This window comes from Humulus lupulus, chromosome 8 (genome assembly GCF_963169125.1).
Source record: "Humulus lupulus chromosome 8, drHumLupu1.1, whole genome shotgun sequence".
Lineage (NCBI taxonomy): Eukaryota > Viridiplantae > Streptophyta > Magnoliopsida > Rosales > Cannabaceae > Humulus > Humulus lupulus.
Genome location: NC_084800.1, coordinates 73026113 through 73098201, shown reverse-complemented (window position 1 = coordinate 73098201; position 72089 = coordinate 73026113). Strand labels below are relative to the sequence as shown.

At 38.7% G+C, this 72089-nt stretch overlaps 1 protein-coding gene across 4 annotated transcripts; it reads right to left on the bottom strand.

Annotated features, from left to right (window-relative positions):
- Window positions 1-20748: 20748 nt before the first annotated feature.
- Window positions 20749-66636, bottom strand: LOC133797788 (respiratory burst oxidase homolog protein B-like). Of its 4 annotated transcripts, none has more exons than XM_062235837.1 (12): window positions 66168-66636; window positions 65891-66053; window positions 65738-65786; window positions 65550-65663; window positions 64117-64539; window positions 62097-62483; window positions 61926-62021; window positions 61695-61810; window positions 61491-61593; window positions 40489-40562; window positions 38404-38921; window positions 20749-20937 (listed from the first exon to the last, which is right to left on the bottom strand). In XM_062235837.1, the coding sequence occupies exons 1-12, from the start codon at window positions 66529-66531 to the stop codon at window positions 20906-20908; spliced, it is 2439 nt and encodes an 812-aa protein (XP_062091821.1). In that variant the 5' UTR covers window positions 66532-66636; the 3' UTR covers window positions 20749-20905. The 4 variants fall into 4 exon arrangements, with proteins under 4 accessions (XP_062091821.1, XP_062091820.1, XP_062091822.1 ...); XM_062235836.1 differs by lacking the exon at window positions 20749-20937 and adding an exon at window positions 31267-31641 and having other exon boundaries at window positions 66168-66634; XM_062235838.1 differs by lacking the exons at window positions 20749-20937; window positions 61926-62021 and adding an exon at window positions 31267-31641 and having other exon boundaries at window positions 66168-66634.
- Window positions 66637-72089: the final 5453 nt, after the last annotated feature.

Below are 72089 nucleotides of genomic sequence, written 5' to 3'. Positions count from 1 at the left end.
GATTAAAATTCATGACAAACTCATTTATATATTGTGTAATGTGTTTGTTGCAGACAAGCTTTTTTAAATTCCATGTGATTGTAAAATCAGAGCCTTCCCTGTGTTTGTTGCACAGTCACAGTGAGTTCTTTATTTTTAACTTTCTTCTTGTTCTTATTTATATAAAGTTTATTAATTATATGGTGTTTGTAATAAGCATAGAGAATTTTATTTTGGATTTACTTTGTTTGTTTTCTTTGTCTACATCGTTTCTTTCTCTGTTTTTCTTTTGTTAAGTTTTCTCTTATGTTTTGGCTGCCTATGTTTTTGTTTTATATGTTTGAGTGAGACTCATATTATATTATAACTAATTGAAATGCCTTCCCATCATTCATTTGTACCATATTGGTTCAATTTTGTTTAATGAATATTTGTGGAGAGCACATTGGCCAAATATAAGTTGTTTGTTATTTGGATCACTGTGACTTTATTATTATAACTATTGTTTGATGAAGAGTATGTGGTTTGGGGCACGAAAATGGCTTGATTGATATTATTAAAAGAAAGAAAAAGTTGGGGGTAAGTAGTGTGGTATTTTGGAATGAGTATGATACAATCGGGTAAGTTGCACGCCTTAATATCATAATAAATTAGAATTATGAAGAAAAAGATATATAACCAAAGCAAGTAGCAACTAGCAACAAGAGGGTGGGAAGAAGAAAAGAAAAGAAAATTCTTGATGTAAGTTGTGGTGGGTCTTGAATTGATCATAAAGCGACAATTGCATGTTTGTTTGACAAGGAAATGAGTTACTACATATGTATACAGCATGTGTAACTAAGTCTAATGAGGCTGCCCCTACTCCCCTCAATGAATATTCTTTCTTTTGGGATAGTTTTCAATGTAATTTTAACATGTGTTGAAACAAGATATTATACGATTATAACTATATGCAGCCTTTCGGTTAAAAGGGATGCCTATTTGCCTTTCTTTAATTACCTTTTTATCTACATGATCTTTCTATGATATGAAGTTGGATTTTTAGTCAGCTTCAACTCAACTCTAACTCATTATTCACAATTCATATTCGTTTGGGGACCTATTATGTGATTCAAATTTTATAACACGTACAAAAGGAATGACTTTTGTTTTGTGAATGTGTGTTGTTCTGTTGATTAGTTTTTTCTTAAATATGTCGTATTAGGTAATGGATATTGATGAGGTAAATGAAACTCTTCCCCCAATAGATGATCAAGATCAACCACCTCTCACTCAAACTGAAAACCCTACTCCTCCTATTGAAAATGGTAGAAAAACTAGGGCTAGAAAGAGGGTTAGACCTCTCATCCCTAGTGCTAGTAGTACCGGGAAAACAAAGGGAAAAGGGTCATCTGTTTGGGATCATTTTACTAAGGAAGATCCTCCTCCACCCTTGACAGATCCTAACGAAGAGTCTCCTCCCCCCAAGTGAATATGTAATTGTTGTGGGTCTGACTTCTTGTGTGACAGTAGAAAACATGGGACTAGTCATTTGTGGAACCATTTTAAGAAAGTATGCGAGCTAAGTCCGTATAAGATTGATGAGCAGAGACAAAATACTTTAAGCTTTCAGCATGTAAAGGGAGGGAAAGAGGGGGAGACAAGCTTAGTAGCGGTAGCTTATAACAAAGAAGCTTGTAGGGTAGCCCTCACACAATATATTGTGTTGGATGTGTTGCCATTTAGACATGTCGAGGGTGAAGGGTTCAAAAGATTTTTCAAAACACTCCAACCTAGGTTTGAGATCCCTTCTCGAATGATTGTTGCTAGAGATGTATTGAAGTTATATAAGGAGGAGAAGGCGACATTGAAAAATATTTTGAGCCGTGAGAGGATATCGATTACTACCAATACTTGGACTTCAATTCAAAATTTGAATTACATGGTCATCACTGCTCATTGGATTGATAATTCTTGGAAGTATCAGAAAAGAATTATCAATTTTTTCCAAGTGGTAGATCATAAAGGGGAAACCATTGGCCATGAGATCGACTTATGTCTTTTAGATTGGGGCATCTCTAAGTTGTTTACCATTACGGTAGACAATGCTTCGTCTAATGATGTTGCCATTAGATACTTGAGGGAACAATTCAAGGAGAAAGAGAGGGGCCTAATTTTGGATGGAAAGTTTTTACATATGTAGAGTCCAAGAACTTTACTTAGCTAATCATTTAGTAGTATTATAGTATGTATAGTATTATCTTTGTAATTGTGGATTTTTGGTTCAGACCGGGAATTATTTGGACTCATAGTAGTACTCATAGATTTTGTAAGTTTAACCTATAGTTTAAGAATATTAATGTTAACCTAAGGTTTGATTATATGACTGATATTAAGAATAATATTTGTTATACTATAAGGTTTAGATGAGGACCAATAGGATTTTAAGCACATGTTATGAATGGATGATTAAGAATTAAGTATTTTGAGGATTAAATTTAATAAGGAGTAAAGTTTGAATGTTATAAGGTCAGTCAGCAGCTTTGAATACGTTGAGGTCTTAGTCAAGGCTGTTTACTCCATTCAAACTTAGCTAAAAATGTGTAATTTCGTGTTTAAATATTCAGCATGTGCCGATATATCACAGCCATAGGGGGCGATATATCGCAGCACGTAGATACGGAAAACACGAGACGATGCACGGTCGCCTCGGGCATACTGGCCCAGGCGATATATCGCCTACAGGGGGCGATATATCGCCTCCTTCAATGTATATTCAAATGTTTTTGAATTCTTTTTCCTTTCAGCCATTCAACTTCTTCATAAGTCCAGCATCTTTTGAACGAGTCTTCAGCCTCTGCTGAACGATTATTCAAATTATTTTCACCTAAAAAGCTATTATTTTTATTCAAGTAAAATTAAGATTCCTTCATTCCCAAACTCTATAAATAGGACCTAGTACCCAGCCATTATTCACCTTTTGCTCTAAGTTCAGAGGCTGCAAGTGTTAAGTGAGTGTGAGAGTATAAACACCTGGGTTTTGGGGAAATCATAAGCTTAAACATCATAAGCTTATCAAACACTTTGGGAAGTAAGGATCTATAGTATTTCGGTTGTGGTGTAGATTGGTCTTACAAGTCTTTGAGGTAAACCAAAACTCTAGTTCATTTGTTTTATGTTATGTTTCCCTTCTCTTAGTCTTCTACTCAGTCTTCTAACCTCAATCTTATTTTGGTTAGGGAATCTAAGTTCTTGAGCACATAAGTTTTGGTAAGTGTGACTTTCAATGGTTTAGTCTTTCCATTCCTTTCATTTCTTCTTCTTCAAATCTACTCACCCTTTATATATGGTTTTAGGAGTGTTCCAAAAGTCCCAACTCAGTCCACATATCCCGGTAACTTTGGTAAGGAAAATAGGATAGAATCTATATGTTTTATGCTTATGTTATCTTATGTGTTACGTTATGAAATATATGTTATGATATGTATGTTGTAGGCTTGGGCATATGACCCATATGGCTAACAAGACCCCAATTAGATTATGGGCATATGACCTACTTAGCTAGTAGGACCCCATTAATCTCTTGGGCATATGACTTGTTTAGTCTATGGGACCCCAAGTAATAATGGCCATTATAATAAGTGTATGTAATAAGTGTTATGATATGTCTTTATGTTTATTATGAAATTTATGTTTATGACTATGTGTTAGATTTTCCTTGCTGGGCATTAGGCTCATTCCTTTTTGTTTTATGTGCAGGAAAATAGCTTTAGAGGCGGTAAGATTCGTGGACGCTTAGAGAATGTGTATCGATGGTGAATGGAGTCAAGGAGCCGAGCGTTATTCGATTCGAGGATGTAGTTTTGTTTTATGTCTTTTTACATGTATTTTCCGCACTATTTATGTAATGTCTTTTTATTTTAAATCATGTTTTGTTTTTAAGACAATGGGATCCCATATCCTTCTTGGTATTTATTTTGTAAGTAACTCTTATTTTTACAAGTTACTTAATAAAATTATGGTATTTTTGCAAATGTAAGTTCTATTATGGATTGTATGTATAGTTTCGTTAATGGTCCAAAAGTCTAGATTAGTGGGTCATTATAGTTGGTATCAGAGCAACGGTTCCTTCGCATGAAGTTCTCCTCGATACACACGCTCAAAGCTCCGAATCTGACCGCCAAGTAAGTGTTTAAGTTACTAGTTATGTTGCTTATGTGTATAGCTAACAACTTTAGTGTTTATGTTTTCAGTTAAGTATGAACGGAGCTTTAACCTACCAAGATATCCGAGCCATTAAGGCCTTAAAAAGAATAAGGGAGCCAAGAAACACTGTAGGAGCACTAGAAAGGATCACTCGAAGATTGCTTTTGTTTCACCAAGAGATAGGTGGCCTTCAAGAGGCTAAGCAAATAATGTTAAGATCAACGGAACAATATGTACTAGTAATAAGGCTATTTAAAGATTTTCATTCTGTAATAGCAGCCTTAGAAGAAATATGGGAAGACATGAATGATGAGGATGAACTACCCTTAACGATGAGATATTATTTCCTCTTAGTTAGGTTCACCGCAAAATTCGAGTTTCAATTCACAAATGAGCAAAAACATAGAATTCTCACAAACCTTCCTAGAGGGCATTTTGATGCTCATGATAATGATGATTATGAGGAGATAGATGACGATATGTTAGATGATGGATCGGATGTAGAAGATCCCGATTTTTAGATTAGTAGTTTTATTATTTGTTTTATTTACTTTTTATGTTATGATTGTAAATAAGTGAAAATTATTTTTCCAAATGAATAACATGCTATTTTTCATGTATGAGTTTGATTCTATTTTCGCAATCATAATAAGTAATAAATAAAATAAATAATGACTAAGTTCGGTGAGGGTGGATACAAATCAATGAACCAAGTTTTCTTATTGAGAGTTAGGGGGCCATAGTAGTGGGAACGATTTTACTGATCCCAGCCCTCCCTCAATATGGTTAACTTTGGAACAAAGATAAGTTTCGAGCCTAAGAATTAAGTCATATGATATGATTAGAAACACACTTAGAAAATAAAGATGACTTGTTTTTCTAAGTATAGAAACCCACTCTAACTAATAAATAAAGACTTATATAACTTTTCATAAGAAGTCATAATAAATAGGTCCGAGATATGTTTGTTTTAGAATAAGTTTTGCCTTAGAGCCTATTAGGTAAAGTTCTAACATGTTTCTTTCAACTGTTAGAACTCTGCTACGATGTCGCTCCGAAGATCTGCACGCACCAACGGAAACGCCACCAACAATGTTCCAGCGACCAATGAAGTCCCTCCAGTTCGCCGAAGGGGAGTGCGTACTACTGCTCGCCACAACGCGCCGGCACCGCCAGCTGACAACACTGCGGAGATTGCCAGACTGCGACAGCAAGTCGAGGAACTTCTGCAGCAACAACGCCAACAGGCTCAATCTCAGCCTCAGCCTCCGCCACAGCCGCAGCCGCAGCCTCAGCAAATGGCCCCAGCACCCCCAACAAGTTGGTCCATATGGGGGATGGCCTATGACGAACTACGCTCCATATCCAGTACAACACATGGAGCCAGTGTATGAGAGGTTCCGCAAGCAGCACGCTCCAAACTTCGAAGGGACTACAAACCCCTTTGAGGCAGAAGAATGGCTAAGGAATGTGGAGCCGATTCTGGCCCACATGAACCTCAGTAATGCGGACCGCATATCCTGCGTCTCAACTTTGCTCAAGAAAGATGCCAGGATATGGTGGGACTTGGTCCAGCAATCCCATGATGCTGCCACCATGCGTGGACCCGATTTGTGGAATTGTTCCACAAAAAGTACTACAATTCGGCTGTACTTGCTACGAGGGTTGAGGAGTTCACCAACTTGAAGCAGGGTACTTTAACAGTGGCGGAATATGCTCGTCAGTTCGACCACTCAGCAAAGTTCGCGGTAGAAATGGTTCCAACCGATTATCTGAGGGTGAACAAGTTTGTTAGAGGACTTCGCCCGAAGATCGAGATGGGGGTTAAACTAGCAAACCCGGGAAACACTACATATGCTGATGTACTTGAGACGGCAATCGAAGTAGAAAGGTTGCAGGCCAATGTAAGCAAAGAAGAAGCCAGCAAGCTGGAACCTAGACAGCAGAGCCAACCTTAGGCTAGTCGGAACAACAACAACCATAACGGCAACAATCAGTCTAGCAATAGCGGCAACAATCAGTCCAGCAACAACGGTAACGGTCAGAAGAGAAGGCATCCTGACAACAAGCAATCTGACAACAATAAGAGGGCACGTACAAATAATGGAGGAAATAGGACGGGCTACGTGGAATACCCGCCATGTGCCAAATGTCAGAAGAAGCATCCTGGAGAATGCCGCCCCAACACCAAGGAGTGTTTTAACTGTGGTCAAGAAGGGCATCGTAAGAGAGACTGTCCTCAGCAAAAGCCAGAAGGGAAGAAGGACGAAAAGATGGTTCCTGCTAGGGTTTTTGCTTTAACCCAAGGAGAGGCCGATGCTAGCAACAAGGTGGTCACAGGTCAGGTTTCTATCCTCAATAATTTATGTCATGTATTATTTGATTCGGGGGCCACTCACTCGTATATCTCGTTAGGAATGATAGAAAAACTAGACAAACCTAGTGAAAGATTTAGAACTAGGTTTGTAACCGAGTTGCCTTCGGGAAATATAGTTCTATCATCACGAATAGTACGAGGCGTACCGATCAAGATTGAGGACATAGAACTAGAAGGAGACCTGATAGAGCTAGTGATCAAGGACTTCGACGTAATATTAGGCATGGATTGGCTAGCACGGCATGGCGCAACGATCGACTGCAGACGCAAGAAGGTTATGTTCGAGACTCCTGACGGCCAGAGACGATGCTTCATGGGACAAGCTTCAGGATTGCGCACCCCGTTAGTGTCATCTCTCAAAGCTCAGAGAATGATGGAGAAAGGATGCCAAGCATTCTTAGCCAGCATCACGAATGTGGAGAAGGAGACATCACTTAAAGTTGGAGATGTTCGGGTTGTACAAGAGTTTCCAGAAGTTTTTCCTGATGACTTGCCAGGATTGCCGCCAAATCGAGAAATAGACTTCACAATAGAATTTGTACCAGGCACCGAGCCTATCTCTAAGGCACCATATCGGATGGCACCTACGGAACTCAAGGAGTTAAAGACGCAGCTACAAGAACTCCTAGACTTGGGTTTTATTAGGCCAAGCCATTCACCATGGGGAGCTCCGGTATTATTCGTGAAGAAGAAGGACGGGAGTATGCGGATGTGCATAGACTATCGTGAGCTGAACAAAGTAACGATCAAGAACAAGTACCCGCTACCTCGGATCGATGATTTGTTTGATCAACTCCGAGGCGCGACGGTATTCTCAAAGATCGATCTACGGTCTGGGTATCATCAGCTCAAGGTAAAGGGAGAAGATATTCCTAAGACAACCTTTAGGACTCGTTATGGACATTACGAGTTCTTGGTTATGTCTTTTGGTCTTACTAACGCGCCAGCCGTGTTTATGGACTTAATGAATAGGGTCTTCAAAGATTACTTAGATAAATTCGTCGTTGTATTCATCGACGATATCTTAGTATACTCCAAGGATGAAGTACAGCACGAGGAACATTTGAGAATGATTTTGACGCGATTGAGGGAGCATCAACTCTACGTCAAGTTCAAGAAATGCGAATTTTGGCTTTCACAAGTGGCGTTCCTCGGGCACATCATATCAAAAGACGGAGTTGCAATAGATCCATCAAAGGTAGAGGCCGTGATGGATTAGCCTAGACCAAAGAACACGTCAGAAGTAAGAAGCTTCTTAGGGCTAGCAGGTTATTATAGGAAGTTTGTAGAAGGCTTTTCTAAGATAGCCACTCCACTCACCAACCTGACCCGGAAGCAACAAAAGTTTAACTGGAATGATAAGTGTGAGGAAAGCTTCCAGTTGCTTAAGGATAAGCTTTGCTCAACACCAGTACTTAGTGTACCGACACCCAACGATAAATTCGTTGTCTACTGTGATGCATCAAAACTAGGATTGGGATGCGTGCTGATGCAAAACGACAAGGTGATAGCCTATGCCTCACGTCAGTTAAAGGAGTATGAGCAACGCTATCCAACTCACAATATGGAGTTGGCAGCAGTGGTCTTTGCGTTAAAAATCTGGCGCCATTATCTTTACGGAGAACGGTGCGAGATTTATACGGACCACATTAACCCATCATTGTTCGAGACTATATGGATGAAGAAGAAGCGCTTCAAACATCAGAGTATCTTGAGTCAAGTAGTTTATTACATTTTATTTGGATTTTCGTGGTCTAACTTGCAACTAAACTAATAACTTATATATATTTATTTTAAGTGTGTGAATGTTTTTTATAATCTAATATTTATCTTTTATATTAATAATATTTGTAGAGATGACCAATGATCCTACAAGTGCTGGGCCTGGGCCTAGGCCAGCTTCATCCTCTGTCAATTTTTAGTCTTCAGCCTCATCTGTTGCACAACAATCTACGAATTAAAAGAATTTCTTGTAATAATTTATTCGTGCCTACCTACCTTTACTTAGTATGTTGTTATTTATTATCCTTGATTTCTTTTCTTTAATAATTTTTTTTATTTGAATTTTGAAAGGAATGAAGGAAAGGAAGGAAGGAAAGGGCATGGACTTTTAATGTATTTTAAATTTTTATGGACTTAATTTAATGTTTATGGTTGTAGACTTATGGACTTTATTATAATTTTGTAGTTAACTAGTTATGTACTTAAGTTTATGGACTTTATCTTTGTTTATGGTTGTATTTTGGGACTTTGACATTTTTAATGTTTGTAATTGGTAATTTGAACTTTGTTTGTATTTTAAGTGTTTGATTGACATTATATTTTAACTTCTTTCTTTTCTTTTCTTATTTTTTTTTTAAAAAAATTAAAGAATGTATAATAACATAGTTTAAATGACAAAACATTTGGAAAAGAAAAATTACATTATATAAGTATTATTCATTTTTAAAGAAAACTTGATATGTTAGTTAATTTAGATTTTTGAGTTACTTTTTCAATTAATTTTTTGGTAGTTAGAATTGTATAAATGAAAGTTTACATAAAATAGTATATTTAGTGAGAAAAAAAAATAACCTTTATATGATCACGCATAATTTTTTTTCATTTTTATTTAAAAATGATATTTTTGAAAAAAAAAATTGCATTTTTGCAAATTTGGGCTTTTCGGCCCAAAACACAAATGGCCCAGCCAACCCGAATGAAACCCAAACCTGAGTGCAACTCGAAACCCGAAATCCGAAAAAACCCGAAAATTTCGGATCAATTTCGGTACCATTTTTCTCAACTCGAAACCCATAAAACCCGAAACACGAAAATCCGACCCGTGTGCACCCCAACGGGTTAGACACTTGGCCACGTACTCGACTATGTCCTTCTTCATCCCAGGCCACCAATATAACGTCTGTAGATCCTGATACATCTTTGTGGTGCCTGGATGGAGTGAGTATGGTGTGGTATGGGATTCATCAAGTATCTCTCATCTAATAACCATATCTATTGGGACACAAATCTGATCCATATACCGTAGCAAACCAGTCTCTGAAATGGAATAGTCCATGGCCACTCCAGCTAGGACATTCTCTCTAATCTCCTACAACTGTATATCATCCATCTGAACCTCTCTTATCCTCTCTAGAAGGGTCGACTGTAAGGTAATATTGGCCAACCGGCCCACAACCAGCTCTATCCTCGCTCTAGCCATCTCCTCTGGCAACTCCTTTGATATCTGTGCAGAGCTGAATAACTATCCCAGGCCCTCCGGCTCAATGTGTCTGCCACTACATTGGCTTTCCCTGGGTTGTAAAGAATATCACAATCATAGTCATTCACCAACTCCAGCCAACGTCTCTGCCTCATACTCAAGTCCTTCTGGGTGAAGAAATACTTCAAGCTCTTATGATTAGTGTATATCTCGCACTTCTCTCCATACAAGTAATGTCGCCAAACCTTCAGTGCGAATACCACTGCTGTTAACTCTAGATCATGGGTAGGGTACCGTTGCTCATATTCCTTCAACTGCCATGACGCATAAGCAATAACCTTCTCATTCTGCATCAACACGCATCCAAATCCCAATCTTTATGCGTCACAGTATACCACAAACTTTCCTTCCTCCAAAGGAAGAGTCAACACATGAGCAATAATCAGTCATCGCTTTAGTTCCTGGAAGCTATTCTCATACATGTCTAACCAGATGAACTTTAAATTTTTCTGTGTCAATTCTGTCATCGGTGCAGCAGTCTTCGAGAACCTTTCCACGAGCCGTTTGTAATATCTTGCTAATCCAAGGAATCTCTTAACCTCAGAGATGTTCCTTGGACTCGGCCAATCCCTCACTGCCTCTACCTTAGTTGGAACCACCGTAATCCCCTCTTCACCAACAATGTGTCTAAGGAATGTCACTTCTGGTAGCCAGAAATCACACTTCTTAAACTTGGCATACAACCGATGCTCTCTGAATCTTGGCAATACTTGCCAAAGATGCTACTCATGCTCTGCCTCTGAACTAGAGTAAACCAAAATGTCGTCGATGAAGACAATCACAAACTGATCCAAGAAGTCCTTGAACACCCTGTTCATGAAGTCCATGAATGCTGCTGGGGCATTGGTCAAACCTAACGACATGACCAAGAACTCATAATGCCCATACCTCATTCGGAAGGTCATCTTCGGTATATCCTCGTTCTTGATCCTCAACTGTTGATAACCAGAACGAAGATCAATCTTCGAGAATACCGTCTTTCCCTGCAGCTGATCAAACTAGTCATCGATCCTTGGTAAGGGGTATTTGTTCTTCATGGTCAACTTGTTTAATTCCCTATAGTCTATACACATTCTCAGAGTCCCATCCTTCTTCTTCACAAACAAAATCAGAGCACCTCATGTCGAGAAGCTAGGTCTGATAAACCCCAAATCAAGAAGCTTTTGCAACTGTATCTTTAACTCCTTCAGTTCTGCCAGAGCCATCCTATATGGTGCCCTCGATTCTGGATCTGTACTCGACGCTAACTCAATAACAAACTGAATTTCCCTGGGCGGCGGCAGTCCTGGTAAATCCTCAAGAAATACATCCAAGAACTTGTGTACCAATCTGGTCTCTCCTGGCCCCCGTTGGCACAACTTTGGGGGTATCCACCACGCTAGTTAGAAAACCTATACAACATCCCTGTAATAGGTCCCTAGCCTTCAATGTTGATATCATGGGTATGCGGGGTCCATACCCAGCACCCATGAAAATAAAGGGATCCTCACCCTGAGGCTCAAAAGTCACCATCTTCTTCCTGCAATCTATAGTAACCCTGTATCTGACCAACCAATCCATCTCTAGAATCTTATCAAAGTCATCGATACTCAACTCGATCAAATCTACTGATAGTTACCCACAATCCACCATCACTGGTAGTGCTCTAATCCATCTCCTAGATACTACCAGTTCCCCTGTAGGCAGTATAGTCCCAAACCCTGTAGTATAATACTCATTAGGTCTACACAATCTATCAATTACCTTACTAGAAACAAATGAATGTCCAGCATCAAATTCAATCAATACAGTATATGAAGAGTCAGTGCTAGAAAGATGACCTGTCACTACCGAGGGACTAGCCTTGGCCTCTGCCTGGGTCAAGGTGAACACTCGAGCTGTAGCCAAGCTGTCCACCCTTCCTGGTTCCTCACTACAAGAAAAAACAGTATACATAACACTTAAAAACTGCTAACCAGAAGTATTCATAACACTTCTCAAAACGCTAACATAGCCTTTTTTATTAAAAGTCCCATCTTTTCTATAACAGTTTTGGAATGTTATGTTCGATGTTATCTTAAAGTATTCAATAACACATTTTTTGTTGCTTTCATATTAAAATAATAACATTTAGTTAGAGTAATTGGTTATAAATTTGAAGTTTAATCTTAAACTTTTTGCATAACACTTTTCAACTGTTATAATTGATTATTTTGATAGCGTTTTTAGTTTGTTATATTATATAAATCATAATGTTTTATTACACTTATAATATGTATCCAAAACAGCCATAAAGGTCGAGTAATAAAATTTTGTTATTTTAGTTTAGATAATATATTTTTAATTGTGTTGTGTAAGGATAATTATATGTTTTTTTTTTTTTAAATGAAAAGGATTTTATTATCGTATTTGGATAAAAAAAAAATTACAAATAATCACAAAATGTAATATTAAATAGATTGATAAACCATAAGTATTACATTAAACAAGAACTAATTCAAACCATGACTGTGGCTACTTCATGAGATCTTAGTTCTAACTTAAGTTTGAAAGCATACATAATAAAGTTATATAATCTTGAACATCTTTTAATTCAAAAATGAAAAACAAAAACATAGCAAGATACACAAAAAGTAAACCATGAAATTTGCTCCATCCTTCAATTCATCATCCATTGTGCACTTGTCTTTGTTGTGGGTTGATTTGCTTAGCTACATAAGAATTTAAATAATTAATGCTTAAACTTAAAGTTAATAGTAAACTAAAAGAGTACATAAAAAAAAAGTTAATTACCTAATTATGAATTTATCAAATGGCCATACAATTATACTACCTATACCATCTTCTATAGTAGACATAACTCCTGAAGGCCTCCACAGAAATGTACAAAAGATAGTTTAAATATAATGAATATAACAATTAACCACAACAATAATAAAATTTAGAAAGATTGTACCTTTGGGACAATCTTGAAAATAAAACAAAGTTCATGTCCAGTAAGCAATCTCTTAAGTAAAGCATTGGCAACTTCATGAATTGAATCAGATATCCTTTTGGAGCCCAAAAGTACAAACTGTCACACAATAACTCACAAAAACAGAGAGAGAGAGAAAGCAAGAGGTTATTATACAAATATCAAACAGATTCACAGATGCAACTAGATTTTTAAATATATATAAAAATAGAGAAAAAAAACCTCTGCTTTTATGTAAACTTCTGGTAATAATCTACAGAAAATGAACAGAAAGATAGCAGGATGTAATTGAGCCTAATAATCTTGCAGTAAAACCAATTTAGGAAGAAATTCCAACACTCTAATTTGGTGAAAAAATCATAGCATTTCAATTCCTATACTGATTCGATTTTGAGGCCATTCTCATGTACAAATGTCTCTTAAGTTTAAACACAGTTATCATTAAACAAATAAATAGATAAAGCTTCTCTAGCTAGTAGCCACTAATCAACAATATCCAGATCACAGAATATTATATTTACCAAGACTTTTATTTATTTAATTCAATAAAACTCATAAACATTTGAAATCTAAATGTCTAAGAAAATAAGGGCATCAACCCAGTGGAAGAAAGAAAGCTTACTTCTTACATGCTCTACCAGGGCAGCTTGGTTCATGTTATTCATAATGGTGTTTAGAGACTCAATAATGGGGATATGCGTTCACTTATAGGGCAGCTTGAAATCATAAGGGGAGTTATAACTCATAAGTGTTATTCATGATAAACTTAAACCAGTAAATGACGCAATAAAATTAATGTCATATGATGCATTTCACTTATATTGCATTTCCTCTACATGCACACAAAAAGTTAAATCATTTTTCATTCTGAACTTCTTAGCAACCAGTTTGTGGTCTTACTCTTGCTATAGTCATGTTCAATATGGAAATTATTCATACTTTCCTTTGCCTCATAAAAGAAAAAGGTGTTTAGAGACTCAATAATGGGGCTATGCGTTCAAATCAACAAATTAAAAACATAGAACTTAGAGTTTGAAATGTAAGTAGAACAACACCTCAGAAGCATCATGCAGGCTCTGGATCATATGCTAGCTCTGGAGGAATAAAAGCTTTCGTTTTCTTCCTGTGTAAGTGTAATAATGGCAAGGGTGAAATACAAAAATGAGGAGCATAAAAAACAAGAACCAAAAGTAGATGGCTTGCACTAAAACCCTACCTATTAACATAGGAGGAACTCCCTCACCCCCTAAGATTCCCTGATTCAGTTACTTAAGTACCTGCAGATGAAGAAAATATATTTCAGGCAAAAGAAATTATTAGTACAGTCTTGTAACATGCCAACAGGGCTTGTTCTTTACTGAGTTATTTGTTTAATTTCATTACAAGTAGCTACTGTTAGTTTCATTCTAAGGCTGGTAGCTAAGAAAATATTCAATTATAGGTACTCACTATAAACTTCAAAAACGAAACTGGCATACAAGAAAATATTTATCTATAATTATACAAACACACACCCACATATAGTATTCAGATTTTAACTTGGTACTAATTCAATATAGAAGTGATTGAAATTTTAAGTAGAAAAACACATAACTTTATTTGAGTAGATAAAAGGCAGAAGCCAAACTCCAAAAAGGATTGAAAATGCATGTATATAACCAATCCATTATTCAAACTCAAAAACTACACTCTATAATGCATAAAACAAATTTGACAGTAAGAGTGGATTGAAACATGTTTCATTTCAAATATTATGTTTATTCATTGAGTAATCAAACATAAGAATTAACATTGGTTTTTGACATATTTTAGTGAAGTTTTAATAATCAAACATTCTTTCTAATTTAAAATTCAGAAAAATCATCAAACCCACTACTCACCATTATATAATATAGACATACTCAACTATAGTACATCATCTATGACGTTTTATACCCTTTTTCTTCTTCTATTAATGAATGTAGGGTCTTAAGCATCTATATATAATGAACATATGAAGAACCAAACTAGAGATTCAACGAAGATGAAGAAAAAAATAGGAAGATAGAGAAAAAATATGAATAAAGTGAGAAAGGAGATTTCGGAAAAACAAAACAAAATCAAATAAATTCTAGTTACATACATAACTTTAGTACTCTAAACCCAATATGCTAATTCTTGAATTTGATTAATCTAATATGAAGCTCAAAGCAAGGATTATATGCCCAACATTATCAAACTAACCAAACATAAAATACATGTAACCGAGAACAAATTCAGATACACACATATATTTTTAACTGAAAATATCTATATAAATATAAGGTTTTGTCTCCTCAAAAATCACACATGAAAAAGGTAAAAAGAAAACCCAAACATTAGGTGTTCAAAACTATGCAGAAAGCCTTACAAGACAAAAAAAAACTACAAATAACTTATGTCGATCTTCAATCTTGGCAGGGACTACTAGAATCATCGATGAAGAACAACATTGTTTTAAGCTTGGAAATAAGAAAATTAGGAAAGATGAATAATACCTTTGTTTTTCAGTTTACAAAAAACAAAAAACAGTTTGTATTCCAGTTTACAAATAGCTACAAACAACGAATCCGTTTAATTGAGAAATATACTATTGAACAAACTAGTGCAAAAAACAGAAGATTTTAAGTCCAAATGACAATGAAATATCATATCATCACTCACATCTAAATAATTTATTTGGAGCTAGTTTGGTACGAAAAAATCATTAAATCATCTTTCCAAAAAGGTCCTGCCCTAGGAGTAAAACAAAAATATTTCAAACTTAAGAAAAAACAATGTTTTTTGTGGTAGTTCTAAAACACAAAATGAAAACAGAAAGATAAAAACTTGGGGCCGAGAAACTAAATATAATGATAATGTAAAATAAAACAAACAATTCTTCTCACCAAATCATTTCTTTTTAAGATGCATTAGCAAGTAGGAAACAAAATTAAAACTTTAACATGCTAAAGCAAAAAAAGAATAACTTTTTTATGTGGAAACTTTTTCTTTCCCTCCTAATATCCAAGATTCAAACAAAGAGCTAGAGTGTTTGGAAAAATCAAGTCTATGGCCAAAATTACTATTTTAGCAATTTCATGGTTCCTTCACACGATCGACAATGTTTGGGCTACTGTTCGCTTTGCCTATTGTATTATTGACCAATTACTTTTACTTTTAGTTTATGCAGCTTATCAAGGTTGATAAAATTATCAAGGTATTTCATATCTCTGTATAGTCATCGAATTCAGAAGCTTCTGTAGCATTGGTTAATATAAGTTATCACAATTCATGACTACAGACTTAGGATCATGATGTTTGCATGATATGTGTTCATGAAGCTGGTGGAAAGGTATCTCCCCTAACACCAATTCTACAACTTAAATTTGTGTATTTTTGTTACAGTTATGATTTTCATATTTCTATGTGAGCTTCCTGGTGTGTTACATATTACAAAACCAAGTTGAATTGATTAAAATTTAGAATGGAAAGATATATATTAGACTTATAGATTCTTCCTAGCCCTTTACAGTTCCCAAAGTTTTGCCAAAATATTTTTAGGAAGCTAGCCTGTTAGGTTTGGACTTTACTTGAGACCAGTGGCCATTAGAGGCCTAAAAGAAAGTACATGCCTGTTTTTTTTTAAAAAAAAAACTTATGCACAGATTAAAATTCTAAAATACTAATTAAAAATGGTAATAAGACTATTGATTAGTAGGCCAGGCATGCACAAGTGACATCCTATGGAAGTGGATAAAATTGTGAGGGATGATAAGTTGAATGTGGACATATATGTCATGATAGATGTCATCACAACGAATCTGATGTTAGGAAAATATAAATTTGCCTCAATGGAAATTGATAATAATATTACAACTCTATGCAATATATTAAAAATAAATAATAATTGATTAAAAGAGTTACAACTCTATAACTGAAAATACAAATAAACTAAAGAACAAGAAGAAGAGAAGAAGAATAGAATAGTGAAAATACAACTCAAAGCAAAATATTACAAGTAAAGTAAAAGTGTTTGAAATAAAGAAAAGAAGATTACAACTCAGAACAAGAAATAAAAATAAACAAAAGAGAAGAATATGAAGATGAAGAGAAATAGAGTAGAAAGAAAGAACAAACAAACTAAATAGAAACAACTCTCACTCACACTACCAAAGTGAAGAGTGTTGGGGATCACCAATTTGAACAAGGTTTGAAACCTTTGTCCAAAAGCTTATTTCCCCCTAACTCAAGCACTAAGGGATCTCTCACAGATTATAGGAAACGCTTTCTGGAATTATCAAGCCTCAAGGTGTTTCTAGCCAAGTGCTATAATGGATAGAAATGTTATGTCTTTCAAGTGAGCTATAGGCTCCTATTTATAGAGTTTAGAGACACCCTTTGAATTTCAAATTCCACCAACCCCCATGGCTATTACCAATGTTTAATTGGATTAATATGGAATTAAAAAAGAGATTTGGGAGTTATTTGTGTTTTTTGAGCTGTTCAACAAAGATTGAAAAAACTGAAAATTGGTCAGTTTTTGGCCTGTGGCCGCGGCCACCGACCAATTTCAGCACTTAAAATTGTGCTGTTTTTCCAAACGGTTCCAAACCCTCCCAAATGATTTTGTAACTCCCATAACACATTATTGGGGTTAAAATCATATCCCTAACAGCCATATCACATATGGCTTTATGAAATTCATCTCAATATTGTGTAACAACAATTTTACACAATAAAGGGTAATATTTGGAAGTTACAAATTTGTAGCACCAAATATGTTACATTATTTGGATATATCTCATATATCTAAATATTGTAACTCTCTATTATATGTTACAATATGTGACACACTTTGTCACATTTATTTAATCTAAACATTATAATATAACATCTGACCCCTTCCTTCGTAAGTAACACCTCCATTTAAAAAGATAATGAAAATGACTCAAAGAAGTAATACAAAGGTAGGACAGTGGTGATGAATGAGAGAGAAAGTTTGGGGCATTGTAACTAACTAATGGGGAAGTTTTGGCTTTATTTTGAAGCGGTGGATTACCAATCATTGCTCTAAATCCCCTCTATTATGAGAATAACGTATGGGGCAAGGGAATAAAAACTACTGCTCAAACAAAAAGTTTCCACATATTGCAGTAAAAAGAATCATCTAGTTGTTTTTTATGCCTTGTTTTCTTAATTTGTTTTCTATTTCTATGGTTGCTCTTTGCAACTACTTAGAAAATAATTCCCTTATATTGCTCTCTAAACAACTTCAGAATAAAGGAAAAGCTATAAGGAATCAAATAACTCAAGAAAATAAAAGTTCAAGCAAGAAACTAGAATACTCTGAAGCCATATATTATAACAACTCAATGACTAAGAAACAAAATATAAAAACTCAAAAAATATAAGAAAAAATATACCATTTCAAAGAAATAAACAAGAGAAAACCACTATAAATTTCTGCTACCTGAGTTAGCAAATAGGCAAATACACATACTTCTTCTACTAATTTTCTAAAACAAGCATCATCATCTGATTTATAATGGAAAATTTCAGAGACAGATATATATATTCACACATGCATACAGAGACATGTACATACTCACAGACAGACAAAGATATCAACACACATAACTGATATACTTCATCAACTGGTATATAAAACAAAGAGAACAAGCACTTAATTAAACTTTAAGGCATGATTTTTAAACAATTTCATGAACAAATTAGATATAGGTCAAAATTCATAAACTAATTTGTAGACATATCAGAGAAATCATGTGATCCACAATAAATTTTTAAGCATGATTCTTAAATAAAACATATGAGATGATTGAGAAAAAGAAACCCTTTACCACACCACCTCACATGAACCCAATGGCCCAGAAAAACGGCACGACAGATGACCCCAATACAAGACAGCACCTGCGAACACAGATTCCTCACCCACGGAGAATAGGAACCCAAGGGCTAAAAATTGGAGGGCGGAGGGCTTTGAGTGAGTAAGCAAAGTGGAAAATCAGAGAGCAGAGTGATGAAAGGTGCAATGATGTTTTTAAGCCTTCACCATCTGAACCAAGCCTATGGAAGTTGGAGCACAGATTCAACCAAGACCATGACGAAGAAGGAGAAAAATAAAGGGAAAAAGAGGAAAAGCAAAGATTCGGGAAATAAGAGAAAGAAAGAGGTAATCTAAAAGAAAGAGGTAATCTGAAAGAAAGATTCAGGAAATATGGAGAAGTAATCTGAAAATAGTACGCGCCTACTATTTCATTTTGGCGCCTAATAATTTCACTATGTCTGTGTCTTTTTTTATTTACACCAAACAATAACGCTTTTGAAATTTTGTAATATTTGCTGACAATTCTTGTAGTGCCTCTTTCTTCGTTGTTGGACAATCCTTCTTGAGGTGTCCCACCACCCCGCATAGATAACAAGCCATTGCTCGACATTCGCTCAGATGGCGCAAATCCTCCATGTCTCACCGCCTCCCTGGTGGCCACCCTGAGCACCCCGACCCCTCCTATCAGGATCAGCAGTGGTTGAAGTGTCAGGGGTCTTCCTCTCCAAATCAATGGGGCCTCCGCCTCTACCAAACCTTGTGGATGGAGACACTGCTGTGCGAACATTTCATCTCGCAGCGTTTTCCCTCCAGATCTTATTCTCTACCTCTTCAGCGGTAAAAGCCTTCTCGATAGCCTGAGCATAAGTCGTTTGCCTAGGTATCGATGTAATCCTCACATCCCGGGTGATCATTGCATTGAGTCCTTGAACGAACCTGTCCTGCCTAGCCACATATGGAAGCACTAAGTTTGATGCAAATTTGCCCGCCTATAGAACTTCAGGGCATACTCTATAACTGTCATGCTGCCCTGTACCGGCCCCATGAATTCATTCACCTTTGCTGCCCTAATGGCAACTTCTAGTTGAACAGATCTTTGAACCCATCTCAACTCAAGTTAGAAATATCCCTGGTCTGTGATGCCACCTCCCACCAAATATGGGCATCCTCTCTAAGCATATAGGTGGCACAGGCCACCCTGTCATTACCTTCCACCCTCATGAAATCCAAGATGGAGGTGATCATGCTCATCCACTGTTCAGCCTTCAGTGGATCTAGTCCTCCCTCAAAGGTTGGAGGATGTTGTCTCCTGAACCGTTCATATAGTGGCTCCCACCTGCTCCCAACCTCAGGGGACTGTACAACTAGTGCCACAATAGGCGGTACAATAGGTACAGCACAACCTGACGGAGCCTGCTGTCTCAAGAGGTAGATCTGCTCTTCTTGACTCTGTAATCGAGCTTACATATCAGTAAGTATCTATTGCTAGTTCTCAGGGACTGGCGGAGGGTTCTAGCCTTGGTCATCATCTCTAGCCTCGGACTTTGTGCTAGCTAGTCGTATTGATCACCTTGGATGCATAGCTGTCCAAGTTTATCTGCAACCAACGACTCTGCACTCAGGCAATGATGACAAGTTAACAGTCTTTCCATAGTCCACCATTAAAACCCAATCAGCAATATGCAATCAAGATGCAAACAAGCATTTAATATCCATTCACATGCATCAACAATGCTGATAAGCACGCCTAATTATAACCACACAGCAGTCAAGGGCCGGGCGCTATCAATATCTCATGCTCCCTATTAATCACACAGATTAAAATATTTAAATTCCCTTCAAGCATTTAAGTATGTAATCACATATATACAGTTACCAAACCCTGAGTTGAGCTTGTCTTTAGCGGCAAGTGTACATGCCTACCCAGTCCTCAGGAACCCTTAAACCTAGACCGCTCTGATACCAAGTTGTAACGCCCTAGATAACCAAGATTGTTACACTATGTATTTAAAATAGTGCAGGACTTGCTAATTAAGTCGTTTGAACAATAATATGTTCCTAAGTCAACTATCGGGTTAGGGTTAAAAGATTTTGATAATAAACAGTTAATTTCCATTAAAATAGATGTTTGGTACATGGGATCCCAAAAAAAATAACAGGGTTTAAGATACAATTTACAACTCTCAAAATGTTTTATACAACCAAAGCCACTCTAATGGCAAAACACAAATTTTAAGGCTCTATCCCTGTACTTTCCCTCGGTCGTGGCAGACAATGTACACCTCACCCCAAGAGCTATCCAAATCACGGTTGGTCCAGCTTCCCTTTGCCTTTACCTGCACCACGTAGCACCCATGAGCCAAGGCCTAGCAAGAAAACCATAACAACAAGCACATATGGCAATAGTTAAATATAATCAATCTTAACTCAACCAGTTCAATTAGTTAACATAACTTAAATATAAAACCTAATAGTGGTAAACATTTCATCTCAAATACATATCAAAGTCAATTACGCTAATGCTTAGGGTTGGCATGCTTAGGCTGAACCCTCTGTTTATCTGGTTGACCTCGACTCGCTTAGGCCGACCTGTGTTCAATATGCTATCACCAGCCCCGGCACACTTAGGTCGTTCATTCTCAGATGTCATATCAATCATACTATCACACAGTAAATGTATTCAATTATTGGGAACCGCAGTCCCATTCACAACCACAAGGGTGCAGTCTTCTTACCTAGGATTTCGAGCAAAGAATATATAGAACGGTCCCGAGCACGATCCTCACTCCTGAGCTTTGGCAATAAACCTAGTCATAGTGTCAATGGGTAACCATCAATTTCTAATCCAAATAAATATTTAGGAAAATAATAGCTAGCTTCAGGGACCTCGATTTCTACTAAATCGGGTAGTAGAAATCGTCCCGAGTGCTTAGGTTTGAATTCCCGAGCCTCCCCGAGCCTTAAACCTTTTTCCCCTTAATTTCCCCATTGTGGGTCACGAATTTCCCTTGAGGGTCGCAGCCCGCCCCTTGGATAGAGGCTTAATCCTCCCTGATGGGGGACACAGGCTGTGACTTTCCCGCTTTCGAGTCGCGGCGCGCCTGACGAACAGAGGCCCCCAGCCTTAAAAACTCATGCGGGTTGCGGTGCTTGAAGAACAGGGCCACGACCTGAGCCCCTAAACCGAGAAAATCCTCCATTTTCTTAACGTTTTTCCTCAAGCCTAACCTCAATTCACACCCCAAACCAGCATCCAAACCTGAATTTAAGCCAAGAATTCCCATCCCTTTGGTCTAAACATTATACCCAACTCATAATCAATTTGTACTCTTATAAAATATTCAAATTCAACCTGAACTAGCTAGCAAACTAAGACTCATGCAAACTCCAATTTCCACATAGTTTCAGAAGAAAATTCAACGTGCTCAGTATGAATTTCTTACCTCAATTACAACTTAGTTCCTCAGAAATACTCTGACTAATCCAAGCTTATTTTCCTCCAAATTCCCAGCTCAATTCCCAAATTGGTCTCCTTCAATTCTCCAAATTTCACCTAAGTTCTAGAGAGAGTGAGAGAGAAAACGTGTAGGAGGTGAGAGAGAGAATTTTGTGATTTTCTGGTTCATTTCCTAAGTATTTCCCGTGTATAGCCCTCAAGCTTTCCCAGCCCTCTAACTGCTTCTAGGGGTAAAATGGTCATTCCCCTCCGTTTTCCCGCTAATTCCTCAAGTGTTCTTACTGTTAACCAATTAACCCCGTCACATCTAATTACTTTTCAAATATTTATTCGTTACCCAATAAACCCAAAAATATATTTTCTAAATTCCCAAAATGCCCACAGGCTCCCTCGAGTCGGGTATTTAAACCCCGCTATGACTATTTCACTAATACACTCACTAGGGGGGTTTTTCCTCTTAGAAAATAATTATTCACCAAAAATCTCATTGATTCTGCTTTCTCTCTCAGCTCGGAGAGCTGGTGCCATGGCAAAGGGAGTGAAAATGCAGGGGAAGGCTAAAGCATCGGTGAAGAAGAAGAAGAAAAAGGGTCCTACCTTATCTGATGGGGTTCGGAAAACTAGGTCCATGATGGAATTGCTGGGAGTTGAACCAATAGAGTTTTCGGAAGGGGAATTAGAACCAGAAGCAGATCTGGAAATCAATCTGCTTATGATGCGTGATTTACTCCAAGTACACGAAGAAGTGATAGAAGCGGTTTCTCCAAGATCTTCGCTGGAACTGCTGCAGAGGAGGTGAGGAAGGATTTCTCGACATTCCTGCAAGCTTCTCAGAAGTGTTTTGGGGAAATTGCATCAGGTAAAAATCCTACTCCTCCAATCTTGCGATCTGACCATTTGGTGCAAAATTTGAATGTAAAATTTCAAAGGGATAAGGAGCAGGAGGGACAGAGGGATATCAAAATTGGATTGGAAGATATTGAAGATGAAATGGAGTTTTGGAGCTCTTCTATTGTCTGTTATGTGCTAGGAGCTAATCCTCCGTTGTCGGTTCTGGAGGGATTTGCTCAACGAGTCTGGAAGACTAAGGGTGTGGATAAGGTGGGTATCTTGAATCATGGAGTGTTTATAATTAGATTTGATTCCATAATTTCTAGAGATGAAGTTTTACAGGGAGGGTATGTTTTCTTTGATAAAAAACCTGTTATTATGAAGCCTTGGGATTCTGTAACAGATTTTAGGAAGGAAGATGTGAGGGTAGTCCCTACTTGGATTCAGTTGACTGGTCTGGAATTGAAAATTGGGGTGAGAGGTCTCTTTTCAAGATTGTGAGCCAAATTGGGAAACCTCTTCAGGTGGATGAGATAACGAAAAACAGGGACAGGCTGAACTATCCTTGAATCCTCATAGAAGTCTCTCTTACACAGGACTTTCCTTATGAGGTCTCTTTCACTAATGAATTTGATCAGAAGGTCGTTGTTGATGTTTTTTATGAATGGAAACCAGTTCTTTGTGGACATTGCAAAGGATATGGGCACATCACTGAGAATTGTAGGAAAAAAGATGGCCGGAAGAAAGAATGGGTGATTAAAAAGGATAACAATATGGCACAAGAATTGGAGAAGGAAAAAGGTGTAATGGTGGATGAGGAGGGATTTCAGCAAGTAACTAGAAGTGGAAAATTGAAGATGGCAGCCGCTCCTCCTACTATAGTTGCTAATAGTTTTGATGTTCTTAGTTCTGAAGTTGGAGAATGTTCGAAGGTTGGGGAAGCATTGGATATCACAAGGGGAGGGGGGGAGCCTCTGCCTCCTAATGGATAGAATTCTTTGTTGGAATGTCAGGGGGATCAACAATCCTAACAAGCAAAATGAGGTTAAGAAATTAATCTCTACTAAAAGGGTAGGATTGGTTGGTCTCCTTGAGACAAGGGTCAAGGCTTCGAACTTAGGGGCCTTGTACCTTAGAATGTTTGCGGGTTGGTGTTTTACGGCAAATAATGCGTGGTATAGTGGAGGGAGAATTATTGTAAGTTGGAATCCAAGGATGTTTGATGTGAATATTTTGTTTTGTTCGAGTCAGATGATCCATTTGCTTGTTAAGCTGATGAATGGTGGTGGTTTTCTAGTAACCTTTGTTTATGGTTTTAATGCGGAGGAGGAGCGTAAGGTGTTATGGACGGACTTAAAAGTTGTTAATACCACAGAACCGTGGGTAATATTAGGTGATTTTAACGAGATTTTGAATTCTGAAGAGCGTATTGGGGCTCGGGTGAAGTTTCGAAAACCTGTTGACTTTAAAGATTATGTGGAGCATTGTCATTTAGAAGATGTTAAGTACAGGGGCAATTATTATACTTGGAGTAATAAGCAACAAGGGGATAATCGTATTTACTCCAAAATTGACCGAGTGCTTGCTAATCAAAAGTGGCTCGATTGTTATACAGAAGCTGAAGTGTTTTTTCTGAATGAAGAATTATTTGATCACTCTCCTGCTTTGCTTTCGATCTTTCAGGAAAAGAATTATAGGAAGAAGCCATTCAAGTTTTTTAGAATGTAGAATCAAGCTCCGAATTTTAAAAAGAAGCTGGCAAGTGTTTGGAGTAGAGAAATTCAGGGGACAGCTATGTTTCAGCTGGTTTCCAAGTTAAAGCAAGTGAAAATGATGCTTAAAGAATTGAATAATAAAGACTTCCATGACATTCCTAGTGCTGAATTGCGTTTGAGGTTGAAATTTCAGGACTCTCAAGTAGCTTTGCAGCGAGATCCTTTGAATAAGGATTTAATTCAGAGAGAGAAGGAGGCTAGAGACCAGTATGTGGCAGCAAAAAAAACTTACCAATCGTTTTTACAGCAAAAGGCAAAAGTTCATTGGCTTAAGGAGGGTGATGAAAACTCTGCTTTCTTTCATGCAAGCATCCGAGAAAGAAGAGCTTAAAACAGAATTTATTCAATAACAGATGCTTCTGGGAGGTGGCTAGATCAACCTGAACAGGTTCAAGAAGCCTTTCTTAATTTTTATGAAGGGCTGCTGGCAACTAAAATGAGCAACAGAAGCAGGGTCATCAAGGAAATAGTGGTGCAAGGGGCTGTTGTAAAGGATAGGCAGGCTCAAATGCTTGAAGCTAATTATACAGAGGATGACATGAAGCAAGCTATATTATCCATTCCAGCTAGCAAAGCCCCAGGGCCAGATGGCTATAGTAGCTCTTTTTTTCAAGATAATTAGGAAATTGTTGGCAAAGAGGTAAGTGAAGCTATCCTTTCCTTTTTGCATTCTGGGAAGATTTTGAAGGAAGTAAATAGTACTTTCTTGACTTTTGTTCCTAAGAGTAATTGTCTGAATTTGGTGAGCGATTACAGGCCCATAGCTTATTGTAATGTTATTTACAAAGCAGCCACGAAGATGATCTGCAATCGGCTGAGACTTATCCTTCCTGATATTGTAGCTCAAAATCAGGGGGGGTTCATTCATGGGAGATTTATAGCCCATAATACCATGGTTTGTCAGGACCTTGTTAGGCATTATGGGAGGAAGCATACAAAGGCCAATTGCATGATCAAGCTTGATTTACAAAAGGCCTATGATACTATAGAATGGGAATTCCTGGAAGAAATGCTTGCTATTTTTCAGTTCCCTACAAAATTCACAAACTTGATTATGCAATGTGTGACTACACCAAAATTTTCCTTGATGTTTAATGGATCATTACATGGCTTCTTCTCAGCAAAACAAGGGTTACGACAAGGGGATCCAATGTCTCCCCTTCTATTTGTGTTGGGAATGGAGTATCTCTCTCGCATCATGAGGAAAATAGGGCAGAAAGCAGATTTTAAGTTTCATGAACGCTGTGAAGGTTTGCAGTTAAACCATCTGAGTTTTGCAGACGATGTGCTTCTATTTTGTCATGGGGACTTTAAATCCATTTACTATATGTTACAAGGTCTGAAGATTTTTTCAAGAACATCTGGTCTTATCCCGAATGAGGCTAAATCTGTTGTATACTGTAGTGGTATGGCAGAGCAGGAGGTGCAAAGAGTCTTAGAAGCTTCTAGTTTCAGTAGAAGTGAGTTGCCTTTCAAATACTTGGGGATCCCCATATGTGCCAAGAGAATTTCAACCAAGGATTGTGAAAGTATCTTGGAGAAAATGGTTGTTCGAATCCGAATATGGAGTACTCGTAATCTGTCTTATGCTGGAAGAATAACATTGATTAACTCAGTGCTGGTTTCAATTCATACATACTGGTCTCAGATCATGATAATTCCTAAGAAGATTTTGAAGAGCATCAACTCTATTTGTAGAGCCTTTCTTTGGAAGGGTGCTTGGGATTATATGGGCCCGGGAAATGTGGCTTGGGATACTCTTTGTAAACCAAAAAGTGAAGGAGGATTGGGATTTAGGAACATTATGAATTGGAATATTGCTGCCATTGGGAAATACATTTGGGCCGTGGCTAGTAAGAAAGACAACCTTTGGGTAAAATGGGTGCACAGTGTACATTAAAGATGAGTATTGGTGGGCATACACTGCCCCGATGCAAAGAAGTTGGTATTGGAAGAAGATTGTGGCTGTCAAAGAGCAATTTAAAAGTTTTATTAATGTTGGCCAATTTACTCAACTTGATTACAGTATAAAAAAAGGGGTACTTGCTGCTGTGTCCTCCTCAAACTCGGGTTTCATGGAGCAATGAGATTTGGGGGAGACTTAATGTTCCAAAGCACAGTGTCATACTGTGGTTGACCAGGCTGGATAGATTGAAAACAAAGTAGAGACTTCATAAAATTTGAGTGATTCGTGATAGCAGCTGTTTATTATGTGGGCAAAGTGAAGAGAATATTGAGCACTTATTTTTTAAGTGCCCTTTCAGTAACAGGTGTATAAAAAGTCTCAAAGAGAAGCTGGGATGGAGAGTTAAAACAGAGGCCATTTATCCCTTGCTGAGATGGATTTCGAAGGCTAAAGTAAGCAAGTTCAAGAAGCAAGTCCTTGCTGCCTTTGTTGCTACTGGTGTGTACCAGGTTTGGAAAACCCGAAATGAAGTGTTGTGGTTTCAACAGGTCAAGAGAGTGGATTTAGTAATGCTGACTATTATACATGATGTTAAGAGTAGAATATACAGCATTAAACTAGGGAAAGTCAAATGTATAGAATGAGAATGGTTTGAAGCTTTGTAAATATAAAGACTTATATTGTAAAAGTTGTCATATTTGGGCCTGTTTTTAGGTTCCTTGAAATTGTAAGGTTCTGTTGGTATTAATGAATTTCTGATTTACCAAAAAAAAAAAAAAATACACTCACTAGGACCGTCTCGAGCCATGAACTGCAAATATATTCACATAATAATGTGGTCTCAACCATATATCACGTAAAATCACATTTATGCCCTTAACGGGCCAAAATTACAAATATGTCCTTAAAAGCCATAAAGGGCCCACATGCATATCTAATACTCATAAACATGCATATAGTATATGCATATAATCATATTAATCATGTATGCCACATAGTCAAGCATTTAACCAATTAAACATACATATATCCAATTATGCCCTCTTGGCACGCTAACCAAGGCACTAAGCCCTATTAGCAATTCTGGGTCATTAAAAGGTAATATTTAAACAAGTGTTGCAACTCTATTGGTCAAAATACAAATAAATAGAAAGATTTAAAAGAGGAAGATCACAAACTCAAAACAATAATAATACAAGTAAATAAGAACAACAAGATCAAAAGAATGAAAAGAACAATAAAAGGAACACGAACTCTCACACAACTAAAGTGTAGAGTAGTGGGGATCACCAACTTGAACAAGGTTCAAGACCTTTGTCCAAAAGCTTATTCTCCTTATTCTCTAAGTACTAAGGGATCTTTCAAGGAAATAGCTCTCTGGAATTATCAAACCTCTATACTGTATTTTCCAACCAAGTGCTTTGTGGATAGAAAATGGTGTTGCTTACAAGTAAGCATTAGGCTCCTATTTATGGAGTTTTGAGATACCCTTTGAATTTCAAATTCCACCAACCCCCATGGTTGTTACCAATGATTAATTAGATGTTTATGGAATTAAAATAGAGATTTGGAAGTTACTTGGCTGTTGGAAACGTTCAAAATTGGATAAAATCGAAATTTAGAAAATGTTGTGAGCCACTCTGGCCGCAACCTGAAAAACACTAGCCGCAACCCACAACGTTTTTTCAGCTACCAATTTTCCATATTTTTCAAAATGTTCCAAATTCATTCCCACTTGATTCTCTAACTTTCATACACATTATGAAAGTTAAAATCACATCTCTAACAACCATATCTCTTATAGCTTTGAGAAATTCAAATCAAAATGTGTAATATCAAATCTACACATTATTGGGTAATATTTAGGAGTTACAAATTTGTAACTGATTTTGTAACTCTAAAATATGTCACATTTGGGCATGTACATGTGTCCAATTTTATGACTCAATAATATGTTACAAAGTGTGACAAATCACATTATGTCACATTATTTAATCTAACATATTATATTATTTAAAATAATATAACAAAAAGATAACCTAAGGATGGTTAACTTCTTTCCACACACCTTTATCCATCATTCCTCCAATCCACCATACCAAACAAAAGGTAAGAGACATTAATGAATGAATCAAAAGACTCAATATACATGAACAGGAGTTCATGACTACTCAAGATTTAGACTGATCCACATATGATCATCTTTTTTATATGAATTAAATATGTATGGCAAAGAGTATGTTTATAAAGAAATCAATTCACATCAGTCCAGTCATATGTAATATAATTCACATGCTTAGTAAATCGTACTAGCTACCATTGATTAAAGATTTCATACTTTAATACGTTCCTGAAAATTTTATTCCTTATCTATGATTTTAATCCTCTCGTACTCGTACAAGAACATTCTCTCATTAATATATATGGAACTTTCTTATATTTATAACTATTCAACAATAATTCAAACATCCAATTATAAAGAAAATGTACTTTTTTTAATTCCAAACAATAATGTATTATATTTTAATATAATGATTGATTGATTAAATAAGTGTTACAAAAAGTGATTATTTAATCTAAGTGGGGAAATGTTATATTATTTTAAAAAAATATAATGTTAGATTAAATAATGTGACATAATGTGATTTGTCACACAAAAGTGATTTGTCACACCTTGTGACATATTATTGAGAGTCACAAAAATTGGACACGTGTGTGTGATAAATGTAACATATTTTGGAGTTACAAAAAAACAAACTTGTAACTCCCAAATATTACCCAATAATGTGTAGATTTGATATTACACATTTTGATTTGAATTTCTCAAAAGCCATAAGAGATATAGTTGTTGGCGATGTGATTTTAACTCCCATAATGTGTATGGAAGTATCAAAATCAAGTGGGAATGAATTTGGAACGTTTTGGCAAATTTGGAAAATTGGTTGCTGAAAAACAACTTGGGTCGCTGCCTATGTTTTTCAGGCCGCGGCCCAAGAGGCAGAAAACATCGTGGGCCGCGGCTCATGTTTTTCAGGCCGCGGCCTGAGTGGCTAACAACATTTTCCAAACTTCGGTTTTATCAAATTTTGAACGTTTCCAACAGCCAAGTAACTCTCAAATCTCTATTTTAATTCCATAAACATCCAATTAATTATTGGTAACAGCCATAAGGGTTGGTGGAATTTGAAATTCAAGGGGTGTCTCAAAACTCTATAAATAGGGGCCTAATGCTCACTTGTAAGACACACAATTTTCCATCCACAAAGCACTTGGCTGGAAAATACACCATAAAGGCTTGATAATTCGATAGAGCTATTTCCTAGAGAGATCCCTTAGTGCTTAGAGAATAGGGGGAAATAAGCTTTTGGACAAAAGTTTTGAACCTTGTTCAAGTTGGTGATCCCCACTACTCTACACTTTGGTTGTGTGAGAGTTTGTCATTTTATTGATTTTATTTTCATTCTTTTGATCTTGTTGATCTTATTTACTTGTATTATTATTGTTTTGAGTTTGTAATCTTCTTCTTCTACCTCTTTCTATTTACTTGTATTTTGAGCAAGCGTTGTAATATTTATTTAATCAATTACCTTGTCTATTGTATTTTTTGCATAGAGTTGTATTTTGGTTTTTCCATATTTCCATTGAGTATAAATATATATTCTCTAACATAATGTCTCAGTGTTTTAGTTATAAACTTCAATCCAAGTGTCGGATTTCAATGAATTAGATATTGATGGAAAGAGAATAGAAGAATCTATAACTTTTTTGTGAAATAGTATTTTTCAAATTCGTATTATTTAGGGGTTAAAAACTTGTCGTAAATTAGAGGTTTGGTTATAAATACGAAATTTCACGTTTATTTAAAAAGTTGGAGTTATTTCATTTAATTTCAAATTAAAATTATGTTTATTTGAGTTTTTTTTAATTTAAAATAAAAAATAATAGTGATGATAAATTATTTTATTTGAAAATACAATTGAGATATTTACACATTCACGATTTTTTATATGAAAGATATGTATTTATCTATTACACACTACCTATCCCAATTATATTATATTTTAATTTATTTTGAAAATATTCATATATAATAGTTATAAATAATATTGATAATAATTCTTCTTTCTCTCTCTCTTTTGGACAACGTACCTCTTCTTCTCTCCATCTTTAAGTATGTATTTTTTTAAATTATACTTCATGAATTTTTGCTTTAATTGTATATTTTTTTCCATTGTGTCTTTATTCTTTACGTATGTATTTTTTTAATCATGTTTTATGGATTTTTGCTTTAATTGTATGTGTATTGTAGAGAACTCTTCTCCGATTAAAATATTTGGGTACTATATTCCTATGTGCAGTATCAAAATATTACTTATAAGACAGTGATTCAAAATTTAAAATCACCACTCCTCTCTCTCAATCATGCAATCTCTCTGTTTCTATCATTTGTCTACTTCTGTAAAGGTATTATTTCTCACTTTATATGTATCTATATGTATACGTAAATAGATCGTATACGTAAATAGATCATTGCTTATTTCTTCTCTTATATTTTGTTTTCCACAACATTTAATTTAGTCATCACTTTCTATTCAAATGTCCAATTTCAATTTTAGTGTTTTAAATATATTCTTTTATAATATATGATATTATTTATTTATTTATTTAAAAAAATTATGACAATTAAAGAACATAATAAAAATAAAAATAATAATTTTTTTAAATAAAACTAAACAAATGTATATTGTACTTTGCTTTCACTGGAGTTTAAAAAAATATGCTTAGCCTCTAAATTAATTTTTCTTATTAAGACATTTATATTAATTTATCTAATATATTTTAAAATTATTTAACTAGAATGGGTGTCACACCCTTATAATATTGAACCAGTCATTAATTTGTTTTTTCTTTTTAAATTATTCAAAATTTATTTCTCTTCGTTAATACGCCTAGATTTCCCTCTAAAAGGACTCTTTGTGGAAGTCAAATTTGGTGGTTAACTTCCGGGACAACTCTTGGGATAGCCTTTTTATCTCGTGGGTTAATGCAGGTGCACCACAATAGAATACACCTGCGACAACATAAAAACCAAACAAGATTGAAGATTCTCAATACTTATAGCTAATCATTAGTGATATTTAACAATCTAACAAAACTCTCAACATTTATAGCGAATTGTGACACTCATGTAATGAATATTTTGTTGTAGTAAATTAATGATAAGTTCGTTATTAAGTATTCAATATTTAATGTTGATGTGTAGGTAAAACATAATTAAGCAAAATATCTACAATGGAAAATAAAATCTATAAAAATCTAAGACATATATCTTTATACTAGATAAAGCAACGTACAATATACTTTTGTTTAATTTTATTTATAGAATTTATTAATTATTTTTATTGAGTCTTTATTATTGTCAAATAACTAAACAATATGATATACAAAACAATGACTAAATATATCAAATAAAAAATTAAATCAAAATATTATTTATAATTTTTAAAAAGCTATCTATGATATGATAACCTTTTTAAACATAAATAGTAATTTTTTAATAAAAATTATGATTATGTATTATATATTATATATTATTATAATGATATTTTATAATATTTAAATTTATATTAATATATGTACTAAGGGAACCACTACAATGATCCCTTTTTTTTGCAACACCGGTGCATCCTTTTTCTATTTCGGTATCTGGATAGATATAATCCCAAATTTTTTTATATAATGGTGTACATTGTAGGTATTTAGAATATCCTACAAATTTTCAAGAAATTCTGAGTAGTTTACGAAGCCGAAAGTAGAGTTCAAACTATCAAATTTTACACGCGTACACAAAAAAACAGGCACGCGTGCAACAGACAGTTTAGACTCTGTTTTGGTATCATAATTTATTCAGAATTTCTTGAAAATTTGTAGGATGTTCTAGATAGCTATAATTTACACCATCATATAAAAAAATTGATTATAACTATTCATGTGCCGAAATAAAAAAATGATGCACTGGTGTTGCAAAAAAATGGATGTGTTGTAGTCGCTCCCTAAGTATTAAATATCTAGTCTTCTATTAAATATTATTATCATAATAATAAGTTATAGCATTTAAATTTATATTAATATAATTATTAAATAAAAAATTAAACAAAAATATTGTTTATGATTTTTTAAATATATATATATAGGGAACGACTACAACGCATCCTTTTTTTTTGCAACACTAATGCTTCCTTTTTCTATTTTCGGCACCTGGATAGATATAATCCCAAATTTTTTTATATGGTATACATTGTAGGTATTTAGAATACCCTGCAAATTTTCAAGAAATTCTGAATAGTTTACAAAGCCGAAAACAAAGTTCAAACTGTCAAATTTTACACGCGTGCAACAGACAGTTTAGACCTTGTTTCGGTACCATAATTTATTCAGAATTTCTTGAAAATTTGTAGGATGTTCTAGATAGCTATAATGTACATCATCATATAAAAAAAATTGGGATTATAACTATTCAGGTGCCGAAATAGAAAAATGATGCACCGGTGTTGCAAAAAAAATGGATGCGTTGTAGTCACTCCCATATATAATATGATAACTTTTTTTAAACATAAATGATAATTTTTTTAATAAAAATTAAGATTATGTATTATATACTATTATTATAATTACATTTTATAATATTTAAATTTATATTAATATAAGTATTAAATATTTTTATTATAATAATATTTGAATTCATATTAATATAGTTAGTAAAAAAATTAAGATTATTATAATCACAATAATATTTTATAACATTTAAATTTATATTAATATAATTATTAAATATGTATTATATATTATTATAATAATGACATTTGAAATTAAATTTATATTAATATTTGTTTTTAATTAGTTTTAAATGTATAATCCATTAAATATTTAGAATATTCTATTAAAGTTAACAAAACAAACCGTGAAAACCAAGAATTTCTGTTATCTACACACTTTTTATATAGAAGAGATATTATAAATGTGAGTTTAACAGAAATTGTTATATACTATTAAATTTAACACTTTTTTTTTCTAACACCGTTAGTTTTAAAGTCCTTTAAATAAGGTAAATAATTTTTTTTTAAAAGTAATAAATTCATCTAAATAAATGAGCCATAATAATTTTCCATCACATATTTTTAAATTCATATTAAAGTATTTAAATTATCCAATTAATTATGTTTTAAAAATTATAACCGAAAAATATTTATGTGCTTAAATTGATTTATTTTGTCATTTAACGAATTTTGTCAGACAACCTGGTGGGCCACAACTACTACAACTAACACCTGACAGCCACTCCAGGTTTGAGGACAAGAATCCTAGACTTGGGAGACTGGCGAATGAAAAGAGTGAGGACAATTTGAATGGTCCTCGAGGCATGACTTCACTGGGAGACATCCACACCTTGGAGATGGGTCACTAAACGTGGCCTTGCCTTGAGACATTTGTGTCTCGAGGATAGACCTCGGAGAGTGGCCTCACTTGGAGACATCCGCACCTAGCCAGATCATAGTACGGAACCTCCCTAGCGCTCGAGTAGCTTAATTAATCCTCTAATGAATGTCACGTGTCCTCTGGTTTAAAACACGGATAACATTTGCCCCCCAAGTGTACACTAGTCTTCGGACAGTGGGGACTTTGACTAAGAGGAGTAATTTGAAAGGTCTTGGAGATGAGACGCTTGGGCCCTTCATGATGTCACTCTTGGAAAAATTAGTGCCATATGCCGACTCCCTATTGCTAGGCCCATCAATATATGCCATTAATGAGGAGTCAATTCCACTACCCAAAACATCTAATCTACACCCTAGGTGTCCTTTCACTCCATATCCAAGGCATCATTTACCCACCTTAATGATCACGATCCACACATCTTGAGTTATGGTCGTTGGATTGCTCTCAAGTGCCTATGTCATAGGTAATCAACTGTCGGGGTGGAGCTGCTTCCACCCCACGCTTTTCGAGTATAAAACTTCGAAAACCGCCTCTCATAAATCACTTTTAGAACATCCAAAGCCTGAGAACCTTCAAAACCATTCTTCCCATTCGCTTCCTTGTTTCCCAAATTTCCCCATTTTCCGAGTTCCCGACGTCTTGGACAGCTGGCGAGAATCATCATACTTCTGGTGAGACGGCAAACGGTTTTTCAAAGTTCGGATTCACTTAAGCACTTACAAGTGTTTCATTTCGAGTAAGTTTTACTTCTTTGTCCTCAATTTTGCTTTGAGCACATTTTTTAATTTTGTTGAGAATTATAGGCGCATGCCTAGGAATTTGATTTTTTTACACTTCAGATGTCATTTTTTACACTTCTGTAGGCATTCTCGGACACATTTTGACATTAGAAACGATCGAAATGGCCCCTTACGTTACGTATGCAACCTTTTTCCTTTCTGGGACATTTGACTGGAATTTGGAAAATTCCCAGATTCCGGCGATGTTCATAATTTTCGGTGGTGTTCTTCGGCGACCATCTTTCGATCCCGAAGACCCTCAAGTCCCTTAGAAACTCTCAATTTATCTTTCCTGAGTAGTGATCTTAGGGGTTATCTTCCTTGGCCTATCTTCTTTGGGTCATGACGCTAATTGCTTGGTTTCTTGTTTTAGGTGTCTGAGGAGCTTCAACAACACCAACAGGTGTTCTACGCGTTTGACTCCAAGATACTAAAGATGGTCTAAGAGGCAAGAAGACTTCCCGAGAAGAGAAAACAGGCTGAAAGTAGTCAGGCTCTCGTGGTAAGGAAAGACAAACCCCCCCCCCCCCCCCCCCCCGCAGGGGAAAACCTTCTCCAAGCCTAGCGCGGTCCGTCGCGGCGCGCCTAGATGGAACACCTGTGACACCCTGAGCACTGGCGACCTGACAATGTCATTGGGAACCTTGCCACTTCCTCTTGCTTGCTAGCCTCGAGGCCTTGTTCTATTCGGGAGCTCGACGAACCTTCTTCTACCCCAAAGCAGGGTTATCATCGACTTTACCCTTGCCACGCTCTTGTAGCGCAGCTGGGTGCACATGTGGCATGCCAACTGGCAGATCTTGTGCCACATCAGCGGGGCGCTCAGGAGGCACACCTGCTGTGTTAACAAGCGACACTCCAACTGGGTGCAGGGGTGGCACACCAGAAGGCTGCCTAGATGGTACTTCTCAATGCAGGTCCAATCATAGCCCTTGAGCCGCCAGAGTGGCCCTCATGGCGTTAACCATCTTCTGTAGGGCGACAATATTCCCCTCCCAGACATTAAGTTTTTGCTGCAGGGGAGCCACCTGGTTGCGGAGCACCATCACCTCTGGTGGATCCTCCGCATCCATAGGCCGAGGATAATCCTCCTCATATTATTCTTCATCGCTTCAATCATAATCTTCCTGGACCATCTCCGACAGGTCTTGTGGAGGTGAACGACTGGTTTCTCCTCCCTCAGCTCTGATGGGAGGAGCTACGTTGTCTGGTGCATTCCATCTAGTGTTCACTATGGTCGTTTTTTCTTCAAGCTTTCTTCAGGCTCTCAATGAGAGCACAAAAATGTTGACTGCCTTTTTCGCTATCAACATAATCTAAGAACTTGTCAGAAACTAGAAGAAAATAACACATAGGTTTTACATGGATCAGGCTATAAAAGAGCCCTAGTCTACAAGTCTTTGTTATTAGTGAGTTTGAAGCTTGTTTGAGAAAGCTTCAATGGAGTCTCAGGCAACGTATATATTGCTGTGAGTTTACAGTGCTTAATTAGCCCAAGTTCTTAACCATTTACAAGGAGATACTTCGGCCCTATTTATAGATGTTTGGGTCAGTAATACCCTCAATGAACAATTAATACAACATTCTCAATTATTTGGGGAGTAAACTACAATTAATTACATATGGATGCACTAACAAAGACCATAGGCCCAAGCAGATCGCACGGGGCCCATTTGCATAAAGTTGCCTACAACCTTTATGGGGAACAAGTATCTGACCATGTCAGGATACGACGCATGTTCGCCCATGTCAAGCGGCGTTGTGAGAAATGTCGATTGTCGAGGGTACGAAGTTGACACCACTAATCGAGGCTCACCAACAGTTGTCAGACAATCTAGTGGGCCACAGCTGTTGCGACTAACACCTGGCAGCCACTCCAAGTCCGAGGACAAGAATCCTAAACCTGGGAGACTGGCGAATCAAGAGAGCGAGGACCATTTGAATGGTCCTCGGGGCATGACTTCACTCGGAGACATCCACACCTTGGAGATGGGTCACGAAACATGGCCTCACCTTGAGAAATTTGCGCCTCGAGGACAAACCTCGGGGCGTGACCTCACTTGGAGACATTCGCGCCTGGCCAGATCATAGTACGAAACTTTACTAGTGCCTGAGGAGCTTAATTACTCCTCTAATGAATGTCACGTGTCTTCTGGTTGAAAACACGGACAACAGTTTTAATTTAGATTTTTTTTTTTAATATTTTTTCAAATTGAAATTAATAGTAGTATTTTTTCTAAAAAAAAATGTACGCCCTGGTTTTCCCACGGGCTGTTTAGCAGGACGAGCCTCGGACTAAACATGATTTAGTCCGAGGCTCCCACAGGCCGGAGGCTCTATTTCCAGGACGGGCCCTTTCTAGCTCGAGGGGGTCCTGTTTCCAGCTCGCACTTGTCGCCCCAGGAGCTGAGGCGAACATCCGACGGCCACGGGCGGATAAGCTCGGGTTATGAACTGCTCCGGTGGCGAGCTTCCCAGGAAGCTCTGACCCTATGGGAAGTCAACACGCAAGATAAACGTGCATATTCCTGCCATCACGTGTCCGATATCCCCCTGACTTCTCGGACACGCAGCAGGAACGTGCGTATTCAGACACCCACGGACGAGTTGGGCCATGCGGCCCATTATCTCCTTCCATACTGATTAGACCACACTTGTGTGTCAGGTTTAGGAATTAATCATGAATATCACAAACTTGATGTGATATATGGTAAGGTCACGGGATGACCTCCCTACCAACTTCCAGGTGCCTTCTCCTATAAATATGGAGACCCTGGGAGTTGATAGGGGTTGGGAAAAATAGTCTTTTAAGAACTATATACTTTGTAAACCAATTACCCAGAGAATATCAATAATATTGACTAGTGGAGTAGAAGGATTTTAACCTTCGAACCACTTAAAAACGTGTCTTGAGTCACCTAGTTCTTTCCCTAAAGATTTCATATATGTGACGGTTCTACTTTTAGTACTAATCACTTTCTCTTCTTCTCTTAATTATCTGTTGCCGAAGAACTGCGTCAACAAAAAATTAGAAAAAAAATTATTTAATTTTAAAAAATGAATTACCATATCTTTATATATAAAAAGTGCACATCTATCAAATTCTTGTTTTAGTGGTTTTTTATTTTTTAAAACTATAAATAATATTTTAGTTTAATTTTTTTAATATGCTTATGTCATTCTTTTGTAATATATGATATTGTTTATTTATTTAAAATTTATATGATAATTAAAATAAAATAATTAATTTTCTAAATAAAATTAAATAAAAGTGCATTGTTCACTTTACCTAGTAAGATATAAAGCACAACCCTATATATAAAAACTAAAAACAAAACATACACATAATATAGAATATTGCTACGGATACCATGCCCAACACTAATTATCATGCAACATAAAATGATTATTATAATTTGATATCGACCCAAGCATATTTTATTTTAAATTTGAATATGTGAGACCTACAACAAATTACATCTATCATTATATATTGTATCATGTAATATTGTGATTTGTGATGTAAATATTGAGCAATATAAAGTTAAGATACTTACCAATTCTTTGATCGACATGATTCATTGCAAGGCCCTTGAAGACATCCCGCCAAATTGGTCTGAAAAAATGGGTCTTGACCTTTGTCCCAGACACAATATCAAATCCCCTCTTAGCATAATTAAGAGACTGAAGCATAGTGATCCAAGCAGAGCGAGCATCTCCTTCTTCATATATAGAAGTGCAGTAACTGTGAATCTCAATAACCCCATCACTATCGTTCTCAGCCACTTCATTCAATAAACCTAAGAACCACTCGAACGAGGCTTGCTCCCTAGTGACCCAATAGAAATATGCTTTTTTGAGGGTTATAGCCTTTCTCTTGTTTCTCTTATTAACCCCATTCTCTACTGTTCTATCTTCTGTTTCCTTGTGTTGTTTCACGCCGTTTAGAACATCCTTGAGAATGCTTATCATAGGGCTCACACCAATTCCAAGGCCTATGAGGAGCACAACCTCATAATCTTTGTATTCTTGTGAAGCTGCACCGTATGGACCGTCGATGAGGAGCCTTGGCATCCTGATAGTTTGAAAAGATCGTTCAATATTAGTTAGATAGGTCAAAGTGAATTGATCAAGTTTCCATACAAAACTGCTCTAGTTTGACAACGTATTTGAGATGGTATCTTGTTTTTAGTTAAATTATTAATTTTAAATATTTTAAATTATAAAATAATGACTTTGATTTAAAATTCTTTCATTTATAATATAACAATTCGAGTAGTATTACTATATGATACTTTATACCAATATTGATATGAAGGCCCTAAGAAAATGCAATTCAGTAATAACTAACAAATGAATAAGAATGTCAAAAAGAGGGGGATTAACATAACCGCACAATTCAACAAATTGACTAGTTAAAAATGAGTGACTACTGATAAAGATGGATGCATACAAATATATATATTCTATATAAAAAAAATGGGTATTTAAGTGTTATTTTTTTTGTTAATTTTAATTGAATATTACAAATATTTAACGAACATACAACTTTTAAATTAATTAAAAAATACGATAAAATAAATTTTTAGTAATTATATTAATATAAATTCAAATATTATAAAATATCATTATTATAATAGTATTAAATATAAGACTAGATATTTAATAACTATATTAATTTAAATTTAAATGTTATGAAATATTATTATTATAATATTATATAATACAAAGACTAAATATTTAATAATTTTATTAATATAAATTTAAATGTTATAATATATTTTTATATAAATATAGTAGAATAAATATTTAATAAGTATATTAATATAAATTTAAATATTATAAAATATCATTACTATAATAATAATATTTTATACAAGACTACATATTTAATAATTATATTAATATAAATTTAAATTGTTATAAAATATTATTATTATAATAATATATAATACATAATCTTAATTTTTATTGATTTTTTTATCATTTATATTTAAAAAGAAAGAGTATTGATATGTGCACCCAAAATATACACCCAAACATTACACACAGTGATGTGGCAGTTTATCCTAGCCAATCACATTTATTAAAACTTGGATCCATTGTTTTAAAAAACAGTGACAAGTCACTGTGTGTAATGTTTGGGTTCGCATATTTTCGGTGCACATATCATTACTCAAAAAGAAAACATGTTACTTTTTTTTATTATTTAATATAACTTATATAAATATATATTCATATTAAATAAAACAAACATTATAAATACATTATATATATATATATGTGTCTGTGTACAAATAAAATGATTGTGTAACTACATAAGATATTATAATAATATTTCTCTTCCATCAAGAATAAGATTATTCTCCAATCATTAAAGTGTGTTTTGTACCTTGAATGAGGTAATTTATGATCTAAAAAACTATCATATTTTTTTTAAATAACCATAGACAATATTTTTATTTAATTTTTCTTTTAATATGTACATATCATTCTTTTATATATATATATATATATAATATTTTTATTTAAAATTTTTATGACAATCACAAAACCACAATAAAAATCATTATTAAATTTTCTAATAAAATTAAGCACATGTATACTAGACGTTATTTGTACTCTAGTATATTTATAAACACCTGTGCATGTGATTGGCTTGCTCAACAACAAATCTTCGAATTCCACCTTCATCAATATATGTAGGTTCACATGCCTACAATAATCAAGAAAAAATTAGAATAATAAATATGCTAGAAAACTAACCTTGAAGGCTAGAAATAGTTTTTTTTTTTTTTTTTTTAAATGACCTCACTGAACTACTGCAATACACACAAAATATATTGAAAACTGAACTTAATGGAAAAAGAAAAAAAAAGATCATCGAAGTAAGAATACAACATATCAAATTAAGAAATACAAACTACGTACGTGAGTTAGAAAGACCTGAAAAAACAAAGTTAATTAATGATAAGATTTTAATAAAAACTTCAATTATTTTATTTAAATTATATTAGTTAATTTTTTAATTAAATAAATACATAATATTATTTAGTTAATTTAAATTAGGGTATTTTAGGAATTTTTATTAAAATATTATGAATAAGTTTATCTGGAATGAGTTTAGACATAAAATTTCATATTTCTTTGTTGACTGTTTTGTTTGCTCTCTTTTTCATGTTGAAAAGATTAGAGTTTGGATTGAAGATTGCTTGTGGTGTTATAGTTGAGCAATAATGATGTTCTTGAACTTGAGATAAGATGACTTATATATCATCCAATCTAAATGGATTTCAGATAAACTTTTGAAGGGATTTCAAAGCGTAGAAATTGAGTATAGGATGCTTAACGAGAGAAGTCTAAGAGAATTGGATTTTCGGAAGTATAATGTTTACTTTCTGCATTTGATTTAACTTAGAAAGTGTTGTATTTGACCTCTGTAAACTTGATTTAGTTTCTTATTATTTTAATCTCCATGTTGATAAAGTCCCACGAAATAGGTCCTTTTTATAAGTGTACATGATATAAGTAATCACTAATGTATGTTAAACCAACTTCAAGGTGAACATGCAGACCCATTCATCCATTTATATATTCATGGGATGTTTAGGAATCAAAGAACTACCTATGAAATTTTAATATATTTATATATATTGTTGGACCCAAAATGTTCGGCCAGAAGCCGTATCCATTTTAAGAATATTGAAACGGTGCGTTTTGGTCAAAGGCGACCTGCACTTCTGCCCTCTAAACGTTTAGTCGAATCAAATACTTTTTGGGGGGAAATTCAGTTATTTCCCTCACCAATCTTGGAGTTAGTTTAACGAACTAACCTCCTTGCATTTTTTCTATAAATACTAAACTTTTATTCAAATGATGGCATCAAAAAAAAAATCTGACTTAGGCATTGGAATGTCTTTCTTGCAGGTACCCCCGACAGATCAACAACTGTATAAGCGATCATCGTCATCAGAAGGGGATCGAAAAATCAATTATTGTCGGCAAATACCTCAAAATATAGAAAGTCAAATTTGTTGCTTCAATATATATATATATATATATATATATATATAAAAGAAAAGATTATAGCTTCATTCGGAAAACTTGTACATTTTGCTTATCACGAAATAAGTATAAACTTTGACTTATTATTATTTTTTTCGATAATTATGATATAAATATATTTTCTAATGATTTTTTTAAAAAAATATATTTGGATTATAATAATAATAATAATAAAGTATTTTATGAGTAACTTAAGAATTATAAAAATTATGTTAATTTAGAAAATAGAGATTTTTTAATTAAAAAAATGACTTTTTTGTTTTTTTATTGGCCCACACATTTTTAAAAGTATTTTTTAAAATTCTATAAAGCAACTTTTTGGGGGGGATTTTTCATAAATATGATTTTTATGCTAATACTGTGCAAAAATATGAGGATCATACTTTTCCTAATTTGTATGAGAAATTTATTAAAGAAAAAAACAAAATATGAGAAACACAATTGCTAACTAACTAAATATGGAAACTAAATTTAAAACAAAAATGCATTAGTCAAATAGGGGTAATATTATAAATTAACATTCCACTCTTCTCTCTCTCAAACCCTTTTTCTCTCCAAACCCAGCCGCACATGTTAGATAGTATATATTGTTAGGCTGTTAAGAGTTTGTTAAGATGATTAGTTACGGTTTTGTACAGCTGTATATTTCTTAACCACTTCTGTATATAAAATACTTTGTAATAATCAGATTGGTTTAATGAGAAGATTATTACTTTCATTCAAACACGTTAAGTTTCTTTACATGGTATCAGAGTTCTTCCCCTGAGAGTTTCTCTGTTTTTGTTCAACATTTCTTCATTCTCGGTCATTCCTCTTCTTCCTCTCCGGCCATGGCGGGCACTCCGGCGACTGTAACATCTACTGGTGTTTTCACTCCGGTTGTCTTCACACACAACATCTCTGTCAAGCTTGATCCGAACAACTTCTTGCTTTGGCGACCACAGGTACTTTCTGCAATCAAAGGTCATCAACTTCAACAGATCATCTCTGAAGATTCCTCTCCTCCCGAAAAATACCTCACAGAAGCCGATCAAGCTGCAAGGAGGCTAAATCCTGCCTTTGTTCAATGGGAGCAACAAGATAATCTCCTCTATTCTTGGCTTCGTTCTTCAATGTCTGAAGGGATCCTCACACAAGTAGTCGGGTCCGATACCAGTGCCAAAGTGTGGAAAGTTCTGGATACTTACTTTGCTACTCAAACTACAGCCAAGATAGACCAATATACTTCACAACTCCAGAATATCAAGAAAGGGTCTTTGTCTCTTGATGATTATTTACTTAAAATCAAAGCCCTTGTGGATCGGCTAGGCTCTGTAGGTCATGTTGTGACTGTCAAAGATCACATTGGAGCCATTTTCAAAGGTCTACCACCCGAATATAACACATTTGTTGTCTCTGTAAATTCCAGGAATGATCCCTACACAGTTGCTGAAATTGAATCTTTGCTCCTATCTCAAGAGCATCGGCTGGAGACTCAACTTTATAGTCTTGATTCTGCATCTGTCAATATTGCTCAGAATCGCTATCCTCGTGCAAGTGGTGGTAATTTCTCCTCACAGTTGGTTTCGAATAATAGGTTCAATAACTCTTCTCGTTCTTCTTTCAGTCGTGGTGGCTCAAGTTCTGGGGTTGGCCGAGGTTCTTGGAATCCATTTGCTACTGGTGGTCGTGGTGGCTCTTCTCTCAAACTGAGTGGTTATCCTCGACAGTCACCTCTTACTGGGATTAATTCAAGTCGTCATGTCTGTCACCTCTGTGGGCGCCAAAGACATGTGTCATCAAAATGCTACCAGCGGTTCAACTTCGATTTTCCTGGAATGGGGGCAACTTCAATAGACAAACATTCTGTAAATGTTGCTACTGCAGATTCAGTTAATGATATGGCTTGGTATCCGAATTCTGGTGCTACCAGTCACTGTACTTCTGATGCAAATAATTTGATGAAAAAGACTGAATATTTTGGCTCAGATCAAATTTGAATGGGTGATGGTGGTGGCATTTCTATTCAAAATGTTGGTAAGTCCTTGTTTCAATCTCCCTATTCTTCAAGATACCTTGTCCTAGATCGCCTATTACATGTTCCTCAAATAACTAAAAACCTTATAAGTGTCTCCCAATTTGCTAAAGATAACCATGTTTTCTTTGAATTCTTTCCTGACTTCTGTCTTGTTAAAGATCAGGTTACCAAGAAGGTTCTAATGGAGGGCTCAGTTAAACAAGGTCTCTATGTCTTCCATCCATCATCCATGCTTTTTGTTCCCTCAGCCAAGTCGTTGTCCTCAGTTCAGTCCAAGTCTAAGTCTACTCTCTCTGTAAATAATACTCAATTGAATTGTAATGTGTCATGTATTCCTTTCAATTTGTGGCATAATAGGTTGGGGCATCCTGCTGCCAAAATTGTTCAAAACATTATGTCAAAATGTAATATTTTTCCCAATAATAAAACTGTAACTGATTTCTGTACAGCTTGTTGCAAAGGTAAAATACATAAGCTTCCCTTTCCTCTTTCTGACACACAGTATTACCAACCTCTCCAGTTAATCCATTCTGATTTATGGGGTCCTTCACCCATGGTTTCTTCCAATGGTTACAAGTATTATGTACACTTTATTGATACCTATTCTAGATATACTTGGGTTTATTTGTTAAAAACAAAATCTGAAGTCCTACAAACCTTTATCAATTTCAAAACACAAGTAGAAAATGAGTTTAATTGTTCCATTAAGGCCTTGCAAAGCGATTGGGGGGTGAGTATAAGGCTCTAGAATCCTATCTTGAAAAACATGGCATCAAACATAGAGTATCTTGCCCAACAACTCATGAACAAAATGGTTTAGCTGAGAGAAAACACAGACATTTGATTGAAACATCTCTCATATTACTTGCTCATGCCTCTTTACCACTTAAGTTTTGGGATGAAGCTATTAGAGCCTCTACTTTTCCTATTAATCGTCTTCCATCTTCTGTAGTCCATAATAAAACCCCTTTGCAGATTTTTTTTAACAAGGAACCTGACTATTCACAGTTAAAAGTTTTTGGGTGTGCTTGTTATCCCAACACCCGTCCATACAATAAGAATAAACTTGAATTTCGATCAATAGAGTGCATTTTCATGGGCTATAGTCTAAAACACAAGGGGTATAAATGTCTCTCTCCTTCAGGTCGTGTCTACATCTCTAGAGATGTACTTTTCAATGAGTTTCATTTTCCCTATGCATCCACTTTGACCAAAGCCCCCTCTTCTAGTGTTTCACGTGCCCCTAGTCAAACACCAGCTCATATACTATTTTTTAGTCAGCCTTTTTCAGCTCCTTTTCACACACACAATGCCCCATCTTGTCCTATACAGCCCACGCCTAGTACTTCTACACAGCCCCCAATGCCTACAGCTATTTTTCCAGCTCCATCTGCACCACCTACCTCCCTAGCCACGCCTACCTCTTCATTTCTTGTCCCATCTGCACCTAATATTTCATTAGCCACGCCTACTTCTTCCCATCTTGTCCCATCAGCACCAAATGTTATCTCAACCATGCCTATTCCCCATGTCACGCCTACTCCCATCTTATTATCTAATAATCCCTCCTTATCTCCGTCCAATAACTCCCACGTGACCTCCCCTTCCACCTCATCCATGGACTTATCAACATCATCTATTTTACATGTTCCCACTAACACTCACAGTATGACAACTCGGGCAAAGGCAGGTATATACAAACCCAAGGTTTACATAGCTTCAAAAGAGCCTATTTCTGTCTCTGAAGCTCTTCAAAATCCGGATTGGCAGTTGGCTATGCAAGAGGAGTTTTCTGCTTTACAGAAAAATGGCACTTGGTCTCTAGTTCCTCTACCTTCAGATCGCAAACCAGTAGGCTGCAAATGGGTTTATAAGCTTAAAGAGATTGCGGATGGTTCTATTCAGAAGCACAAGGTTCGCCTGGTTGCTAAAGGTTTTCATCAACAGTATGGTTATGACTTCACTGAAACCTTCAGTCCAATGGTAAAGCCTACAACAATTCGGGTAATTCTTACTCTAGCTTTATCTAAAAGATGGCTTGTTAAACAGCTAGATGTCAATAATGCATTCCTAAATAGTGTACTTAATGAAGAGGTTTACATGCTTCAACCTCCTGGTTTTGAAGATCAGACGTCCCCACATCTTGTTTGCAAGCTACATAAGGCTTTATATGGTCTTAAACAGGCTCCAAGGGCCTGGTTTGAAAGGCTGAGGGGTGCATTGCTGTCTTTTGGTTTTACATGTGCCAAGTCTGATTACTCTCTCTTTATTAGACTCACTACCCAACATATTACTATTGTTTTAGTTTATGTTGATGATATTCTAGTTACAGGTGATACTCCAATGGTTATTCAACACCTAGTTTCTGACTTGCATAAAGCCTTTGCCCTTAAAGATCTTGGTGAGTTGAGCTACTTTCTTGGTATTCAAATTGAACACACCGCTGATGGTTTTCATCTCTGCCAAAAGAAGTATATTACAGATGTGTTGTGCCGTGCTAAGCTTCAGTTTTCTAACTCATTGTCCACACCCATGTCTGGTGGTGAGAAACTCTCAGCTGAAGGAAGTGATCCTGTTCAGGACCCTCAGTTGTATAGAAGTCTCGTTGGTGCTCTTCAATATGCTACTATCACTCGACCTGAAATTACCTATGCTGTTAATCGGGTTTATCAGTTTATGCAAACTCCTCTTCAATCCCACTGGCAGACAGTTAAACGAATATTGCGGTATCTCAAGGGCACTCTAGACTTTGGTCTACATATGAGGCGATCTGAAGAGTTGGGGTTGACAGCCTTCTGTGATGCTGATTGGGCATCTGATCCAGATGATAAGAGATCCACTTCTGGCTTTTGTGTGTACATGGGGTCTAATCTTATTTCTTGGTCCTCAAAGAAACAGAGAATTGTATCCTGGTCAAGTACTGAGGCAGAGTATCGAAGTCTTGCTAATGTTACTGCTGAAATAACTTGGATTCAGTCTCTTCTAGCTGAGCTACACTTGCATTCGTCTCAGCCACCTATAGTTTGGTGTGATAATCTCAGCACTGTCTGGTGTCAGCTAATCCTATACTTCATGCCAGAACCAAGCACATAGAGTTGGATCTCAATTTTGTTCATGAGAAAGTAATTAACGGGCAGCTTATTGTTCGACACACTCCTGCTCATGATCAAATAGCTGATGTCCTCACCAAAGCTCTCTCAAGTTCTCGGTTTCTTCTGCTTAGAGACAAACTTAGAGTTGTTTCCTTATCCACTCTAAGTTTGAGGGGGAATGTTAGATAGTATATATTGTTAGGCTGTTAAGAGTTTGTTAAGATGTGTACGCCCTGGCTTTCCCACGGGCTGTTTAGCAGGACGATCCTCGGACTAAACATGATTTAGCCCGAGGCTCCCACAGGCCAGAGGCTTTATCTTCAGGACGGGCCCTTCCTAGCTCGAGGGGATGGAGTTTCCTGCTCCCTCTTGTTGTTCCAGGAGCTGGGAACAACATCCGGCGACCACCGACAGATCAGCTCGGGTTATGGATTGTTCCGGCAGCGAGCTTCTCAGGAAGCTCTGACCCTATGGGAAGTCAACACGCAAGATAAACGTGCATAATCCTGCCATCACGTGTCCGATATCCCCCTGACTTCTCGGACACGCAGCAGGAACGTGCGTATTCAGACACCCACGGACGGGTTGGGCCGTGCGGCCCATTGTTTCCTTCCATACTGATTAGACCACACTTGTGTGTCAGGTTTAGGAATTAATCATGAATATCACAAACTTGATATGACAAATGGAAAGGTCACGGGATGACCTCCCTACCAATTTCCAGGTGCCTTCTCCTATAAATATGGAGACCCTGGGAATTGATAGGGGTTGGAAAAAATAGTCTTGTAAGAACTATATATTTTGTAAACCAATTACCCAGAAAAGATCAATAATATTGACTAGTGGAGTAGAAGGATTTTAACCTTCGAACCACTTAAAAACGTGTTTAAGGTCACCTAGTTCTTTTCACAAAGATTTCATATCTGCGGCGGTTCTACTTTTAAGTACTAATATCTTTCTCTTCTTCTCTTAATTACCTGTTGCCGAAGAACCGCGTCAATAGTTTGGTGCTTTCATTGAGAGCAAGTCCAATTAGTACTACCACAAACATACAACTATGGTGACCACTCGATCCAAACATGGCAACGAGACAGAACAGCATGATGGGCAGGAGGCCCACCATGTTGCCCTCCCCGAGGAGCAAGTTCCTGAAGTCCAGCAAAGGCCAGGAAAGCAGCCGGCCGGCCAAGACGACACTGGTAGTTCGGCGCCCCGGCCGCCTAATCCGAATCCATGTTATTATACTGCGGTGGAGATGGAGAATGCTCAGCTGAGGAGCCAGCTAGCAGCAGCTGGTCAGCAAATCCAGGATATTCTGAGTCGACTACCCCCTCTCACAACCAACGGTAACGTTGGAGAGAGGCAAGGCGAGGCTCCTAAGTCTCGCCGGAGTAATCGATCCAGGCATAGCCGTTCGGGTAGACTCCCTGCAGCCAACTCCACCCTTCATCACGCCATCAAGAGGCGAACTTCAGGGAAATGCCTCAGACCGAACCGCAGCAGTACAGCCGTTCGGTTAGGACATCAACCCCTAGCTCTCAGCCTTCCTCGAGGACGCCCAGAAGAGATGGGGGAAATTCCCAAAGGAGGGCCGAGGAGATCCGGAGACGTCAGCCCGTCCCCGAAGAACGTCCAGTTCCTCGTCCAGATCGCCCAGCGCGAAACCATCAAGCTGGCAGGGCCGAGAGGCCCCCACCAAATTTAGTCCGTCCAGACGGCACTAGGATCGCCTCTCCGGTCAGGCATCCTCCTTCTCCCATCAGATATCCGTCTCCTCAGACCGTCCGAGACATCCCGACCTACGGAAATAGTAGGAGAGACCCGCCATCGGCCGGGCCTTCCCGCCGCAGCAGGGCACCGGGAGGAGGAGCAGGTCGGAGCCACCAAAGACGCACATCGAGCCTGTCCAGCAGGAGTCACTGGACCAGTAGTGCACGGAGTGATCTTTTGGGAGGGGACCTGCGACAGCGACTAAGTTCAGCACAAAGTCACCATAATTCCCATGGAGGCGACCTTCGAGATCGCCTCAACTCTCACAGAGAGGGTCCAGTTAGGGATGGTAGCCAAGCCCGCTCAGTTGGGGTCCGATCCGAAGTACGTAATGGCGGGAATGCCCCAAATGACCTATCTCCATATAGGAGGGGCAATAACCCGCCTAATATGTATAACGGGTCCGGAGCTGTTGAACAGCCCCGGAATAACCCAGGATCTCGGGACAAAACCCTAGAGCGCTTAACTCAAATGGAGGAGCTGATGAAGAAGCTCCTGTCGGAGAAAGAAAAAGACGAATATGATTCAGGGGATGAGATGGAGCTCTTCGCCCCCAACATAGCAGCAGCAGCATACCCTTCTGGCTTTCGTATGCCTCACTTGTCAAAGTTCAACGGGGATGGAGACCCATCTGACCACTTAGGGATGTTCAACACCCTAATGATGGCTCATAACATCGGGCCAGAGCTTCGTTGCTTGATCTTTCCTTCCACCCTAACTGGACCTGCCAGGCAGTGGTTCAAACAAAGTAAAAGGCAGTCGATCAGCTCCTGGAAGACCTTTTCGGCTGACTTCAAGAGGGCATTCCGCGCCTCTCAGGCCGCCAGGGTCCACGCCGACTCCCTAGCTAACGTGAGACAGCAACCTGGAGAAACGCTAAAAGCCTACTTGAGCAGATTTGTAAATGTCGCTGCTCGAGCCAGAGACGCCGACGACAGCTCCAAACTCATGGCTATGAGGACCGGGATCCTAGTAGGCGGAGATCTGTGGAAGGATATTCAAAGGAGGGGGGTCAGCTCAGTTAGTGAATTCCTTAACAGAGCCCAAGAATGGATAAACTTGGAGGAAGCTGAAGCTTCAGCCGCGGGGACCAGCCAGGCCCTCGAGAAGCCCGCTGGGGCGGGAACAGAGATCGTAGTAGCGACTCCCGACGTCACGCAGAGCAACCAGCCCGGTGGCGGCAAAAGAAAAGGGAATGGTGAAAACGTCCAGCACGGTCAAAAGAAGAATAAGTCCGTGGATAAATTCAAGCCCGTGTTCACAACGTATACCGAGCTCACCCAAACCAGAGAGAATATTTTCCTGGCCAACGCTACGCGAGTCCCCTGGAAAAGACCGGAGCCAATAAAGCACCCTAAGGGAAAGAGAGACGCTTCCAAATTCTGCCGTTTTCATAACGACGTCGGGCACAATACCGACGACTGCAGGCACCTCAAAGATGAAATCGAGACTCTCATCCGAGCAGGTCCGTTGGCGCAATACTCGCGGAACAGGGTCCCGACAGGTCGACCCGCTCCGGAGATCCCAGCCAGTCAACCTGGACCTCGAGTAGATCAGGACGTCCCTCCCCCCGTGGTCGAGGGAGAGATTTCCACCATCTCTGGAGGGCCACACATGGCTGGCACGAGCAGAGGCGCCCAGAAGAGGTACATAAATGAATTGAAGGCCCACAATGGAGGGGAGTTCGTCCCGGAACAGCGTCAATCAAAACAACAAAGATTAGAGAAACAACCAGTCACTTTCACGGAGGAGGACGCGGGCCATGTCCAATTCCCTCATAACGATCCCTTGGTCGTAGCAGTCCAGCTCGCCAACCGGAGAGTAAGGAGGGTGTTAGTGGACAATGGGAGCTCGGTGAATCTCCTATTCCGTTCAACCTTAGAAAAAATGGGTCTGACCGTCTCCGAGCTAAAGGCAACCTCGATGATGCTATATGGTTTTTCAGGCGAAGGGTCAGCAGCGATAGGAACGATCGAGCTGGTGATCACCCTAGGCGACGAGTCCCGAACAGTGTCCAAACTGCTCGAATTCATAGTCATTGACTGCTCCGCTGCCTACAATGCAATTTTGGGCCGACCAACGCTCGTTGCTTTCGAAGCTATCACATCCGTCCGGCACCTCGCCATGAAGTTCCCTACTTCGACAGGGGTCTGCGCTATCAAGGGCGATCAGCTCGCTGCCAGGGAATGCTACAGCATTTCCATGAAGGGAAAATCTAAACCCGGGCAGGTGGCGATGGCCATTCAGAATGAAGAGGAATCGCAGGGACCCAAGGCGGCCCCTGAGATTGAAAAACCTCGGGTTTCCGAAGACGAAAAGCTCGCCTTAAGCGAGGACATTGACCCCCGAGTAGGCGAGGACAGGTCCGAGCTCCAAGCTATTGAAGATCTCGAGGAGGTAGGCATCGATGAACAAAATCCTTCACGGACGGTGAAGCTCGGAAAGAACCTCTGCGATAAGAGAAAGGCGGATCTGACTGCGTTTCTGAAAAAGAACCTAGACGTATTCGCATGGTCGCACGAGGACATGATAGGGATCAGTCCGAGCGTAATCATGCACACGCTCCACCTAGACAAAAGCGTCCCTGCAAAGTCTCAAAAGCAGAGGCGTTTAGGGACAACCCGAGCCGAGGCCCTTGAAGAAGAAGTGGCCCGGCTCAAAAAATGTGGCTTTATCCGCGAAGCCAGATTTCCCATTTGGGTTGCCAATCCCGTGTTAGTTCCAAAGCCCAATGGCAAGTGGCGGACCTGTATCGATTTTTCCGACCTGAATAAAGCCTGCCCCAAGGATTGCTTTCCGTTGCCGAGGATCAATCAACTGGTGGATGCCACGGCGGGGCACGAGCTCATGTCCTTCATGGACGCGTACTCGGGCTACAATCAGATCGCGATGAATCCAGCAGACCAGGATCATACCAGCTTTATGACCCCGACTAATGTCTATTGTTATAAGGTCATGCCGTTCGGTCTTAAGAATGCCGGGGCAACCTACCAAAGGCTGGTAAATAGAATGTTCACGGATCAGATCGGGAAAAACATGGAAGTGTACGTCGATGATATGCTTGTCAAGTCAAAGACCGCCACCAACCACGTCGCCGACCTGGAAGAATGTTTTAACATACTGCGAGAATATGGCATGAGGCTCAATCCTCAGAAATGCACTTTCGGTGTCGCATCGGGGAAGTTCTTGGGTTTCATAGTCAATACCCGAGGAATCGAGGCAAATCCCGACAAGATCAGGTCACTGCTCGAGCTTCCATCCCCCAGGTCGCGGAAAGATGTCCAAGGCCTCACAGGAAGGGTGGCAGCACTGAACCGGTTCATTTCCAAATCGACCGACAAATGCCTGCCTTTCTACAACCTGCTCCACGGAAACAAGAAATTCGAATGGACAGTAGAATGCGAGGGCGCATTCCTCGACCTAAAAACGCACCTAGCTGAGCCACCTGTGCTATCAAAGCCCAGGGTAGGAGAACCTCTTTTCCTCTACATGGCCGTGACTGAGGACGCAGCTAGTGCCGTTCTGGTGCGAGAAGAGGACCAGGCTCAGAAACCGGTTTATTACATCAGCAAGCGACTCCTCGGAGCTGAGTCAAGGTACCCGTTGATGGAAAAGCTGGCGTTCTGCCTAATCACGGCCTCGCGAAAACTCAGGCCATACTTCCAGTCCCACTCTGTACACGTCATGACCGATCAGCCTCTAAGGCAGGTTTTGCAAAAGCCTGAAGCCTCGGGACGCTTGCTAAAGTGGGCGGTCGAACTCAGTCAGTTCGAGATTTTCTATACTCCCCGAACTACCATAAAAAGTCAAGCCTTGGCCGACTTCGTGGCAGAATGCGCGGGATTCCGTGAGATCCCATCGGAAGATTCACAGCAGCTCACCTCCTCAGGTTCATCGTGGAGGATCTTCGTTGATGGCTCGTCTAACGAGAACGGCTCCGGGGCCGGAATCATTCTGATATCCCCAGAAGGACATAGATTCCATTCGGCGCTGAGGTTCGGGTTCAAGGCGTCCAACAACGAGGCAGAGTACGAGGCCTTGTTAGCCGGACTTAGGATAGCTAGCGAGCTAAAGGCAAGCTCTGTCCAATGCTTCAGCGACTCCCAGCTCGTGGTGAGTCAGGTCTTAGGCGAGTATCAGGCGCGGGGTCCTAAGATGTCCTCTTATTTGGCTAAGGTAAAATCCGAATTGTCTACGTTTGGGCAAGGGTCGATCGAGCAGATACCTCGGGAGCAGAACGCCAATGCAGACGCTCTCGCCAAGCTCGCCACCTCGGGGGAGGCAGAAACCCTGGGGTTGGTGCCAATTAAGTTCTTGGGCAAACCAAGCATAGACGGAGATCGAGCAGATATTGAGATGATTGACATAAGGCCGACCTGGATGACTCCCATTGTTGAGTACCTCGTCGAGGGCAAGTTACCCGAAGGGCGCAACGACGTACGGCGAGTCTTTTATCAAGCTCCGAGATATACGCTAGTCGAGGGGGTGTTGTACCGACGTGGGCACTCATTACCTCTCCTCCGGTGTGTTCTTCCAAGTGAAGCGAAGGCCATCCTGCAGGAAGTTCATGACGGATTCTGCGGAGATCACACTGGGGGGCAAAGCCTGGCCTTGAAGATCCTTCGGCAGGGTTTTTACTGGCCGACTCTGTCCAAAGACTCGATCTCATATGTAAAAAAGTGCGACAAATGTCAGCGGTTCGCCGCGGTTGCACGAGCACCCCCGACAGAGCTAAAAATGATATCGTCTCCCTGGCCCTTCGCCATTTGGGGCATAGATCTAATAGGCGCCCTGCCCACCGGAAAGGGCGGGGTCCGTTACGCCGTGGTAGCCATTGACTACTTCACAAAGTGGGCCGAAGTAGAGCCGTTGGCGACAATAACATCGAAAAAGGTGCTAGACTTCGTGGTTAAAAGCATCGTTTGTCGATTTGGCCTACCCAAAAAGATCGTTTCCGACAATGGCACTCAATTTGACAGCGACCTGTTCACCGAATTTTGCGAAAAGCACGGAATTGTGAAAAGTTTCTCATCCGTGGCCTATCCCCAGGCGAACGGCCAGGTCGAAGCTGTCAATAAAACTCTGAAGGCAAGCCTCAAGAAGAGGTTAGATGAGGCAAAGGGGATCTGGCCAGAACAGCTCCCCCAAGTTCTGTGGGCCTATAGGACCTCACATCGGACTCCCACGGGTCACACTCCTTTCTCCCTAACCTTTGGAAGTGAAGCGGTCCTCCCCGTGGAGGTGAAGGTCCTGTCGCACAGGGTCCGGTCCTACGAACAAGACAAGAACCACGAGCTCCTATGCCACTCCTTAGACTTGATGGATGAGAGGCGAGAGGATTCACAACTCCAGCTCGCCCATTATCAACAGAAAATCACTCGCTACTTCAACACTAAGGTCAAAAGACGTGCCTTTAGCGTCGGCGATTTGGTCTTGAGGAGAGTTTTCCTGGCCGGGAAAGATCCCAAAGATGGGGTTTTGGGACCAAGCTGGGAAGGACCATACCAGGTCATCGAAGTCATCAAAGAAGGGACGTATAAGTTAGCTCGACTTGGTGGAGGGGCGGTCCCGCGGACTTGGAATGCAATCCACCTAAAGAAATATTATCAATAAACATTTGTAAGACCTAGAAGGTGACCTTCCATGTATAAATAAAAATCAAATGTTTCTCGTTATTTGCAAGGGTAATTTTAAAGTAACAACGAAAGACCCTTTCCCAGTTACTTGGGGGGCATATGGTACCTGGATATATCCAGGTCTCCTTAACGACTTAGGTGTTAATTTTTATCTATGGATAAGAGTTATCACAAACTAAGTCCTATCCTGGTCTTAACCGGGTCATAAAACTTAGAAGTTAGCTAAAATTTGTTGACCGAGGTTCTTCTTTAAAGAGCCCGGGATACGGATAAAAGTTGACGCGATCTGAGTTTTTTCAAAATAAGTTCCTGGTCTTAACCGGGTCATAAAACTTAGAAGTTAGCTAAAATTTGTTGACCGAGGTTCTTCTTTAAAGAGCCCGGGATACGGATAAAAGTTGACCCGATCTGAGTTTTTTCAAAATAAGTTCCTGGTCTTAACCAGGTCATAAAACTTAGAAGTTAGCTAAAATTTGTTGACCGTGGTTCTTCTTTAAAGAGCCCGGGATACGGATAAAAGTTGACCCGAACTGAGTTTTTTCAAAATAAGTTCCTGGTCTTAACCAGGTCATAAAACTTAGAAGTTAGCTAAAATTTGTTGACCGAGGTTCTTCTTTAAAGAGCCCGGGATACGGATAAAAGTTGACCCGATCTGAGTTTTTTCAAAATAAGTTCCTGGTCTTAACTAGGTCATAAAACTTAGAAGTTAGCTAAAATTTGTTGACCGTGGTTCTTCTTTAAAGAGCCCGGGATACGGATAAAAGTTGACGCGATCTGAGTTTTTTCAAAATAAGTTCCTGGTCTTAACCAGGTCATAAAACTTAGAAGTTAGCTAAAATTTGTTGACCGAGGTTCTTCTTTAGAGAGCCCGGGATACGAATAAAAGTTGACGCGAACTAAGTTTTTTCAAAATAAGTTCCTGGTCTTAACCAGGTCAGAAAACTTAGGAGTGAACTAAAATTTGTTGAACGCGGATCTTATTTAAAGAGCCCGGGATACGGATAAAGTTAACTCGAACTACGTTCATAAAAATAAAGAGATAAATTGTGACCAAATGCATAAAAATATATATGTAAAACTGGTTGAGCAAATTGTCTCGAGGCGGAAACGCCTCACATAAAAAAGAGAATTACAATAAAAAAGAGTGTTCAAAATACGTAAACGAGAAGCGTCCTAAGCCCCATCAGCTGGCCCTTTGGAGGTCGCGGTCTCGCCCTGTTCCGCCGCGGCAGAAGCCTCTCCAGTCTCCGAAGGAGGAGCCTCCTTATTCAGGCGGGCTTGAAGCCGCGGCAACAGGAATGCCCAGAGGTCCGGCGGCATGAAGGAGAAGTCCGCGTCCGGATTGTGGGACCAGCAGTGATAGAATAGGTCCTGTAAGGACTGATCCGACACGACCCGCTCGTCTTTCAGGGCGGCCTGGGAGGTCTGGACTTCGGCCTTCGCCACCTCAAGGTCTGCCCGCGATGCGGCCAGGGAGTTTTTAAGCTCTAGGTTCTCGGAGCGAAGCTTCTCTAGCTCGGATGCGGCCAGGGAGCGTTTAAGCTCTTGGTTCTCCGAGCGGACCTTCTCTAGCTTGGCTTTGGAGGCCGCCAGGGCGTCTCTCGCCTCCTGAGACTCCTGGAGGGCAGTCTGGCGATCTGCTTCCAAACCCTCGAGCTGGGCCTTGGTCCTAACGATGCCTCTATAGGCGGCAGCCATGCCCTGCAAGAAAAGAATGATAAATTAGCAAACTGGAAGGAGAAAGGCGGCGTGTGAGTGTCAAAGCCTTAGAAGAAGGGGGCACTTTACCGTTAAAGTCATGTCCATAGCATATTCTATAACTCGGACTGGGCTCGTTGTTTCGATGGCCCGGAGCTCCTTCTCCCTGATATTGTAATAGTGGCTGACGGCGTAGCTGGCCGACTCGTACACCGTACCCCGGAATGCTTCGGGCATCTTCTCCAGAGCCCGGGGGTCGACCGGGATACGCACGTCCGGGGCTGCCGCGGCCAGGCTCCCGACCTCTATTACCCCGTCCTGGGCGGCCAGTGGAGATCGTTGGGGTGGCGGATGCATGAGTCCTGTCCTGGCGACAGGGAGGTTCGCCCCCGCGACCTGGGATGGCGGGTCTCTCTCCTTCTCCGTAGCTGGGGATTTGGTGGAGACCCCGGTCGAGCTCTTGGACTCGCGAAGCCTCTTTAACCTCGGCCCCGCTGGGGGATTCCCACCAAACACAACGCCCCGCAGACTATTCCCGGGCTGAGACATCTCTTCTGCCAAAGAGCAAAAAACACGGTTATTAGCAATCATACAGAAATAAAGGCAATAAGAAAGCAAATACTAAGGGAGCCCTACCCCCCGAGCTGGAAGAGCCTAGGACGATTATCTCACGAACTGGCGAAGGTCCTAGGTCCGGTTCTGAATCGGGGCTGGACTCTTCTACGTACTGCCTAATCCCCGGAGCGTAGACGCCCCTCTGGAGCGCAGGCCACGTGCGTAAATTGGTCCCGTACTCCTCAAAAATGGCCGACCTAAAGGCTAGGGTATTATCTACTACTACGGTACCCTTGGGCCGACTCTCTTGGTTGTCCAGCACGAGCTGGTCAACGCAGTGGAGCAGAAGCGTGTCCAGGTTCGGATTCCTTGGGTGACGATGGACGAGCTGCCTAGGGTTGAACCTAACCAGCCGGGGGTCTGCAGTGGCCCTATCTACGTTCTTAAATAAGTAAGAGTTACCTTGACCGGAAGGACCCGCGGCTGCTCCAGATTGGGCCCTCTCCTCGCTCATCCCCTGGGCGACCTCCAAGCTCCTCTTCATGTTCCTCACCAGAGGAACTTCCTCACCTTCTTCCTCGCCTTCGTCATCTGCGACCTCCTCCGCGACGATTGGCCTGTTGTCGCAGGCTGGGGGAGGACCCCGGGGCCTTTTCAAATTCAAAGTCTGATTTGGGAAAATCAGCTTGCAGAATACCATCGCCTCGTCCGTCACGAGCACGCGGTAGTCTTTCTCACTGGGGGGCAGGTTCGCCAGTGTATCGTATTGACCCCCGAGGGTCACGGACTTTTCGGTCCTCGAGTAAATGGCTGCAAGGTTGGTTGAAATCAGAATTGGAATAAGGGACGAGCTAAAATAAGATAACCGTTAAAAGGCGAGCTAAATGGAGGATTACTTACGAGGGCGGTTGAAATAATGATGATCGCAGTTTCGGAACCCAATAGACATAAAAAATTGGTCTTTGAAGTCGTTTGGATGGCTCGGCAGCTCGATCACTGCTGCTTTGTTAGGGAAGCGGGTTAAGTAATAGAACCCGTCGCCTCGCCCCCGCTGGTCCGGGCTGGCTTTGAGGCAGAAGAAATATAGGATATCAGCAGGAGTGGGGACCTCCCACTCATGCTTTTGAAACAAATACCTCAGTCCCGCCAGCAGACAGTAGGAATTGGGGGGGAGCTGAAATGGGGCCAACCCCACATAGTTCAGAAAATCAGCAAAATACTGATCCAGGGGGAGGAAGGCCCCTGCCTTGAAGTGCTCCCCGCTCCAGGCCGCGAACGACTCGTCGAGCGGCGTGCAGCTCCTCTCCCCATCCGCAGCAGGTCGGGCGATCACGGAGGTCTTCCCCAGAGGAATGTTGTGGTTAAGGAAGATTTTGGTGATCTTTGCCTGGCTGGTTATCTTCGAGACGATTCTCTCCGCCTCGAAAAACGCGTCAGGAGCCACCTCGGCCTGCTTCTCCACCGCCGGCCCAAAGTGAGGAATTGGCGAGCTGGTCACCACCGCCTTTCCTTTATCCTTCTGGGAGGCCGAACTTCCCACATTCTTCTGTGGCAGATTTCTCTTTGGAGCCATTTGGTCGCCTATCGAACAAAAGAAAACACTTTAGAAAAGGCGACCCAAGCAGGAGAGTGAAGCAAGTATTAAGTACACGAGCTGGGGTAAGCCCAGCCCGTGGAGAGTGGTGCCACGCGTTCCAAGGAACACGCGCCTATGCCCTCAACAGATCCCAGATTACTCGGAATTCATGTGTCAGATGGCTCAGAGTAAAAAAATTGCCTTGGGGGGAAAGTTTCAACAGGCAAGGCGTGGCAAAACCGCTTTTAAGGCGTATTCCCTAAGCTACCCAGTTTTTGCACCCAAAGCTCCTGAGGATCCTACCCAGAAATTGTTCCTAAGAGAGAATCATGGAACCCATATTCTAAGGCGATGTCCCATGGCAAGTGTGCCCTAATCTAAGAAGGGCCATCACCCTCCATATCCGCGCGACCCAGAAAACCTCTGCATGTGGCTACAGTAAAAAAAATTTACCTAGGCTACAGTGGCATGCTTTCAAAAATAAACAGGGACAGAAGACTTACAGTATAGGGTTGGATGGTGAGCGAGGTTGCTGCGCTGGTAGGAGCTTCGTTGGCACAGTAGTCTCCAAGGCCTTGAAGGAACTCGCACGCTTAAGCTTCGTGAACGGAGAAGATGAGAGCAATGGAAATGAGGGTTTTGTTCTTCGGAAGGTCAGAGAGAAAAGAAGGAAATTTGAGAGGTTCTGAATGGTAAGGTGGCCCGTGCGTGGGATGACCACCCCCTTTTTATACAAGGGAGGATCACGTGTAAAAGGCTCCTGGGAGACCCTCCACTCGAAATGTGAAACGACGGCTGGACAGTAGGCTAGGCCATTTAATGCGGTTCTCGTAGAGTGTACCGTCGCCACCCACGGCGTTCCACGTATCAGACGCATGCGAAAAGCATGGAATGCGAAGGGTTGTGGGGGAAGTCTAAAAGCTCCTACTGTGGTCTCCCATATCTGACGTCATGGACCACGAGCAGGAGCTTGGGGGGAAGATGTACGCCCTGGCTTTCCCACGGGCTGTTTAGCAGGACGATCCTCGGACTAAACATGATTTAGCCCGAGGCTCCCACAGGCCAGAGGCTTTATCTTCAGGACGGGCCCTTCCTAGCTCGAGGGGATGGAGTTTCCTGCTCCCTCTTGTTGTTCCAGGAGCTGGGAACAACATCCGGCGACCACCGACGGATCAGCTCGGGTTATGGATTGTTCCGGCAGCGAGCTTCTCAGGAAGCTCTGACCCTATGGGAAGTCGACACGCAAGATAAACGTGCATAATCCTGCCATCACGTGTCCGATATCCCCCTGACTTCTCGGACACGCAGCAGGAACGTGCGTATTCAGACACCCACGGACGGGTTGGGCCGTGCGGCCCATTGTTTCCTTCCATACTGATTAGACCACACTTGTGTGTCAGGTTTAGGAATTAATCATGAATATCACAAACTTGATATGACAAATGGAAAGGTCACGGGATGACCTCCCTACCAATTTCCAGGTGCCTTCTCCTATAAATATGGAGACCCTGGGAATTGATAGGGGTTGGAAAAAATAGTCTTGTAAGAACTATATATTTTGTAAACCAATTACCCAGAAAAGATCAATAATATTGACTAGTGGAGTAGAAGGATTTTAACCTTCGAACCACTTAAAAACGTGTTTAAGGTCACCTAGTTCTTTTCACAAAGATTTCATATCTGCGGCGGTTCTACTTTTAAGTACTAATCTCTTTCTCTTCTTCTCTTAATTACCTGTTGCCGAAGAACCGCGTCAACAAGATGATTAGTTACGGTTTTGTACAGTTGTATATTTCTTAACCACTTCTGTAAATAAAATACTTTGTAATAATTAGTTTGGTTTAATGAGAAGATTATTACTTTCATTCAAACACGTTAAGTTTCTTTACAGCACAAACCCTTTCTCTCTCCAAACCAAGTAGCACCATCCCCTCCAGCTCCGTCGAATCTGCGACCTTAAAGAAAACATTGCTCCGGTGAATCTACGACCTCAAAGCAAACCTTGCTCCACCGAATCAACGACCCTCCGTTCAAGACCCCAGCTCTATTCGAGAGCCCCATCTGAGCGTGGGCCCAGGCGCGACACCACCATCTCCATGGAAAACCACCTCCACCTCCGACTGTGGTGTCGATGCGCACCTAGCTCCACGACGAACCACCTCTCAACTCCATGGTGAGATTGTTTCTGTCATTTTCATACCTGAAATTTTTGTCTGATCTGAACCCAGGTGGCAAAGAGGCAGACACAGACCTAGGCGGGGATGGGTGCTCAGATTCTGGGCTCTCGGGTTGCTGGGAGCTACGCAAAACGATAGGGATGGCTGGGGTTGCAATGGGGTTCTGCTCCTAGGGGATAGGGGGTTCTGGTGGTGGTGTTCAAAGGCGAGGGAGGAGGGTGGTTCGTGGTGAAAGATCTAGGAATTTTTTTTACACAACTGAGAAAGATCTATCAAGTAACTGGTTACCTTACTCAGGCTTTGAAAAAAAACGTATAATCTAAAAAAAAATGTTTATAATAAATACAAAAAAATAAACACAATTCATATTACAAAAAAAAAATTGCAAAACTACCAAAAAAAAATTAATATAAAAATAGTTATATAAAATTAATATAAAAAAATCAATTAAACTAAAAAAAATAATAATCAAATTAAAAAATTACCTGTCCAACTTAATAAAACTTGATTAAGAGTAAAACTATGGCATAAATCAACTTTTAAACAAAAATATGGGGAAACTAAACCCATAAAAGTGAAAATACTTTAAAAAATGCCATAGAATAACTTTTTTTTTTTAAAAGCCAGATTTTTGTAAACTTGATTAAAAAAAACTCATATAAAATGTAATTTTCTTTTTTTTTTTTAGCTAAACAGAGCCCTATATTAGATCAGCCCACACTCTTTCGGCATTGTCATCAAATATATTATTCTTGCTTGTAATGACTTTTGTAAAATTACTTTTCAACATTGTCCTAGCTAGAATTGCTAATGGGGTTGCTCATTTTCTTTAACAAAACTATCTCTTTCTATGGAATCACATCATATTTTGTGAGACCTGGCTATCCGCTTGTATTGAGCCTCGTTTGCGGCCGATGTTTAATTCTCAATGAAAAGTCACTTTTTTTTTTAAATGATACCTATTTTGTATTAAAATTCAGAAGTATAAAATAATATAAATCTGATTAAATGTTCCATAAGCCCTAATTGAGCAATAATATGCAAAAGCAAGTACGTACCTCAGAACAAATATATTTCAATTGCCTTGTCCAGTCACCCAATGTGCGAATGTGGACACTCAAATATTTGTCATCAGGAGTCGAAGTGAGTGAAAATGGATGCCTGATATTAGATCAATACACATTGATAACAACTACACAACATAATCACACATTGAAGATTGACAAAATTAAGATAAAAAAAAATCGAGGTATCAAACATACCATTCAAATCGGGAAATAGCCGGACATTTTATGTATATATATTGCCCACTAATATATTTGAATCCAGGCGGTTTAGAGATATGTATTACCAAAACATTTCCAGGATGCAATCCAACCTGAATTTTTTCAAGTGTTAAATTTAACATATACTTTCTCCTCAAAACAAATTGAAGCCTTATTCATTATTATTAGTAGTAACTACTCAATACAAATATATGGGGAAAAATGTACCTTTAATGTTTTCACCGTTTTGTAGCTAGACCTAAATGCACGAATCATGCGTTCACACACATAAAGAAGGATTGGTACAGCTAAATACATCCATGTCTACGAAAATAATTTTTAAAACAAAATTAGATGATGATGATGATGATGTCCATAGTATGCAAAGAAACTACTTACAGTCTTATTGTACCATTTGTTAGAGAGGTAGAGATGAGATCCATGAACGATCAAAAGGACGTAAACGATAACAAACAAGTGGTGAGAGTACCAAAAAGCATTGAACCCAGAAAATCTCCTTAGGGTTCTAGGAAGGTTTAACATATTTCTTCGGAAACCACGATGTGCTAAGGTGAAAGGTATAGCCATTAGGACTAGCATGACCAATCCTGTCCACCCCTTTATGCCTTTTAAGAACCACCAATAATTATTGGGTCGTTCTTCACCAAATATTGGCTTCATTGGCTTGTATTCCTCAGCTGTAGCATGGAGTAACCTTGGAAAATCACATGTTAAATGTGCTCCCACATGTATACCCACTCCAATTGCAATCCCCGTAGCGATGACCTGAAAATGAAGAAAGAAAAAAAATACATTTCTTGCAAGAGTAGGTTAATGTTGGTTTTTTCTATTCTATTTTGGTTACATATTATTATTTTGTAAAAAACAATATATATATATATATATTTTTATAAATGTAGAAAAAAAGTGCTTATTTTCGCCATATTATACAACCAACTAAAAAGAGTAACTATATTCTTTATGTATAACAAATATTTTGCTGCTCCTAAATTCTTATATAGAAAAACGTTTGTTATTTATAATTCTTTTAAGTATGGTAATTTCTGATTAATAAATTAGACTTAATATATTAAATTAAATAAAACTTTTGAAAAGATAAATTACAAATGATTTCCAAATAAAAATAAGCATATGAATCACTAGCTATTAGATTTTAGTTAAGACTCAATATAAGCATAATATGATTAAGATATAAACTCTTGGTTTGAATTTACAAAAGATATATATTATTATCATTTTTTTCAATATAAATAATTGAAAAAATAATATATCTTTTGTTTTTTTTTTATATACTAAAAATACTTGAACTTAATTTTTGTTGACTTTGAAGCCCGCGTCAATAAAATATTCTAGTTTCGTCCCTATATATATACATGGAGAGTAGAATTTAATTTAGGTTATTATTATAACAAAGTTGTAGCAAGTGTTAGAAGGCTATAATTAGTATTATTAATAGCATAATTTGTGGGTCGTTTGATGGCTGTATGATGTTTAATTATATTATAGAGCAAATGGCGGCTATAATATTCAATATTTTCAAAAAGTTGTATTTTTATACCCAATCTTTTTTTGGTGGTAAATATATTCAATGTCTTTAAAATGTTGCACTTTTATATCCAATTTTTTTTTTTTTGCAATAAATATACTCAATATGTTTAAAATGTTACACTTTTAAACTTATTTTTTATTATTTTGATAAATAATAAGAAAGTAAATAAAAAATATAAGATTTTAATTATTTATTATTTTCTTTCTTATATTCTTTCTCAAAATAACTATTTTAAATTAAACATTAATAAATGTTTTATTAAAATAATTAAAAACTTATATAAATTTTCATCAATTTAAAATATAAGTTTTTTTTAAAAAAAATAGTAAATGAAAAATATAAGTTTAATTATTTTGATTAATTTTACTAATCTTAATTTTTTTTATTATTTTGAAAGTGAAAATAAGTTAAAATTTTAAAAATAACTAAAATCATATATTTTTCATTCACTTTCTTATTATTTCTCAAAATAATTTTAAAAAACATGTATGAAAGTGCAATATTTTAAAAACATTAGGTATATTTATCGCAAAAAAAAATTGGATATAAAAATGTAACATTTTAAAGACATTGAGTATAGAAAATGAATCTTTTTATCGAAGGATCAGAAAAAAAAAAATGGCCAAAAAAAAGATTAGGTATAAAAGTGCAACATTTTAAAAATATTAAGTATTTTAGTTTGGTACCAAACGTACCCTTGGTCAACTAATTAATGACATTAGTACTTGTCACGTGAGATATTATCTATGGAAAAATGTTCATATCATATATACAGTTCTTAGATGAAATTATTAATTAGTTTCAGTTTTATCATATGATTATGAAAAAGACAGCATGATATAGTGTTACCTTGTGGAAATTAATATTGTCATCAAAGGGAACCACGACTCCCAACTTGGTGTTGCTCCTTAGCCAAGTAAGGGTATTTCTACACACCGGTAGAAGAATTAAGGCCATGTTGAACTTGAGGGTCTCGGCTGCACCCATGGCTGTTGTCACACAATTGCCCATAACTTTGAAAATAGCCCGATTCTTGTACTGAAAGAATTTCCAAGTAAAAAGGCACGTACAGATTGCAACCCAAAGCCCCACCACCCAAATTCGCCTCCAGTTCTCCTCTACGAAATATTCGAGCCGCCTGTAGATGGGGTTGTAGTCTATTTTTCCAACCTTCGTGCTTATTGATTTTCTAAGGACAAAATTGTTCAAGCCCATTTTAATGTTACTTGGTTTGGCTGGGTCTGGAAGAAGTAGTCTTTCCAAGTCGTTTATCTGTAGGAAATTATTTTTATAAATATGATAAAAAATGTTTTAAAAACTAATTCATAAAAATGTGACTTTACCTTATTACTAATTTTCTTAAACTAAAGCTTAAAAAAATTCGTATAATATATGACATTTTAAATAATTAAGTTTTGGATTACACAACTTAATTAAGTATATAAAAAATTATGATTTATTTGTTAACTTATACATTTATTTAGGAATCTAAAAAGCATGTATTTAAAAACTACAAAAAAATCATAAAAAATATTAATAAATTGAAATTCCCATTGAAATAATTAAATTAAAAAATCATAATTTCCACTTCTTCTCTAAGTAGACGTGAAATGGGCTACATTTAAAAATGGGTAGAGCCCAAACAAGGTTTGTACCATATTGGGTTCTCATATTTATAGCACAATTCCACGATGGCCCTTGTGTTTTTAAAACATATATTTTGGAGTTTTATTTTGTAAAATTGTTAAAAATAATCCCATAAACTCAAATTTGGTTAATATTTTTAAATATAATCTTATACAAATTCATGCCCCTCAAAGATCCAAACATTTCCCAAGTCAATCACCCTGAAAATAAAGTGTGAAGGCAAAAATATTTCCACTAAATTCAGATTTGGAGAACTATTTTAACCATCTCAAAAAATAGAGTACAAAAATATATTTTTTTAAAACAGATAGTTATCGTGGAATTAACTGAACTGAAAACACAATCACTCAAAATAGTATAAACCCTAAAAAGGAAAATAAATATTGAAATCTATATATCCAATATGAGTTTCTTTTTGTTTACAATAAGTAATTAATTAGACAAATTTATTCTCAACATTTTTGTTATCTTTTCAAAATATATTGTGCTTAAAAAAATATTTCTCAAACATATGTACCAACTAATTACATGTGTAAATCTCACCATATATTCTGAAATTTAATTGTAAATGTATTAACAAAAAAATAATTATTTATTTGAGAGATCGAGCTAGCTATAGGGAAGAAGATATAGACCTGAATATATCCAAGGTTATCTGTGTCCAACTCTTCCATGATAAGAGCTGCATATTCTTCAACACGGTCTCTAATCCTAGCCAATCTATTTTCACCAGCACTTAAAATTGTGATCTGCGTATATATACATATTTCAATTCCTAAAAAAAACGAAAATTAAAAAAAAAAAAAAAACTTAAACAACTTACCTCCATCACTTCTTCATTAGTGATTCGACCGTCTCCATCTTTGTCCACCCTGCACCAGATTTCATGTATGATACTCAAAAACACAATAGAATCGAAGAAGTAACCACAATATATATATATATATATTTTTTTTTTTTTGAGTCTTACACTTACATGTCAAAGAAAGTTTCCAGCCTAACATCGAAGCTCTGATTTGTGATCTGTTCCCAAAATTCGTGTAACTCATCTTTGAGCACTGAAGCTGACGTTATACCTCTCGGCCGAGCCAATGCATCAAACAGTTCGTCTGCAAAGTCACTCGACCCCACCCCCATCCCTACTCGATCATTTAGATAAGAATCGAAAAAGGTCAAAATCATTAGATGAATTTCATTTCGATTTTCTTACCCGTACGTTTTCTCGATCACCAGCCAAACAGAGAATTACGTACCTATGCAATGGCCAAATTTTGATTTGGGGAGGATTCCAAAGTTGTTGGCCAATAGATTGAAACGTCGCTCGATCTCAGGCCAGCCTTCTTCTGACTCGGAGAAGGTTTTCCTCTCGTTCACGAATTTGAGTCCCTTGAAGACGCGTGCGGTGTCGGTGGACATGTTCTGAATCTGATGATCTATCTGAGTGGACTCGGCCGAGTCGCGTTTTCTTCTGTTTTGAACCACAGCCGAGTCGTCTCCGACATCGAGCGTGATTTCCACGCATTTGTCTTCGTCCTTGATACTCCCGGCGCCGCTGGTGCTTCCGGTCTCCGACCACGATTTGTAATTATTATTACTTTGATCCTCTTGAATCTCCATTAAATTTAATCATGACAAACACTAACAGCTACTTTGGATAAATTTTTTTAGCCAGATAAAAACTAATCATTAAAAAAAGCCTATATTTTTATCCTCCTGGCAAATTAATTGACCTCTTCTTAATAATTTTTATTCACCTAAATGAGAGTTTAGTTGGTTGGGAAACTTCCATATAATATAGTGCAAGTTGGGTTATCACTGTTTTCGTTTAGTCAAACGTGTCACTTTTATATTGCTGTTTAAGTCGCTTAATTTTTTAAAATGATGGGAGGGAGAGGGACAGCTGTAAACCTAGCTAGCTAGTAGTGTGTAAACATACTGAGCTAGGTCAATTCAACTTTTTTTATTTATTTATTTATTTTGTTAAGGTTCGGCTGCCAAGTGCCAAGCAAGGTCGCAAATCAATAGATCGAGTTTGGCAAAGTTTAATTGGGAATCAGAAGAAGATCGAAGAGTGGTGAAATGATGAGCAGCAGTAGTACCAGCTGCACATCCAACAGGGATAAGGGATAATTGGCAGTTGTCTTGTCTTGGATTTCTATATAAAACATTAATAATTTTGCTTTCACCGAGGTGTTGATCGATCTTAGCGAGATGTCCTTTACCTATTACAAAAATTTATAATAATGAATATGAATATGAGTAGTTGGCATTATTATACTATTATTATGTTAAACCATGATTATCCTAAGTGATTACTATTAGTTAATAGTAATGTTTTTCATGTTTTACTGTACACTTGTTAGGTCATATATCTCTAATGTAAATGATCCACTATATATACTTCTGTATTGCCTTATGCCCCCTTTCGAGGAATATAAACATTTATCAATTTACTTTCTCTATCATGGTATCAGAGTATTAACAGTACTCATGGAGTCTGCCCCTAGCATCAACAGAACGCCTGAGCCCACGTTAGCTCCACCTGCTTCTCAGTCCTCCACTCCTTCTGCTCCGCCTGTCCCGTTGGTCTCCCATAACCCCAACATCAACCCATTACTGTCTCTTACTTCTGTCTCAGCTTCTCTCCCCACGTTACCTTCAGCAACCCACTCCATTGCAGTCAAGCTAGATGAAAACAATTTCATTATCTGGCACAATCAAATGTTGAATATCATCATTGCAAATGGGCTAGAAGGCTTCATCAATGGGTCTCGTTCTTGCCCTGTTCTCCCCACAGCCAGCCCGTCTGAGCAACACACCCTTGAGTTCCAAGCTTGGCATCGCTACAACCGCCTCGTCATGAGTTGGCTCTACGCATCTATTAACGAGTCCTTACTGGGCCAAATCGTTGGGTATCACACTGCCTTTGAGATCTGGGAAGCTCTTACCCAGATATATTCTGCTGCCTCCCTCTCCCGCCTCTCTGAAATCCGTACTCAGCTTCAAACCTTGTGGAAAGATGGACTCTCGGCCTTTGCCTATATCCAGAAATTTCGTGGTCTATGCAACTCTTTAGCTTCCGCTGGGGATCCTGTCTCTCTAAAAGATCAGCTCATCTACTTTCTCAACGATCTCGGACGAGACTACAATGCCTATGTCACTCCTCTTCAGGCTCGTTCTGTTCAGCCAAATATGGAAGAAGTCTACAGTCTCTTGCTCTCCTATGACGCTCGTCTTCAACGCCAGACTTCTGTAGATACCATTAGCTCCCTTCAAGCCAACTTCGCCAATTGAATCTCCATAAACAGAAACCCACACAACCTCCTACTTCCTCATATCCTCGTGCTTCTCCAACTAAATCTCCATATCGCCCACACACCTTCTCATCTTCTTTTCGCCCTCCACCACCACGCCTTGCTTCCTCTACCAAGCCTCGTTGCCAAATTTGCTTAAAGGTTGGCCACACTGCCAATGTTTGTTACCATCGCCAGAACTTGCAATACCATCCTCCACCTCCTTCTCCTAGACCCTTCAATGCCTTCATTACCAAGCACTCCCCTGGCCTTCTTCCCTCTCCTCCTGTCCATAACCCCACTTCCTATTCTGACCAAGGTTGGTACATGGACTTCGACGCTTCCCATCATTTTACTCCGGATCTAAACATGCTTGAGGGTGCCCACCAATTCACTGGTACTAAACAGGTCACTGTTGGTAATGGTAAGGGTGTCTCTATCTCTCACACTGGAACTGCTCACTTACCCGGTTACCATTCCATTCTAAAGCTTTCAAAAGTTTATCATTCTTCTTCCATCTCTAAAAATCTACTCAGTGTCTCCCAATTGTGTACTGATAATAATGCATTTGTTGAATTTCACCCCCATTGTTTCTTTGTGAAGCATCAGGTCACCAAATAGCTTCTCCTCACGAGTCTTCTGCATAATGGCCTTTACAAAGTGACATGCCCGCCTTCATCTCGTCCTCCTACTTCTTTTCAGCTGTGTCTCTCTTCTGCATCTAATCCCAACTTATGGCACACACGTCTTGGTCACCCCGCTCGTGATGTTCTTAGTTGTGTTCTGTCTCGTTGTAATGTTTCAGTGTCTAAGAAAAGTCAGTTTCATTTCTGTACTGCCTGTCAATTAGCAAAGTCTCATAGACTTCCTTTTGATGTATCTGTATCTCGGGCAGCACAGCCTTTTGAATTAATACATACTGACTTATGGGGTCCTTCCCCTGCCTCTTCAATTACTGGTGTCAAGTTTTTTATACTGTTTATCGATGATTTTTCCAGATTCACTTGGTTATATTTACTTCGATCAAAAGATGAGGTCTATAATGCCTTCCTCACTTTTCACACTATGATCAAAACTCAATTTGCTGCCAACATGAAGAAAGTTCGATCTGATTGGGGTGGTGAATTTTGTACCCTTCCCTCTTTCTTTGCCAAGTATGGCATTCTACATGAACTCTCCTGTCCATACACTCCCCAACAAAATGGAAGGGTGGAACGTAAAAATCGTCATGTCGTAGAAATGGGGCTTGCCATGCTTGCCCATGCCTCCGTTCCTCATGCGTATTGGCCCTATGCTTTTTCTACAGTCGCTTACCTTATCAATCGTCTACCTACTCGTGTCCTCCAGTTGGCTAGTCCCTATTCCGTTCTTTATGGCAAGGAACCCTCCTATAGTCATCTTAAGGTGTTTGGTTCCGAATGCTTTCCCTTCTTGCGCCCTTACAATGCGCACAAACTTGAATTTCGGTCACTGTCCTGTATTTTTCTTGGCTATAGCAGCCATCACAAGGGATATCTTTGTTTACACCCCATCACCGGTCGCATATATGTTACATGACATGTGATATTTAATGAAACCTGGTTCCCTTTTGCTCACACATCTGCTTCACCCCCTCCTAGTACCCCTCATGTTGTCATTAATTCATTACCTTTCATACCACCACCTTCTTCTCCTGCCACTACAGCCCATGTCTCTCCCTCTACTCCTTCTTCCTCTCACTCTTCTCCTTCCACTATCTCTCCACCATCTCCTACCCCTTCCCCATCCGCCAGCCCCTCTATCCCTTCTTCCAGTGAGCAGCCCAGTGCACCTAAAAACATTCACCCCATGCTTACTAAAGCCAAACTGGGTATATTTAAACCAAAGCTCTTTGCTAGCACCCTCACTGAGATACCCATTGAACCTTCTTCCTTCACTGAGGCCTCCAAACTTCAAGTGTGGCATGATGCTATGCAAACAAATTTTTTTGCCTAAACCTCTCAAGGCACATGGCAACTGGTTCCCAAACCACCTGGTGCTACAATAGTGGGCTGTAAATGGGTTTTTAGAGTGAAATTACATGCTGATGGCACTGTCGAGCGATATAAGGCTCGCCTTGTAGCGAAAGGATTTCACCAAACACCGGGCTTAGATTTCCACGAGACGTTTAGCCCTGTTATCAAGCCGTCAACAATAAGATTGGTGCTCAGTATTGCTGCTTCTTGCCACTGGGAGATAAAGCAACTTGATGTTCATAATGCATTCTTGCATGGAGACCTCCTTGAAACTGTTTATATGAGTCAACCACAAGGGTTTATCATCTCTGTCCATCCTGATCATGTGTGTTTACTTTCAAAGTCCTTGTACGGGTTGCACCAATCACCTAGGGCGTGGTTTACAAAGTTAAGTTCTGCATTAACTCAGTGGGGCTTTCGGGCTTCTCAAGCCGACACATCTATGTTTCTGTACAACACTAATGGTGTATCCATCATTGCTTTCATCTACGTTGATGATATCTTAATAATTGGCTCTTGCTCGAAGTCTATTGCCGCTCTCACTGTCTACCTCAATTCTCAGTTCGTTGTGAAAGATCTTGGCCCCTTACACTTCTTCCTTGGCATTGAGGTGCATCGTTCTACCGCGGGATTACATCTCAGCCAAACAAAGTACTTCCGTGACTTGCTTTCCAAAACTGGTATGCTGGATTCCAAACCGTTGCCTAACCCTATCGCTTTGGGCACCATTTCCATCCATGATGGTATTCCACTCCCCTCGGCTACTGATTATAGAAGTCTGGTTGGTGCGTTACAGTACTGCACTATTACCCGCCCTGATCTAGCTTTCTCAGTCAACAAGCTCTGCCAGTTTATGCATGCTCCTACAGATGTGCACATGAAGGCAGCCAAACGTGTCCTTCGCTATATTAAGGGAACTGGTCACCTCAGACTTCTTATTCAACCAAACTCCGATCACACACTTCATGCTTACACAGATGCGGACTGGGCCTCTTGCCCCGATGATCGCCGAAGCACAAGCGCTTACTACATTTTTCTAGGCTACAATCTCATCTCTTGGTCTTCCTCAAAACAGAAAGTAGTCTCTTGCTCCAGCACCGAATCTGAGTACCGTGCTATGGAAAATGGCGCTGCTGAAGTATCCTGGCTTGAATCATTACTCTCTGAACTTGGGATTCCATTGCATCAACCTCCAACACTTTACTGTGACAACCTAAGCTCGCTGCACCTTGCTTCTAACCCTGTTCTTCATGCCCGTTCAAAACATGTTGAACTTGACTGTAACGCCCTGGTTACCCCAGAACAGTTACGGTGAACGGTGGACCGGAAATTTGACTCGCTGCCCGAGTCCTTTGGTCAAAAACGTGCTCTAAGTGTAATTAACAGGTTAAGGTATAAAAACCAATAAAAAGGAAATGGAAGTCTTCATTACAAACTGCTTTGCAGAGCTAAACAAAACGTTTACAAGTTGTTCTCAGTACAAAATGGTTACTATTGTTTCAAATTTACAATCCCGCCGACCTAAGCGGCAAAAGTAGGGTAAACCCCCTAGTTCCTCTGAGAACTCCTTGGCCGTGGTGGCCAAGCGGCCGCATATGTACACATCACCACATCAGCTCTCCACTCAAGGCTAGGTGAGTTTTTCTTTCCCTTTACCTGCACCACATAGCACCCATGAGCCAAATCCCAGCAAGAAAACATAACACTTTGCATAAACATTATCAAATGATTATCATTATAATCACACTGAGCATAGAGCTTCGAACAAATGAGTGAACATCACATGAGGTCCTGATAAACCATACTGAGTGGCTGACAAGCAAGTCACTAATTCAAGTGGAAGAGTGGCTGCTAGGTAAGCCACTAGCCTTCAATAGGTTCTGGTAAA

Excerpts from the sequence above, each read along its gene's own strand:
- LOC133797788 (XM_062235836.1), bottom strand. The coding sequence starts at position 66,531 with ATGGAGATTCAAGAGGATCAAAGTAATAATAATTACAAATCGTGGTCG. Across the intron at positions 66,054-66,167 it reads AAAATTTGGCCATTGCATAG|GGATGGGGGTGGGGTCGAGT; the intron begins GTACGTAATTCT and ends ATGATCGAGTAG. Across the intron at positions 61,811-61,925 it reads AAACGGTGAAAACATTAAAG|GTTGGATTGCATCCTGGAAA; the intron begins GTACATTTTTCC and ends GAAAAAATTCAG.